The 71,260-nt window shown below is 32.4% G+C and overlaps 7 protein-coding genes across 10 annotated transcripts; 2 read left to right on the forward strand and 5 right to left on the reverse strand.

The window, feature by feature from the left end:
* Nucleotides 1–9,136: 9,136 nt before the first annotated feature.
* LOC131671264 (O-glucosyltransferase rumi homolog) lies at nt 9,137–12,981 on the reverse strand. The gene is made up of 7 exons (XM_058947555.1): nt 12,813–12,981; nt 12,535–12,706; nt 12,258–12,459; nt 11,644–11,922; nt 10,662–10,894; nt 10,119–10,306; nt 9,137–10,046 (listed from the first exon to the last, which is right to left on the reverse strand). Exons 1-7 carry the CDS (start codon nt 12,928–12,930, stop codon nt 10,039–10,041), a joined length of 1,200 nt encoding a protein of 399 aa, XP_058803538.1. The 5' UTR covers nt 12,931–12,981; the 3' UTR covers nt 9,137–10,038.
* A 2,007-nt stretch (nt 12,982–14,988) lies between these two features.
* On the reverse strand, nt 14,989–22,120 carry LOC131671265 (uncharacterized). Its single transcript, XM_058947556.1, has 3 exons — nt 21,913–22,120; nt 20,909–20,952; nt 14,989–16,537 (listed from the first exon to the last, which is right to left on the reverse strand). Exon 3 carries the CDS (start codon nt 16,529–16,531, stop codon nt 15,806–15,808), a length of 726 nt encoding a protein of 241 aa, XP_058803539.1. The 5' UTR covers nt 16,532–16,537; nt 20,909–20,952; nt 21,913–22,120; the 3' UTR covers nt 14,989–15,805.
* A 2,204-nt stretch (nt 22,121–24,324) lies between these two features.
* Nucleotides 24,325–27,288, reverse strand: LOC131671262 (prenylcysteine oxidase 1-like). Its single transcript, XM_058947551.1, has 5 exons — nt 26,666–27,288; nt 25,899–26,563; nt 25,699–25,819; nt 25,260–25,612; nt 24,325–25,161 (listed from the first exon to the last, which is right to left on the reverse strand). The coding sequence occupies exons 1-5, from the start codon at nt 26,757–26,759 to the stop codon at nt 24,898–24,900; spliced, it is 1,497 nt and encodes a 498-aa protein (XP_058803534.1). The 5' UTR covers nt 26,760–27,288; the 3' UTR covers nt 24,325–24,897.
* A 2,276-nt stretch (nt 27,289–29,564) lies between these two features.
* Nucleotides 29,565–45,016, forward strand: LOC131671263 (GTP-binding protein Di-Ras2). Of its 2 annotated transcripts, none has more exons than XM_058947553.1 (4): nt 29,565–29,931; nt 30,019–30,323; nt 37,221–37,439; nt 40,857–45,016. In XM_058947553.1, exons 2-4 carry the CDS (start codon nt 30,186–30,188, stop codon nt 41,088–41,090), a joined length of 591 nt encoding a protein of 196 aa, XP_058803536.1. In that variant the 5' UTR covers nt 29,565–29,931; nt 30,019–30,185; the 3' UTR covers nt 41,091–45,016. The 2 variants fall into 2 exon arrangements, with proteins under 2 accessions (XP_058803536.1, XP_058803537.1); XM_058947554.1 differs by having other exon boundaries at nt 30,024–30,323.
* Nucleotides 45,017–52,960: 7,944 nt separating this feature from the next.
* Nucleotides 52,961–54,974, forward strand: LOC131671259 (doublesex- and mab-3-related transcription factor A2-like). The gene is made up of 4 exons (XM_058947546.1): nt 52,961–53,164; nt 53,895–54,140; nt 54,229–54,597; nt 54,741–54,974. The coding sequence occupies exons 1-4, from the start codon at nt 52,961–52,963 to the stop codon at nt 54,972–54,974; spliced, it is 1,053 nt and encodes a 350-aa protein (XP_058803529.1).
* Nucleotides 54,975–56,854: 1,880 nt separating this feature from the next.
* LOC131671254 (vanin-like protein 1) lies at nt 56,855–59,932 on the reverse strand. Of its 2 annotated transcripts, none has more exons than XM_058947541.1 (6): nt 59,813–59,932; nt 59,604–59,738; nt 59,130–59,279; nt 58,604–59,066; nt 58,169–58,511; nt 56,855–58,070 (listed from the first exon to the last, which is right to left on the reverse strand). In XM_058947541.1, exons 1-6 carry the CDS (start codon nt 59,864–59,866, stop codon nt 57,671–57,673), a joined length of 1,545 nt encoding a protein of 514 aa, XP_058803524.1. In that variant the 5' UTR covers nt 59,867–59,932; the 3' UTR covers nt 56,855–57,670. The 2 variants fall into 2 exon arrangements, with proteins under 2 accessions (XP_058803524.1, XP_058803523.1); XM_058947540.1 differs by having other exon boundaries at nt 58,169–58,529; nt 59,813–59,931.
* Nucleotides 59,933–60,059: 127 nt separating this feature from the next.
* LOC131671253 (vanin-like protein 1) lies at nt 60,060–64,337 on the reverse strand. Of its 2 annotated transcripts, none has more exons than XM_058947539.1 (7): nt 64,257–64,337; nt 64,087–64,158; nt 63,879–64,016; nt 63,156–63,305; nt 62,608–63,070; nt 61,279–61,639; nt 60,060–61,161 (listed from the first exon to the last, which is right to left on the reverse strand). In XM_058947539.1, exons 2-7 carry the CDS (start codon nt 64,147–64,149, stop codon nt 60,690–60,692), a joined length of 1,647 nt encoding a protein of 548 aa, XP_058803522.1. In that variant the 5' UTR covers nt 64,150–64,158; nt 64,257–64,337; the 3' UTR covers nt 60,060–60,689. The 2 variants fall into 2 exon arrangements, with proteins under 2 accessions (XP_058803522.1, XP_058803521.1); XM_058947538.1 differs by having other exon boundaries at nt 60,061–61,161; nt 64,301–64,333.
* Nucleotides 64,338–71,260: the final 6,923 nt, after the last annotated feature.

Here is a 71,260-nt window from a genome sequence, read left to right on the forward strand (position 1 = left end):
TACTAATGAGGCGCGAAATCGATTGTGGTTTCTATCACACTTGGAAAATTATATAAAAGGAGTCTGCTGTAGCTTTTTAATAATAACTGAGTGTTATGTTGTCGCCGATTTCTTGCAGTATTTATAACTAAATGAAAAGTCAGTTACTGAACAGGGAAAAAATCTTCGGATGTATTGTTTTTAAATTAGATCCAAAAATAATGACTGTCGGGGATCTTGTTCTCTTTTTCCAGGCAATTTACAGTGAAAAGAAATGATTCGTTTATTAACAATTATCGAATATTTTTACGGTAAATTGAAATTTTCAAAAATTTCTTTTTTATGATTTTAAAATAATAAAATCTGTTGTTTGTCACGATAAAAATCGTACACTTCAAATAAAAATCTTAAAATAAATTCAATTTTATATCATTCATCGAGCCCGTTTGCTGCGAATAATGCGTGCTGCTACCAGAAAACTTATTCATTAATCTACATTAAAAAGAGTGTATCGACAAATAAATAAAAGTATCTCTGGAACTTAACTGCGACCAACTTAATTTAACTGAAAAAAGGTGTTCCCTATTCAGGTAGAATAAAAAATGGTTTCTTGCGAGGTCAAGTTAATTTTGATACAATAATTATTGAAGTCTTTTGTTTCCTTTTTTTTTCTCTTCGTTTTATAGAATTTAGTAGAGAATATAAAAATGGAATAAGAACTTGTACTTGTTTGAGAAAGAACCAGTGTCGCTGCAAAAGAAAAATGTCTTGGAGTTTTCTATCCGACAGTTGCTAGCCGGATAGAATAGTCCAACTTTGATATAAAAAACCAGGATTGGTATCAGCCTGCGTTTCTGTGTACTGCAGTCTTTCTTCCTCTCTGTCTCTCTCATTCTCTCACTCGCACGCATTACGAAAAGTCCTCTCAAACACGAGCGTCAGCAAGCCGATAAGAGGAGAAGGCCAAAAAACTGCAACCATCTTCCTGTTTTTTACTGTTACCATTGAGTTATCCATTTTATCTTTAAAACGATCATTCAAACAGATTAAAATAAAAAGCTTATTTGTAGTTATAAGTAGCAAATAATTATGGCTCTTAAAAAAACCTCATATCGTTTTTATCATTCTGAAATCTAGATTAATGAGGATATCAAGAAAATCATAAAAATATTCAGTTTTGAATATATTTAAATCAATCGTGCCAATTATGCTCAATTATCCATATACTACAATATGAATTTACGATTAACGTCTTAGTAATAGTAATGTGCAAACTCGCGTACTTCTATCTTCTAAATAAATAATTTCTAATTATTTTTTATAGTAATTATTTTTTACATAATGATAGTAGATTTCTTTATTTATGCGTAATAATTGTGTCTGTGACATTTTTTATAGAATTCAAATTAATATATGAAAAATTATTTAATATTGTAGTAAATAAAATTGAAATCTCAATCCATATTCACTTTTTAATAAGTTATTTAAAAATAGCTTTGCATTTGTTTTAAATAATGTCATCAGTTTTTCTCTCGAAAATAACACTTTCTGAAATAATAACTATAATACTTGACGAGACATGTTTGATAAAAAATCTTGACTAACAAAAACGTACTTTGGAAACGTGTCTCCAAAAAATCAAGCCTTTCTATCAATGAAAATAATTCATCCGTGTCCAAAGAAAATTTTAGAACCTAAGAGAGGAAAACTGTTTTCCGAGGTTTTAAATAAACCGTGCGCGCCCTGTCTCGCTTTTGGTCTCATGGCTCCTAAGCAAGCTACCAACTATTAACTACAAAAGATAGGACACATTTCATAATCTATTTTCACGGGTGCTTTTTATTTTTCTTTTTCAATCTTTAGCCGGTAAACGTGAAAATTAAAATTTGCTCAAAGGTATCACAATCAATAAGATTAATTTTTCCTTACATTTCTATTCGTTTTCTTGAAAGGTTCAGTTATCCTTTTAAGAGACGGTCTTTATAGCTGAAGAGCCGCATCTCTTCCTTAAGCTTTTCAAACGGTCGCCATAGCTTTTCTCGCGACATCATTTACGTTCCCAATTTAGACCTGTTGTGTAAACCAAAAAAGTAAAATTTACGTATCGGATGTAACCATATAATAATTATGGAATTCTTTCATCCAATTTCAACACTTTATGTTTGATTGTGTAAAAAACTTTTTTAGAAAACAATATTTCACGTGTCAAGTATTTTTATAGAATTTACACGATTAGTCTCTATAAAATTTCTACAAAATTTTCTGTTTTAAATTAATATTTTTAATTTATTTTCAATATAATTTACACTGTGAACCTTTCTTTTCGAATACAAGTGTACAAGAAAAATCTGAATAATCTGGCCGAAAAAATTTTCCTGAAGTATTTCAACAATCGTCATGCATACTCGTACAACAGTGGCATAATGATGTACGTATGCTTTTTGTATAATGCCTCTTGTCTCTTCACACAAAATTTTTATATACTAATTTTGATTTTCACATTACATATTTTTTGTCTTGTGGAAAACCGCTTTAGTATTATTACGAAAGGAACAATATAATAATAAAAGAAAGAATAAATAAATGTTTCATTCTCATAATCACATTAATTAAGCATTTTTAATATGAACGCATAGAGGAAAAATATATATCAGAGATGTTTGCTCATGAACATGTTGCGCTTAAACAAGATGAATTAACTTTTCAGAAGAAATTATCCAAAAAGTAAAAGTAGGTAAAATCGCAATCGACTCATTATTACAGTAAACTATTCCCTTGTACACTCGTGTTGGCAGAGAGTAAATCGAGGGGGCTCTTAATTCGCTGTTTACAAAACTAAACTCTTTCACTGGAGTTCATGCAGAAAAATTAAATATTGTGTTTGCGCGATAGTTGCCTGGGGATTTAGAGAAACATGCTGTTTTAACGGAAAAATTTGAATTCTGCAATTGACTGAAATGTATCTTATGAATCATTGTATTTTTTCCGAGTATTGTCAGTTTTGGAAAACGTTTCTAATAAAAATATTTGGATAAAATTATCTAGATGGTTAAATATTAAATTTTGAAGTGCCCAAAAGTGTTATCAAAGTTGTGAGTTGAACGGTGAATTTCCTTGCGATTGTAAAATACACTTCCCTTAATAAAGATATTTGAAACATATAATACAAAGCTGAAAATATTATTTCATTTCGTTTTATACTGCTTAACATAACATTTTAATGAAATATGTGTCAATTCAAGAACACACTCTCGATCATTTTTAAAAACGTCATAGCACTAAGCCCGAAATTTATCCTTAACTTATATCGCGCCCAAACAAACTGCAAAAATACGTAAAACGTCAAAACTCACCATATTTCGTTCTAGTAAGCTCGTCGTGATTTGCACGTTACATGTGACTATAAAGCTCGAACTGTTGGGATCTGCCATGTCAGCGAATTGAAACCGCGCTTCTCGAGGTCCGCGCGCCGACTGCGAGACATCGGGGGCTGCTTCGCCCGCCAGCGCTTTTTCAACCCCCGGCCCGATTGGCTCGGCACTCCGCCAATCCGCGCTTGGAGAACGCAAGCGCGCAATCAACAACGAACATTCTAGACTCGCGATCGCAACGTAACTTTCGATGAAATGAGGATGCTGGTCTCTTGTATAACTTTTTGACTAATGGCTCTTATATTTTTTCTTTAATTTTATGCGCAAGTTGTCATATATTTTTAATTGATTTTTGGCATGTTGAACAATTGTTATTTAAATTACGTTAAACAGTTGCTTTGTTCAGTCGATGTTGTTTGAAATAATTTACATCACAGCTAGTTATCGATAATACACTTAAACGTTTCTGTTCAGATTTAAAAGTATATATATATATATATATATATATATATATATATATATATATATATATATATATGTATATGTGTGTGTGTATATATATACACACATCTTTACTGTATTGATAGTTATAATATAACTGATTACTGAATATAAAGATTGAATTTTTATACGTATCTGCTGAATACGATGTATCTTGAACTTCGTTTTCTTTTACTTGCACAATGCTGCACAAAACGTACTATATTTATTGAAAAAGAGAACATAATTTATATTCAATTTGATTTATAACAAAACGAAATTAATCAATAATATATACTTTATCAATAATATATGACTTATCATTATCAGACAATATACAGTAGGATCACGTTATGCAAGAAAAGTTTAATACAGAAAAATAACTCCCTAAAATCGTATCGAGTTAAAATGAATGATTTACTAACAAGAGGCTCAACTAGGAAAACGTAAAAGGAGCGAGCCAATAGAGGTAAAAAATTTCAGTTACCCTTCTTCAATTCTTCAATTGTGTGCCGTTTTGCTGCATGATCTTTTTGTTGGCGGGATAAATTCTTGGTCACATTGAAAAACTTTATTGAGGAAAAAAGCCATATTTGCTCAGCTATATAAACGCAGTATGCTACAGTTATATGAATTCTTTGTTAAAGTTTTGTAACATTGGTTTGTGTAACTAATTCTTGTAACAGCCATTAGTTGGTAAAGCAAATGTAAGAACTTGTTTACATCAAAGTGCACGCGCTTGTCTGACCGTATACGGCTTCTTCTACCGACTTTATTACACTCTATAAGCCAATTCTCTTCATCTTGATTTTTTCATTTCTTTCGATGATCCATACAATGTTGTGACAATAACGTAGATATTTGTAGAACTGGTTGAGTAATATCATATCATTATATAAATAGACATAAATAGAGTAATTTTTTCGACAATATAACTCATCACGTATAACTCATCACAAACGAAAACCTTTGCACATAGGAACCGTTCTCAATTAATTGCCATACTTCAATACACACCAATACAATCGGTCAACAAACTCTCACAACTCTCTCAATGTTATCCAATGGCTGACCTTGATTAGCTATCGTACAAGAGTAAGACGACGAAATTCACAGCGAATGTCTCTTATCGACTGATTTCCCGCCGCGTCATTTGTTTTCTCTCACTTTTACGTGATTCATCTTTCATCTTTTTCATTTTTTAGCTTTTGCTTTCATTATTGTTCATAACTATATCTCTTGTTTTCTCAGATTTCAAGTTTGTATCTCGCGACTCTTCGCAATCTGACAAAGTTTACCTTATTACATCTTTCGCGTGATTTTGTATTCACGAAACAATCATGAAAGTCATTATGTAGCTTACTTTCATCGCATTGAATGATAGATCTATAATAAATACTAAGTTTTTTATATTTCACAAAATACTGAAACTATTTACAACGCCAATATATTATATTGTAAGAAATATATTTTTCCTCTAATTATACTTTATTCACAACTTTATTGTACAACTGTACACTCATGGTAATAAATAACTCAATGCAAACGACGAAAACAATTTGATTGAGTAGCGTGAAGCGAACGAGTAGTTGGCTAGGTAATAAACTGGGCGGTGATATAATTTCATAGTTTCTGTCTGTCGTCGAGCGTCTTTATACAGAAGACAACACAATAACAACGTACTCCCTACAAGCGTGGGAGTTGGACAATACATTTCACTATTGCACATATTGCGTTTCATGGGAATAAAGCCTCACTCGTGAGATTGCAAAATTAGAAATCGAATGTCACGTTTTATCAGCAAATAATGTGTGGCAGGCGTATGGATGCACATATGCTTGTTCCAATAATAAATGGTAAAGACTAGCTTTTATCAGTCATTCAATCTTGAAGCCATATTAAAAAAAAAAATTCCGAAAAGGAGTTGTCGTGTAATATATATTTTTTGCGCGATGATTTCTAATAGAACATACGTAGAACGTTATTGAAAACTAATATTCAAATTACAAGTCAATTGATATGATTTTCGTCTGTAATTGTTATTGTCAAATCTCCTATTTACGTGACTCGTCTTAATACACCTACTGCACCATACAATATGCAATAATCATAATAAATAAAAGTTAATGCTCGAGAAATTCGTTTGTATTTTCCTAGCCGCTATGAAAAAAGTTCCGCTACATGTTATTTTGGAAACGAAAGAATCAAGGTAGGAGTAAGTACTTTGGAAATGAAACTCAAACTTCAGCCACGTGTGCATTGTATAAATTTCTCTTGAATGTGATATGAGGGACAATCGAAAGTAACATTATCGTATTCTCTGCGTATAATTATATGATTAAATGAATATACTTGTAAGTGAAGATTTCTGAAAAGACCAAATACGTAGTTCTCGCGACTTTAAGTCGACCTGGATCGATTTTCAACAATTTTATTTAAAGTTTCAGACTAAATAAAATAAAACGGTAGAGGCGCTATCGGCGCCCTCGTATAACTCTTCCACCTTTGTGATTTCATCCGGTACTCTTGCTTTTATGAGTTTGAAGCTCTGTCATTCCAAATTTTCTCCCCATGTGTGCTCCCTGATTTGCCGATCGTATATAATATATGCAGCCTCCTATTAAGCGTGCTGATCTTGGCTCTCTTCAATACTCCCCAAGCTGAATTTGTAGCCCTCCGTGCTTTCTGTGCCATCCTCTTAATGTGCGTGCCGTATCTTCCTCCCGTTGCGTAACAAAATCCTAGATACTTTTATTCATTCACTACCTCCAAATTTTTACCGTCATACTTACATTTTTTTGAATTTTTAAATAGTTGCTTTTGAAATGATAAGATATCAGAGATAGGACTTTGATTATTTATTAAGGCGCTCATATAATTATAATAGAACTTTACTTACGGGTAAGTTCTTTTAATCATGTAATTGTCTTATGTTCTTCTTCCTCACAGTCCAAGACATAAATGTTTAAAGCCGTTACAACGGTCGAGAATAATCAAGATATATCGATACTTAATATAGTCCTTGATAATTTTATTCTTTGTTTATTATATGTTTATTATTTATTATTATAAAGTTTCGGCTGTAACAGTTTTGTACGGTTTTTATTTTTTCCAGTAACCCAAACTCTTTTCCCTTTACTGAAAGATCCCCAGCTTGATAATGCACCGTCCGAGAAGATCTCGAGGAAAATAACGAATTATGTTTGATCGATTATTTCGGTATAAAAAATTTTGAGGTCCCTCATTTTAATTCTTTATATAATTTATTATATATTATCATCTTTGTTTTATAAATATCATTGCTAATTATCGACGCAAGATTTTTCTTAAAAGCTTTCTTCTTTTGCAGTTTTAAAAGCAATGCTGACATATTCAACGTATCACTGTCGATAAAACTCAGTTGGTATAAAGATCTTTGATTCGGTACATAAAAGGAATTTAATAGCTTTTAATCCATGAACAAATCGTATTGTCCGAAGTTATCTTTTCCAAATATGGTGTGTTTATACAAAAAGTGAAGTCTACCTGCTATATAACTTACAGGCATTATTGCTTTTGATGGTGAGACTGACGTTGGTCTCTCCTCAATCAATTATTTAGCAATCTCTGATTGTCGTACAGGTTTCGATGGTAAGAATGCTATCCATCCAACAGTGCTCTGAGTTAGATCTTGGAGTAGTGGAGCGTATACTTCCAATTTTCTGGGCTTCTTTGACGAAGTTTTGGACCGCAGCTGACGTAATTCGTCGAAGGTTATAGTTAGCGCTTTAACCAACTTAATGATCTCTTTAAGTTTATTCCCGAACAAGTTTTCGCCAATTGTCGATTCTTTCCAGATTTTCTTCAGCACAGTATCATATTCCATCATACGGAAATATCGATGAAGTGCTGAAACCTAGCAAGAATAAGATTCTTATAGCGTTGAGGAGATGGTAATCACTACAGTGACTTCAGAAGTTCTTCGTGTGTACTAGATTCACTAGAGTAAGAGTAATATCTCTTATATCCATGATTGAAAAAACCAAGTATTACTTTGACACAAAGCGAAAGAATGAGAGCGCCAGCGTCGGCCGGGATCACAGACGTGCAAGTGCTGAACAAGGGGGGTGGTAGCACCTCTATCTATCATTTTTTTTATTTAATTTGGAGCTTTGAATAAAATTGTGAAAAATAGGACCAGGTTGACCTGAAGTCGAAAGGAATACGTGTTTGATCACGATGAAGAGACGCATAATTCATTTATAATTACCGTATTAGATCCTCGGCAGAATTATTGTAGCACGTAATCCTTATTGAACTGCGTCTATAATCATCTTCGTACAGATACTCGAACCTTCTATATCGAAGTTATTTTTAATTAAAATATAATTAAAAAAGAACGTTGACAAATAGTAACTCATGAAATATAAAAAGGAGTTATTGCATAACGCATAAATAAGCAATATAATCGTCGCGCTCATTGTTGCTGCATTTCTAAATAAACGCATAATAAAGCAAGTCGAAGAATCCATTGAGCCGTGAACCTGGCATCTGCAACAGTCAGTATATAACCTGCTGTGTATCTTAGCAGACGACGAAGACGACAAAATGTCTAGATGGGAAATGTCCTCTCTCTCTCTCTCTCTGCCTGTTCAAAGCTACGTGAATACTTGTCACACAAGCAAGCAAGCTGCTCGCTAAACGCGTCCTCAAGGGAGAACTTCAACAATGAAAGCTTTAGAGAAAGAGGTATGGGGCATGGATTATGTAATGCCACTTGAGGCTGCTAGCTACAAAGCTGGTCGATGGCGTTGGGTGCTCGCGGCTCTACTTTACACGTTGCCAAGAGAAAGGCTACTGCGGACGATTACAGTCCTTTTTTAGCCTTGTAGACATTTAGACTTTTAAAAATTTCTGTGCTTGTTCTATCTTATTAAACTGGGTACTCGAAACCATTGTTATATTGAGCTTATGATCAAAGAGCCAATTTTACGACCAGTATCTGGATAATTTTATGAAATGTTATGCGTGTATATATTCGCTAATCGTTAACCTCTAATTATTGATACGGGATTATTTAAGGTGTCTGTTTAATCACAGTGTATCTACAACTACACAACTGGAGAGTACACATTGCTAATAAGTTTGTTAAGTCGCCTGAGTGCAAATACAATCGATGAACAAGTTATAATAAAGCCTACAGGTGTTTCTAATAAAAATTAATTATTTTGTTTGAAACATTTATTTATTAATTACATTGATGTACAGGCAATATATTGCGTGTACATAATACAATCATATTGTTCTTTGCAGTATATGTTAAAAACGTTGAGAAAAGGCCTAAAATAAAAAAATTTTTTTTAATAATATTAGGAATTTTCAAACAGCGTGCGATAATCGCTAACACCTGTTGGTTAACGTGCCGCGGTAGAAGAAAACTCCAGAAGACGCGTGGCCCGTGCGAAATAAAAGTATCCACCTCGCTGTTACTGATACTAACCAGAAAAACTCAACGCGTTTGAGCGAAAAACGTTTAAGCACGTAGAGTAATTAGGGAAAAGCGTAGCTCCTTTCAAGAGCCTCGACTCTTGGAGGTCGTTAGACCTCGCGAGAAGTTCAACTTCCGGGTATTGTAGATTGTCCAGGGACGGTAATGATAAGCTGCAAAGTTGACCTGAGGGCCGGTGTAGTCTATTGAGCGTAATAACGAGTGAAAGAGCGTGAGTTCGAGTAAGCGGGGATGTGGTCAAACTCTGTGGCGTGTAAGGCCTAACGAGGGAGGTTACCCTTGCAAGGCTGCTGTGGCGGCTCGAGTGAGACGCACCGCGGACAGTTTTTATTTGGTTCCGGGTCAATTACATCCAGGGCGCGCGGCAGGCCAGTTCCTTTGCCCGCAAACGGATTTGTAAAAGTTTGTTTATAAAAGCACTTAGTTTTATATATTTTACTTGTTAATTTACTTCAGGCTTTTCTCTACGGAGTTCTTATGCCTTTTATATTGTTTTGTTTTATAAATTTCATTTTTGTTATCTTCCACTAAAATAAAACTTTTTTATTTTTGCTCACCCCGTCCCTTTTAGTATATAAAAATGGAAACTTGACTGAGTATCACGAGAATGCTTTCTTAATACATAATTTCTCAAGACACGTTGAATTATAAAACATATTAACGTTGAAAAAGAGAGAGATCTTTGAGTGTCACAGTTATAATCTCCCGAATAGAGCTTTCTTAAGTACCTAATATGAGAACAATAAAAATATTATCAATTTATATAGAATAATAAATTATAGAGAGCTTCATTTCTTTACCTGAAATTTGTAACAACTTGGTATCGAACATTGGTTTAAATTTGAAAAGTTTGGAGTATCGCTTGAGCAGCTTTTTCCAATAGCACATTACATCGGATAATTTGAGATTTTTCCAAATAAAATTCCGTCCTCTATCAGCGATTTTCTTAGCGATAGCATCATTATCTATAGCAAATTGAATCAGTTCTCTGTAAAATAAAATAGAATGTTATTTATTCAATTCCCAGCGGAATATGCTTGTTGAGTTTGCAAAAGTTTGCTTCGTATCACTTGAAAAACGCTATAGAAAGAGATGAAAGCTTGTTAAACGAAAGATAATTTAAAAATTACTTTGCGAACAATTGCAGCTGTTTGTTTCCATAATAATTTTCTGAGATTGTTCGTAAGGAACTAATTGAACGAAAAATTAATTAAAAAGTCAACCCTTGTGCCTTAGAAGACTCTACAATAAGATTCAAAATTATGTCGTTGCATAATCATAGTAGAATGAATCAAAGAGTACAAAAATAACTGTCATATCAGTGTTTAAAAAATAATACATACTCTAGTTGATCTTGTGTAGCATGACTCGGTACAGGAATATAATGAATCCAAGGCTTCATAACGTCGTAATAAAATTCTGTCCATTCCTCGCCAACGTGAAAGACAAGAGAGCCACAGAGGAACAAGTGTTTGTGTCTAAACGATGCAGCGACGCCGCGATAATTAAACAGATACTTATAAGCGCAATGGGACTCTAGCGAGACTTCCGTGGCGGCTGGCGCGTTTAGCGTATCCTGCAACATTTTCGCGACGATACTAAGTGACGCATTATTAGTCGCGATATACTCGTTGCAACTAAATTATCTCACGTATTATTTTTCGAGGAAAAAGTATTCACATTAAAGTGCGACAGTGAGACAGACAGAAAACGAATTTGAACAGTGTTTCTGTTTTGACCCTGGTTTCTCAGATATATTGTATTCATATTATGATAGTATCATTTACAAAGAAAAATCTTGAAATACAAAATTATTGTTCCTAAGATTAGATGCAAAAAGAATAAACACTTGGAATTCACAAAAATGAGAAACCAAAAGCTGTTTTTTAAATAACAAATTTTTGAAAATATTTATTAGACTTTTAAGTAGGTTTCTCTGTCAATTTTAGAACAGTTTTTTATTCTAAGATGTAATATCATTAAGTTAATATTGAGATGATACTAGTTTTAAAAAATTTCGTGAAATAAGAAAAATTTTGCAAAAAGAGAAATTTTGTAAAATAATAACTTTTTTTTCATGAATTAAGAACCTTAAAATAAAATATTAATTTTAATATTATTTCCCAGAATAATAAAACTGCTTTAATTCAACAAAGAAAAGTACTATTAAAAATTACTAACTATAAGAAAAAACTTTCTTACCCGGTCTTTTTAGTTTCTTATTATTAGTATTGTTAGTGTTGTGATATATTCATTTTTGTGCAGTGTAATATAATTTATTCGATATTTGAACATCGATGGCAAAAAATCTTAAAGTTAATTTACCTTCTCTGACTTCCACGCCTGATTTTTAGTGTATTGAGCATCAACGAGTTGAGGCTTAGCACGGCTAAGTAGAACTAAGTTATCTCTTTCAGAGCTGGTTCTCGAGCCACGAAAAAATACTTTGGATACTTTCGTTTCCCAAGGATATTTCTCTTTGGCCTCGTGCAAAGATTTCCTGTGCTGATCCCATCGACCCAATCCACGTGGATATAATTTGATAGCTGGGCCACCTTCCCAAAAAGCCCATGCCGGATACATTATATCGTAGTACTGCGAAGTCTGTTGGAAATAAAAATAATGTATAAGTATTCCATTAGCCAAGGTAAGAAGCTATTAGACTTTTTTATTTATTTATTTTTTAATTTGTGCTTGTACAGATAAAAAAAGAAAGAAGTTTGATATCACATTGGGTTCTAAGGCAAAATTCATTCAGACATTTATTTTTTGTCGGAAAAAAAGGACCGGAATGAAATAGAGAAAATAGAAGCTCTTTTGATTAGAGTGAGTCTAGAAATAAATGCTGCTATACACGAAAAATAAAATATATTGTTCATGAAACAAAAACTATATAAAAAAATCACGATGAGATATTTATCGTAAAAAAGGAATCTCACCTTACTAAAAGAAAAAACAGGTAACGCTTCGCCAAAATGTTTACTCGATTGCGGATAGTCTCTCGTATTGATAACCATACTGATATCGGAAACATTAGCGATAACTTTAGTTATGAAATACTCTATACCAATACACCTTGATGGGAACATACAATTTTTCTCTCTGTACAATTTACCATTGATCACCTGATAGAACGTACCTCTACAAATAATAACAACAAATTAACGGATTATTTCTTTATATTTCACGCAATTTAAAAAGTGAAAGCTTTGTCACCTAGGTCTTGCTGCTTCAATCAACTTTTCGTCAATGCCGTGTTTGGCGAATGTACTCAAGTCTCTCGTTATGACGTTAGCTAAGCACTTGCACTTGTTTAAGTCGCATTCTTTGTAATTGGTTTCAGCCGCTTCAATCGCAGACAGATATTTTTCGTACTTGCCATTCGCATCTATACCAAACATTTTTAGTGAAGTTATTGAAAGTGTTTCAAAGTCAATTGTACGTATACGATGTATAAATGCGCACACACTCGAGATATATATTGCATGATATACCTTTAGAGTATTTATTCGTAGCTTCCTTTACGTTGCAAGTATTGGTTGTACAGGTGTCGCTTGTACATTGATTGACATAAATTACAATAATGAAAAGTAATTTCATTAGAGATGACATAATTCTTTATTACTTCATCAAGCTTTGCTCGTAAAAGGCTGCTCTACATTAGTTAATACTGATTTCTGTAACTAATTAATGTTTTGATTAGTTGTCGATTGTATTTGAATTATGGATTATTAGGTTAAAATTGAAAGTCGTTAAAAAAACTATTTGATTTGTAGAACTCGACTTGTAATTAACGTAATAATGGTTTTTCAATGAAATTAAACTTTGAATTGGTGGAAAATTTTCTAATGTAAATAGAGAATTTAGATTTGTTTCATAACTAAATTTGCTAAACTCGTTCCATTATAATGCAAATAGCTTTACTTTGAATCCAAACAATATTACTTCTGTAACTAGTAATCTTGGAATAAGGGATGTCAAGTATATTCCGTGCATGTAACTGAGCAACGCATGAACGCGGATATAACTTGGAAGATAATGCTATATTAATTTTCTCGAGGCGTAGCTAATTTCCTGTCTGTTATCAAAGTACTAATGAAGTGGGATTGGCCTATTGACCTCTAAAGAAATAGTATAGTTTTCATCCTCAAAAACATTAATTTATCGTTTTTTCTCAAAGTTAAACTCGACGAAGTTTCGGATAAGGATAACATCATCTTAACTTGCTGCAGCAAGTTTCGAGAGAGTTGCAAAGTCAGAAAGCTTTGCATAAAATAATGGCATTAGATGTGTATGAGAGTGATATGTGGCAATGTTAATGAACATAACAAGTAATTAACAATAATACAAATGAAGTCCTATAATGCTCATGGCCATTGGCATTGAGACTGTCAATAACAGATTCGTAGAATATCAAATGGGCACGTGCGGCGTGTACTTCTGGTCCGTCATTATCAGACGGACTCTGTTGCAGATGACCCTTTTACGTAATGATCACGCATTCCCGTACACAATCCACAGATTTACACGTTTAATTAGGCTGCAGAGTTGTGCGCTACAGTGATTCGTTAATTAAACTCTGTCCTCCAGCGGGGGTATAAGCATCGTTCACGCCGCCGCTAATGGAATTTGCTGATCTGGATTTAGATTTCTCGTTATCAATTATTCGCATGGAATACATGGCAACAAGCTTATTATCGATGAGCTTTATTCTCTTTTTTTGCAAGCTCTGCAGATATTTTAATAAATGAGCGTGTTTTTTTAGTTGAAGATTCTAATAATTATTTTAGGGCTGTTCCAATGCCTCGTATTTGCCTTGAATTTTTTCAAAGGAAACATCATTACAGCTCATTACATCAAATCACCATAAGTAGTTATAGATTGCAGAACATATTCATTATTCGTTGAGTTAAAGATGTCGGCGTGGATGTGACTTATATTTCCACATTTCTATGGAACAAATTATAATTTACCGTGAAAGAAAAACTGTTTGTATATGTCAATATAAGAAATATATACTGAATTTCTGTAATTTTAACGTAGGCTTAAAAAATACCTAAACATCTTTTATTCTAATTGCACTGTCGTAAGTATTATATTGTACTAACACTGCTAGTATGGAGAACAGCAAGAAAGTTTAATCAATATACAATCCTTCTACCAAATGTAATACAAGCTCATCAGTATTTTCCAGTGTAAACACATTTTCACTTTAATCAATCTTTTCTTGGTATTTAACTACTATCGTATATTTGAATAACAGTAGATAAATAAATGGAAGCTCATTATTGAATATTTGTTATAAGTGCTTTAATTGCCTTCAATTTGTCGTGTTCCTATTGTAAATCGGAAGTTCCTGTTTGTGTTATCAGAAATCATCTTCTACAACTAAGAAGAAATTAATGTCATTAATGCTTCTAGAAATTATTTAAAAGTTGATAACAATGAGAAATTTTAATTTATTTAAAAAGAGAATTACGAAATCCCAATTAAATTAAATGTTTCAGAGTAAATAAGATTGCCGGAATAATGATATATTAACAAGGCCCATTTTCATTCAAATTTTTTAAAATGATAATAAAAATAATAATCCTTTCAATATAGTCCGATTTAATTTAAATGAATTAATTTAATAATATATTAAAACTAAATAAGATGCAATATTTTTAAGAAGATTTATTCTTTAAAATATCGATAACTTTACAGTTTGATTTATTAAGGTTTACAGTGAATCGTTAACTCATCAGGTCGACATACAAATTATCGATAATATTATTTGCATTAGCAAAATTATTTTGCCTTAATGCATTTCGAATGTCTGCTAGATTTACAATTTTAAAGCATAAGAGTACTTACTAAATCTTAATAATTCCATTTATCTAGTGCCAAACAAAAAAATAAAATTCTAAAAATCTATTCCGTACTCGTGTATACTCTAACTGCCAATCAGCTCACTATGTGACTTTTTTTGCGGTTACATGTGTATGTGATGCTCTTCATTCGACTAAATTATCGATTAGAAAACGATGTCAATAAATAAACATATGACACTTTCAAGTAAGTGTTAAGTGAAACTATTATGTAAAAAGAATTAGTTGCATCAATATTATTTTTTACACCATATTAACTCTGTAAGAAATGAAATCTTTACGCCTTATCTTTTCTTTGACATCATAAAAGTTGTTTAACAAAGTATTTTTATATTAACTTTGTCAACTATTAAAATTGTATAATTAACTAAATGTGTACTTTTCCATTAACTAAAATTAATAAAACTAATTACATTATGCAAAAATCGTACATATCATCGACGACGTAGAAAGTAACTTGCATTAATTATACAGAAGACACTGAAGTTTATGCCAGCCAACAAGAGAATCTGTAGAAAAAAACACAACCTAACACCTCAATCATAGACGTTACCGCGATTGATGTTCTTTGGCGAAACCATGTTTAATCCGTCGTCGAGAATCAGATGCAATTGCAATTATGTGCATGAGCGACAGGAGGCAACATCGAAACCAGGAGCTCCACATCTATAGCAAAACTTTCTTTGCCGTGGCATGTTACAATGATTGAATCTATGTCCAGGGCAATTGCAATTCCAGCAGGTTTCCTCTTGAATATTCGGCGGTGGTACGTAGATTTCTAGAAGACTTGGAATCTTCGGTTTAAGATCCATCAATTTTGGAATCGACTGATCCGCTTGTCGTCTCAATTCTTCTTCTCGGTCGAGTTTCTCCCTCAACGCTTGGGCTACTGCAATAATCTCCTCGATTTGTTGCTTAGTCTTGTACTCTTCTCTCAAGTATTCTTCCTCGGTCATATGCTCAACATCCACAGCCGGTGAAGAATCATCGTAATCATCATACGGTTCAGGTTCCAGTTGACGATCGAGGTTCGCGAAATCTGTTCTCACTGGTTCGACATCGTGAGGTAATAAGAGTGGTTGTGGTGGTATCTCCAAGTTCAGAAGTGATGGTATGTTATTGCTGCTGGAGCTTGCTTGTTGTGAACGTTGACCCGAATGGTTTCTGTTATATGGATGTGGGCCTCTCTGAGTTTTTCGAACAAAGTGTGGCATTTCTGGTTGATAGTCTGGATCTATCGGTGAGAAACGTTTGTTCCATGGATTGTAGTTGATTGCTTGTTCCGAGTTGGTGAATCTTGAACTTCGGAACGAACGGCCATGTTCCTGCCTCGATATTTCCATGTTCACCTGGAACCGGAGGTTTGTATTTGCATTACTCATGTGGTGAATAAATTAGTCGAGTGTGGGAACCGTCTACGTCTCGCAGCTGTTATATGCAATTGTAAATATGTTTGATGATACTTGAGATATAGTCTTGTCTTTTTAGCGGATTAATTAGCGGAGAGACGTACGGCGTAATTTTATTGATTCATTGTCAAATTTGAAGGTTTGAGTGGAACACATTGTTTTGAATTACACTTTTTACTTCCTTTTTACAGATCTTGGAACTCTGACTTTTATCTACATCAACTGCAAATATGTATTATGTTCATGTTTTTAGTTCTTATTTTGAAGTGCACGCGTCGATTAAAATTATTTTGGATAAGATGGATGTAGTTAATATTTTAATAAACGATTGTTGCACGGCTTATAAATGCGAATTAAAATTTTCCATTAAAACTCTTACAAAATCTCTTTTGAATAACGTATAGTCTTATGAAAAATGTTGCTTATCCTATTTTATTTTATCGTTGATCAATAAACTTTCGCCCATTATGTAATCTCTTACTTTTATAAAATATAATTTTAGGAGTTATCCAAATGTATTTATTTTAGAATTTATATAACAGTACAAAAATTATAACTATAATCAGGATTTGTTGAAATTCGATTATAGAAAGGCTCATGTCTATATTTACTGCGAAGGGTTATGGTTGTCATTTCTATTCTTAATACTGAAAGTTTTATTTTGCTCAATACGAAAAAAATACTCTTCAAAGAACTGTAAATTCTCAATTCATCTTGATAAGAAAATGCGAATGATGCTATAAACCTTATTTTATCAATTTATTTAGTAATTAAATTCCTAATAATTAATATAATGTACCAAGAACAACAAACAATCAAAGCCATCGCTATCACTGCGACCAAGTGAAACAATCAGCAAGAAATAAGATACAAATGGAAAAAATGAAATAAGGGTTTCGTAACAGAGAACCGAATCCTCTGGATTTTGCATTACGTAAAGTCGCCGCATCACGTGCAAGGGCACGCGATTAATCCGTAGGAGATCGACGAGCCGCGTGAGACGAGTGAAGCGTGGCCCGCATGTTAAAAGCATTTTCAGTCGGCATGTTTTTTTTTGCTTTCTTAGCTTCGAATGCAGAATTTTCACTCAGACAACTGCATCGATGTTCTTTATTGCGCATTGATTTTCCTATATTTGCCGGCTGACTTTTCGAGCTTTCATAGGGAGATGCGTAGTGGTGTAACTTACGATTTTAACTGAAAATTAATGACAAATTTCATATAAGAAGATTTATGCGCAGTTGAATTTAAAATTTTGGTGAGAGAAATTTTTGGCAGAGTTTTTAAGAGTGGAATGAATATTATACTCTCGTTGCAAATGAAGTATTCACTACTCTTTTTTTTGTTAAATAACCATTTAAATTTTCTGTCTAGCAGCCCGAAAATACCATTTCCCCGCCGCAGCTCGGTCAGTAACATGGTAATTTCGTCTTCGCTGGGCAAAAATATTAAATTACGTATACCCAGGCTGGAAAAGTATTGGTAGGTCCATAGCACGTGAAAATTGACAATCGAAATAAAGTCTGGTTACGTAATCTACTATTTATTATATATATACGAATTGATTTAAATAATATTCTTCCAATATTACATTAACAGGTTAATATACGTTAGAATCGAAGAAAATTACAACTATCAGCAATCGTATAACTTTTATCATACCCTGTGATGCTGGTACATCTATATGACGTTTGTCAAGACTTTTCTTAATGAATTCACCATCCATTCAAAACTTGTGTTATATTTGGTATTTTCAAACGACTATCAACAAATATAACAAAATGTAACCGTTTGATGGAAAATCTCTGCAAAACTTTAATTTGGTAAATAATTTTTATAAATTGAAATAATTTATCTATTACAATAAAAAACATTGAATTTAATACACAAGTTTGAATGAACAAAAAAAAATTATAGGTGTGAAGTAGTGATGATATTTTTTATGCTCTAAAAACTAATGATACATTAAGTAAATCAGCACTTTCATTTAATAAATTAATCTATTAGCCCTACTTTGCATTTATTGAGATTTATTTCCTCCCTCCTAGATAGATAAAAAGATTTTCCTATAAATGTACAACTTATGCAAAATCGAAGATCTCATCCCGAAGCCGTTTTATTGACTTTCAGCTGGAGCAAATGCAGCTTTACTTTCAAAGAGTTTTATGCATGAATTAAAGTCTTAAGTCGGATTATACTTTTCCATTAGGATCTGTTCATTCGTAACTGGATGTTGTAGAAACTCGAGTGCTCTTTTCTCTCATTAATTTGCCCAGTTAAAAAATAATTTTATTTCCGAAATTGCTTTAACTACTTTTTACATCAATTTTAATAACACTTTCGAAACTCAGATAATTTTTACTCTAAATATGCTAGAATAAAATGTTTAGATTACAACATATTTTTATGCAGTTAAAAATATGTAGTGCAATCCAAGATTAATTTTCTATCATAAAATAAAATTCAAGAAATAGGATTTAATAATTCGAAATACAGTTTGAAGAAGTACATATTATAACCAGTATAAACATCCGGTAATCAATAGCATATTGTCATTCTATGGTAAAAAATACCGAGACTCGCAAGAATCGATTAAATGCTTAAAAATGATGAAATATAGGTCAAGCCTCACCATGTTGGTACTCTTCCTTGTATGAATACAAACGAATGTGTGTGTGTGTGTGTGTGTGTGTGTGTGTGTGTGTGTGTGTGTGTGTGTGTGTGTGTGTGTGTGTGTGTGCGTGTGTGTTGACTTCAACTCCATTATTGTTATCGGAAAATATGATAAAACTTCAATATAAAACATCGCAATATATTGTAAACAAATAAAAATAATCGTTGAAAGAAAAGTTACTCTAATAATAAAAGCGTAAACATCGAAAATAAAGAGGAAATCGGCTATAAAAAGATGCATATTAATGAAAAGGTACCTGCCTCTCAATACAACTGTGGAAAAGGCGCATCATCGTCATCGAATGGTAAACGAGACACGCAAGCGAACGCGACAAGCGGGTCGAGTGGCGTTTTCGAAATCAATTTTTCAATTGACTATGTAGAAGACGTTTAACAGGGAGGAGGGGTTATAATGCAAGAGACAAGAAGAACTTTATTAATTTCACGACTACGTCTTTATACACTGAGCCTCCGAAGACAATTAAAACTTGGCAATATTCCGATTCTGTTTAGAGCGTTGCAACTTTTATCTCGCATTTTTAACACACTTACAATATCCGTCTTCAATTCCTACCCCCTTATGAACGAACTTCTTGTTTATGTCTAACTTGAATAGAAAATGCTAAAAGCATAAAACGACTTGAACTTTCATCATTGTTTTCCTTAATTACATGAGCTTTTTCATTTCTGTTTATGAATTCTATGTTAATGCAGTTATATACCGCGCTACAACTAACTTATGAAAGCTTGATTAATAAAGTTTCGCATCTTCAATTTATCCGAATATCTCTTATCGTTTCAATGTTTTCACTTTAAGTCGTCAAGTTTTGGAAGTAGATAAAATTAAATTAATTTCAATTCGACGAGTTCCTTTCAATACCAATTACTTTTTTTATTAATACTGCTTTAAACTTTGAAAATATGGTTGTGATTATATAATTTATCGAAACTACTAAATTATTTAGAAAAAGCTATAGTAAATTTTTGAAATTCCATATCTTCAACATTTAAACTAACTTAAGTAAAAAAAACTAGATTTTTAAAGATATAAATTAAAAAAATATATGTAAAAACTGACGATCTGACATGATCAGTAATAATATTAATGGATGTGTACTCTAATCACAGCATATTTACAAATAATAAGTGATAGGAAGTGCATTTAATACGTCATTATCTAGTTTGTGATATGACAATATAAAATTAATACATTTTATAATGTGTCATTGAAACAAACTATTTTTTAATTTTTTTTCACTAATATTTCAAATTGAATAGTTAATCGTTGTAGTATCTATGAGTAATAAATTTTAAAAATAGTAATAAAAAATTTATTTTGAAATAGTAGTTGTATTGATGAAGATATTTTATTTTATTTTTATCTGTATTTAAGATGATTGAATATTTACTTTTTTAATATTTATTACAATAAAAAAAAGTGTAGTAACAGATATGATCCCATTAAGTTTAAAAAAAATTTGTACGAATAACAATGTTTGTATATTATATCTTTATTGATTTAAAAAATAAATTCTTATTATTCATTTTTCAAATGAGATTCTTCTTTACTATGGTTGTTCAAATAAAATCTTATGATATGTAAGATAATTTGTTGGATTTATTTTTAACAATACTTACAATTCAAGAGTATTGTCTAATCTCTGACTAAGCGACAAATTGATCTGAAAATATAATTAAAACAATTAAAATAAATACATTACAAATTTAACCTATTCTTTACATAAATTTTGCTATTTTTTCATCAGTAATTATTTTCCAATAATCAAGTTTTAGATACTCTACCTCATGGAAAATTGAAATAATTATGATTAACCAAATAACTTTTTTGAATCAGTTTGAATGATTGAACATTAGCCTACATAGATATTAGATTATATGAGTATGCTTAACTTAAATGTTCATAACAAAGCTAAAAATAGCTTTTACATATGTGAATGAAAAAAGAATTGTGTCACTATTTGAATATATTTTTATTAAATATTGATTTCCATTTGATTTTTCATGAATTTAAACAGTACTGATTTGAAGCAATATGGAATTTATAGCCTTTGAAGGTATATTCGATTAAATTAGTTCTAATAATCATATTATTATTACTGGTTTCTACTTTTCTCTTTCACAGAAAACGCTCAGCGTATACAATCAAAAGGAGTGTTTATCGATATGATTGTTTGACATGTTTCATTTGTAAACATGTAATTTCCAGGTTAAATTTATTTGAAATGCAATATTTTACTTTCTGACAAGTGTTAATAGTTATAGACTCTACATATTAACATTAAAACATGTTTAAAAAGAAATGATTATGAATAGGTTAAAAAATGTATTCTGCTAAACACAGTGATAGATATTTACATTTACATTGTAATTAAAACGCAACAATAGTGTAAAATACAAGAAATTTGACGTCTGTTTAAGAGAACTTGCTACTTTAGTAAATTTTTTCATAAATAAAGATTAATGAAAACAAACTAAATAAGCTAACCTATACCTAATGACTCTATCGCGTTTTAGTCAAGTATTCTGACCTTTACGAATACTATTCTTTATCTTATATATACTTTAATATTATATCGTATTAGTGCAAATATAAATTATAAAATTTTTTATCAAATACTTACTATTTTTTCTCTATTAACTCACTGATTGTACGAATTCTTATATATTTTTCACTTCAATCAAAATGTGTCACTAACACACACAGAAAGTTACATGTATGCATGCAACGATGCATATACGATTGTATATGATTATGTTGGCCCTTGGTAAATCGCAAGCAATGGATGGCCGATGATGTGCACTAGTTACTGCCCTTGGCACTATCGCGGAAAGTGCGGATATCTCTGGAACAGAAATTTGGAATACCAATGCACGGATAAAAAAAAAACAACGCGTTTAATACGTATTTCAATCAATATTTATATTGATATGGAAAAAATTTACCTCAATTTATACTAACAAATTTTTTTATTATTACTCTGATAACATAAGTCATTTGTTCAAACAGCATACATTAATAAAAATTATATATTCATATTCTTCAAAATTACTAAATTTTACAATAATTTTAACAATAATTCCTTTGAATCCTTAAATAAATATTTTTTGTTAACAATTAATCAGTTCTAAACTATATATACTTGCAATTTGCAATTTATCAAAATTATTAATAATAGAATATATAAAATATAAAAGATGATATTGTTTAAACTTTTAATTAGTACTCAACTAATTTTTGATTAGCACTATTATCAAACTTTTAACATTTTATTTTTACTAATTTATGAATTATTTCAAATTTCCTCAGTCTTTTATAATTGAAAAATACATTAGCTATACTATATGCCCTGTACTAGAATATAATCAGATATAGATTAGCGATGGATACAATTACAACTTTGACTTTTCTTTTGTCGAATTGTGCTTATTGATTGTTGAAGGAGATAATTTATAATCGTTGTAATCTTAAACAGCAGTGTTTTATCTACTTATTAGTTTTTTCCATATCACCTACTGTCTATTTTATAGCTTTGGTATAATACATGTGATTAATCTAATTCAATCTTAGTATAATGATATCATTTATGATATAAATAACATATTTCGATATAGAGAGTTACGGTTGTTGCTGAAACGAAATTTTCTATTTTACACAACTTAATCAAGCTAGAATTACTGTACAATATTTTATTACGATAACCTATCGATTTATATATTTTATTGCCTATATTTTGTTTATTTGAAGCTATAAATTTTTACATATATAGCAAAGTTTAATTAATTTCTCCTTCGAGGTATCGGTCGGTTTGTATTTTGAGGTTAGAGTATGTTTGGACCAATCGATTCATAAAATTCGTCATTTATATTGATACACAAATATTTTATCATCTACGAAAATCTGCAGTAATATTTTATTTATGAGCATATACAACATATATATTATTATATACTATAACACATCTGATCACGTGACTATCTTTCAGTCAATCAGATCACATTACGAATAAACTGCCTTCGGTTTGTCAGATTCTCTTTTTTTATAAGAGAGGAGGAGGATCAAGCTTTCAAGCAGTTAAACTGTGAGGATATTCTTTCGATGTAACATCTTTGACTTGTTCAACCTAAGAAAAGTTATGTAAATTTATGTGAAAATTTTTTTTTATAATCAATAGCTTATGAAACATATTCTAGATAACATACATGTGTTGTCTCACTCAAATTTTGGTTGTTAAAACATTTACCAAACATTGAAGTCATTGTCTTCATTAATCTAAAGAAAAGATAATTAGTTTTGCCTTTAACATAATCAAGATACACTTCTTACTACTTTTCAAAAAATTCCATTGGATCTTGAAGCTAGTAAATTAAGTTATACATAATTTTTAATTTCCTATATTTGAAGTGCAGAAACAATGACAATGTCATTTTTTTTACAATGGCATCTTTACTTGCATATAATTAAATTTAGTATTTTATAAAAATTAATGGAAAAAACAAAAACAGCAAAGTAGAATTTCTTTTATCGAATAATTCTTATTTAGATACATCATTAATTAAAATATGATTAATTTTTTCTACATTAGAATGAGAAGTGAAATTTTGTTATTGGAACTCAATCGCTCTGATATATAAAATAATTTTTATGAATTTAAAAATTTTTACTAAACTTATTTATAATAAATCAAAACATAATACCTTTTTGTTTTTTTGTTTTTTACATACTGGTTGACCATAAAGGATTATCATCAATATTATAAAAAAAAAAATTTTGTTAAAAATAAATGTACATTTTTATCTTGACCAAAAGTTAAAACTGAAACATTTACTATTTTATCAATGATTTTTTCTCTAAGTCCTCTTTTAATCTAATGATTTCTTGTAAATATTTCTAATCTGTAAATTCTTGATTCATATAGCCTTGAGCTATTACATTTTTAAAATAACAGCTTCATCTTAACAACAATAAATTTTGTCAAAATTATTTCAAAATCAATTATTTTATTTAACTAAACTCATTGTTTGCAAGATACACATTTGAATTAGATTGACTATTGTACATTATTAATCAAAACTGATTTTTACCAATTTTGGGTTTGCAGTTTTGCGTATGAAAATCTTTCTCAAAATATATAAGTCCAAGTGACAAGCCTTTTTTTCAGATCATAACAAATTAATTACCTCTCACAAATATTGTCATACCAAGAGAGGTGTCTTTAGTTATACTCTGAAATAATTTGTGTGAATTCACAATTTAATTATACTGCAATCATCACAGAAAATATCACAAGAGCTTTTCTGAAAGCACAAGAAGATTATGACTATATTTGTGGATTAATAAATAACAATAAATTCAAAGCAAAATGAAACGTTAAATTTCAATAAAGACAAATTTAATATTTTCGCAATTTTCAATATAAAAAAAATATGTATATAATATTAAATTTAATAATGTGCACACTTTTAATACAAAATATATGTAAAAATGATACACGTATAAATTTTTGATACAAATTATTATCACAACACTTTTAGAGTTGAAATATCAAGATAAAATTGAAACCTATTTAAAAATACTTTCCACATATTAGTATTAAAGCAACTTTATATTATAACTCTGATGAATGGCTATTATTGCCTTCATTGAAATCATTGCTTTTATGCTCTTTTAGAGATGAACATCTTTCTTTATAGTCATTGAATGCTAAAATAGCAACATTTCTACCACCTACAGCACTCATTTCCATGGCACTTGCAGCCCATTCTATAGCATTCAAGTAGTACATATAGTTGTCTATTTTGAATTTATCAAGTCTTGGAACAGTTGAGTAGCTAGGGTATGCTTTCCATTTCTTTTCCTTGACTTCATCAACCTTGAAATAATATTCATATATTAAATTTAGTAATTTATTAATTTACTGAAAGATTACAATGCCTAACTAAAATTAACACTTTATTATTATAAACTTACGTTTCGAAATAGCTTATTTATTAATGACTTGTTTATTTTTTCACGGCTGAATATTTTCCAAATATTCATTTGATTATTTTGCTTATTATCAACAGATGACAATCTCGATATAGAACTTATTATAGTTTGTTTCGGATTACAACTGAGTATTCCTCTGATCTCCTCATCCAACCCAAAGTAAGAAAAATTAGCATTTCCTTTAATGAACGTTGCATATGTCACTTGGTAATCTCCCGTGAATTTTAAATTTGAATTTTGAAAGTTATTGAAAGTTATAGGTGATTCTTGATCGCTAGTCATTGGAGCAGCAATAATAACAATGTCATATATTTTAGTAGTAAGTTGATCCTCATCTACAAACAAAGTAATATGTAAATAGAGATGAACAGGTTATTATATTTTACATAAAATTGAATAATATAAGAATAATATTATTTACTTTTTTTATGATAAAATAATTCATATTTTGGTGTATTATCTGTAATAATACGGTCTATTCTTTTCACAATTGAATGTATTAATGAAATTTGTTTATTCTTATAAATCAAAAGTTCTGGTACCTAGAATACAAATTTTTCTATAAATCTAGAATTAACTACAATAATATTTTATGAAACATATAAAAAGGAACAATATTACCTGTTTATTTCCACCATTCACTGCCCACAAGTTTGTTCCAGCACCAGCAACTGACACACAGCCTACGAAGGATTGCACATTTGTATCCTGTCCATAATTAACAACAAGTGTAGCTTCAACTAATTCATTTATAATCTTTTCATGGTAATTGAGTTTAATTAGATGATCTTTCATTGATGTTTGCAACAAATTAACAAATTCTTGATTCATAGCACCTATAAGTGCTGTCACATTTTCAAAACCAATTCCTTTATCTTGAAGAGAATATATTTTTTCAAAATCATCCATGATGGAATCTACATATCTATGTAGATAAAAGGGTTGCAAACCATATCTATAGATGAGTCTAATTAATGTAAGGATTTGATAGTTACTTTCCTGTACCACTAATTCTTTACCATTCCATATACCAAATCGATCATCATTAAGCAGATCATTTGAGTGTGTTGTGTTTAAGTTGAGTAATTTAACAAAATCTTGCATATATTTGTTTCTTGGATGTATAATTGCTCCGCCTGCTTCAAATTCTTTGTTTCCAAACTTTACAGTAGCGAGGCGACCTCCAACAATATTAGATTCAAAAATATCTATATCAATATTTTTATCAAAAAGTTCTGTTAAAAAATAAGATGCTGAGGCCCCACCAATGCCAGCTCCTATGATAGCTGTAAAATTGAAATAGATAAATTATAACCAACCCAATATTTTTAGTAAGTAGTGTTATGAATAAGTGAATAAATTTAACAATTTTATCAGTTATCACTTGCCTACTTTAGGTCTGCATATTTGGGAACAATAAACATTTTTAAAACTTATTACTCGAAATAAAAAAAAAAGTAATAAGAGCTTCTTCTGTAACATATTACATGAAAGTGGTAACTTCAAGTTCAAGTTATAATTTTGTGTGGATTCATTTGTGCGGTGAGCCTAGCGAAGTGTCGCCATGCGCACCCTACCGGCTCTCAAGCGTCTCACAGAGTTAGAGCTTAGAGCGCAGATTAAAACAGCGTTGGCACTTTGTAAATAGTTGATATATTTATGAAGGTTAACAGCGTCATTTATACACAAAAGCTTTGCACGCCTTAGTTACTAAAGTGCTTGCAAGCGTGCTCGTGAGAGTGAATTTTTTGCCTATCAAGCCGGAGCTGTTGCCGATTCGGATCCGGGGAGCTGAATGAGTCGTCGACTCGGTTCTTCTTCTTGCACTCCAAAAATGATAATGACCAGCCTCGAAGCAAGGAATTTCCTTGCTCGTCTGTCTGTACCGCCACAATTTTCTTTGACAATGTCACCATCACGACTTTGTTTACTATTTTAAAAAGCTACTATTAGTTTTCGTAACTTAATTAGGTACGGTATCGTCATTCTTCATTGTAATTTGTATGAACATGATTTGATCTAAAAAAAAATAAAAAATCAATAAATAACTAGAAGAATACAAACATGCCGATTGTTGGTAACAATACAATTTGGAAAATCGAAAAGTTTTTAAATTTAACAAATTAAATTAAGTTAAATTAAGTTTTTAAATTCAAAAAATTTCATATATGATATTACAAAACAATTAATTTTAAATATAATGAAGAACATTATTACAAATAATAAGATATGTATATGTATTAAAGTTTAAAAGACTACGATGTTTGTTCATAATTTTTCATTATTTTTTTAAAGGATCATATCATAATTTTTTTGCATGATAATTATCAAAAATATACTTATAAATAATAATTTATCAAACGAAATAAATTTCAAGGTAAATTGTCAAGCAGTAAATTGTTAGATACAGAATTGGAAATCATTGTGGCATTTTCTCTCCAATGATTTGGCTAAATGTTAGATATCGGGAATACGAACAAATTATTATAAATAAATTTATATGATATATCTATTCGTTAACATTCAAAGTCAATAATCTATCTAAATCCAAAGATATAAAAATACCAAGGCATTTCCATTTTTCCGGTGTGTCGATATTAGTTCTATATAATTATACAATTATCGGTACAATTAGAACTTGATGTTAATACATAAGTACATGTGTTACCAATGTTGCCAAACCTTTACCTCAACAAGTAATACATTTTTCTAAAAATATGCTCACTTTAGCTTCATTTTTTTGTAATTTCTTATAAAGTTATGCTTCAATAAAGTTAATAGTGAAACAAAACCATCAAACTTGAAGTTTGATTCATAAAATAAAAATTCAAAACTAACAAAATTAAAAAACTTGCACGTTTGAGTGAGACTTATAGATTTTTAAATGCATATTTTTATCTCCAAGGATCGAAATTATGAGTTAAAATTAAATCCACATATAGTTTACAACGTATTAGAATCTGTCAAATTGAATTTTAAACCCAGGTTAATGTTATCACTTACTGTTAAAATTCAACAGATAAGTTTTCTATACGACATATCTTATAGGATTTGCTTATGAATTTTTATTTTTGGTTTGATAGGGCATCACAACTAAATAGAACATTTTTGTAGGTTCCCGAAAAATGAATAAATCACTTTTTTTATAACAGATATATCCCATTTTTAGAGAATAACTTTCTCAATCATAAACTTATTTACTTATGTACACTGTTGCACCTCGAAGCATTTATATATAATTGAATTCCATAAGACTACTAAGACTTGCTATCAAACCACTCTTTAAGGATTTAATCGTTAACTCAAAATTTTCAAAAACATGACATATCCATTTCCTTTGAGAAGCCACAGATTTATTATAAATGGTACACATTACATAAATCATTGTACAGTTTGATAAGATTAAAACTCTAAATAACGAAAAATTTCACGTGTGATTCTTTGTAATCATTATTATGCCGGTACGTTAGTTTTCTGTTTTTCCTGAATCGACGCTATCTTATTAATTCACAAATTTATACAAATCTTATAAAATATTAATAATTTTATCACAAAATTCGGTAACATAACTTATAACGCATTCCACAGGATCAACCTAAAGCACATCGTGATTTCCGTATGGTGAGAACGACATCTGCGATGTCAATAAATCACACACGTTATTCGAATCAAAAAGCATTTACACTTATATATCGATTAGCAGTCGTCGCGCTTGGCTATTACGAAATGTATTCATATTGGATCAAGCATAATATGTACGAAACATGTCACTGGATAACGTTTTCATTTCGTATTACGTTAAGACATTATGTAAATTCGTCTTGCATGCTAATTAAAATTTAAATTGATCTAAGTAATATAAGTTTTTTCAAAAGCGTATTTAGATTCAAAATAAAAAGCATTGTACAAATAAAATTGACAATCGCAAAGAATATTCAGTGGGAAAGCAATAATCTTGTATCCAAATTATTTAATATAATCCTAGTAACAAAAAAAATTGGCATCCTCTACATAGCATCAATTTTAGTAAAGCCATTTGAGGCGTATATACGAACATATAGATACACGCAATAATCTCGTCAGTTTTCTATTCCCTTAATGAATTAAGCGCAGATGGGGCCTATCTCTCTCTCTCTCTCTCTTTCTCTCTCCCTTTCTCTCTATCTATCTTTCTCCCTCAAAGCAATATTTCGTTTCTAACGCCAGCCTCTCATGGCTAAATAGATCTTAAGGAAAAGTCAGACAGGCAATGCAGCGCGGCTGCTCGATCGCGCGTTCTCTTTTCCACCTCTCTTACTCTCCCTATTGATTTTCCGGGTGGCAAGTTTGCTCCCCTGCGCACGCAGATAGGAAAGCAGCAGCAGCACGCACCTGGCTTTGGTGCTTGGCGCCACTCGCACCTCTGTGTTAGTTGATGCTGTACTCGCTTGCGCAGCATCAGTTGGCAGCCGAGTGAGCTCGACGATGTGAGCATCGTCTCCCTCTATACTTGAGAGAGAGAGAGAGAGAGAGAGAGCACAAGGCAGGTTACTGACAAGCAGAGACACACACACACACATATACAGCGGGTTGTCTTGCATAGCGAGAGAAAGAGAGAGCCACAAACCAAAGAGAGTGCCAACTCGAGGCGGAGATCCACGTGCAAGTGGAACAGGTAAAGCTTCAGTCCGACTACTTTATCCTTTATGTCCATCGCTCTTTTGCTACTGTTTTATTTTTGTTTTGTTTCTCCTTTTCTCAGTACAGCGAGTCTTAAAAAAAAAGAAGAAGCGAGGCAGTGCGTGTTGTGCGTGGATGGTGGTGGTGGTGGGTGGGTTTGTTTGGTTTTACACCAGTTATTTTTTCTACGGCTGTGAAGGGAAGGCCTCGTAAGGGGCCGGCGAAATCGGCGCGACGGCAGATGTCAGGATGCCGGAACAGAGCAATGACTATCGGGTCGTGGTGTTCGGCGCTGGTGGCGTCGGCAAAAGTTCACTTGTATTACGATTCGTGAAGGGCACCTTTCGTGAATCCTATGTACCCACCATCGAGGATACCTATCGGCAGGTAACGCACATTTGTATAATTTTTTGTCCGCACCCTCCACACTATGTTGTTGTTATTTTGATGGATAGAACGGTCATTGATCGTAACTATAACTTGTGTGTGTATGTGCGTGTGCGTGTATGCGTATGAGCGATGAGTCGGTTTGTTCTTAGCTTGCTTTCCTGTTTCGAATGATGGCTTAGTTCAAAATGTCACACTCATGGCCTGAGTAAACGAGTAGTCAATGATAAAGCCCAGCATAGTCGTCCCTTTTCATTTTGATACACGTCTATTAGGAAAGTTCGTGGATCATCGTTTTTTGGGATACACGCAAGCACGAAATTGTACGGCAATATGTAAAATGAGTAAATAAATGAATCATTTGAAAATATTGATCAACGAACATGCAATTTTCAATTTAATTCAGTGAAATTACGTAAATGGAAAGCGTAGAAAATGTATCCAGGTTAAATGTGTTATTTTTCCATTGAATCTCCCGGTGAATCGCAGATTGGAAAGTTCATAGGTCGATGATGAAGATATTTGAAAGCTAAAACTCAAGCGGAATTTTCGCGTAAAGGTGGCACAGCGCGAACAAGATTTATAGTGGTATAGAGTCGCTACTGGCGAAATGTAAGAACTTAAGGACCGAGATTGAATAAAATTCAAAGCGAGCTTTTGCTCGTTATCTGAAAAGAAAATGGAATATTTTACTCAACTGCTATTACGAAATAGTTACTCAGCTCTATGACAATGCTTTGCTCACGTCGATTTTCGTTCTAATGATAGAGCAAAATTCATAAGGACAATGTTTTGGAACAAGTGTTAAATGAAAATTTAGGACAACGTGGATATTACTACTGAACAAATCATGAACCACAGAAATTTTTAATTCTTTGATGTAGCAGTAAAATGTCAGTGAAACGTTGGAAATTTGGAAAGAAGTAAATATTAGTTTATCATTTCATAGGTTTTACCTTCTCATCTCCTACTACCACCAGAAAATATCATGGAAGGTATCAACAATAATTAAAAAAATGAAATAGATGGGCTGAAATCGAATTACATTCGAAAGGAAGAACCCAACGACACTCGGATTTCTTAGCGAAAAATATATGAGGCACTATATACCCTGCCACTAGAGATTGATATTTGATATTCGATAATGTCGAAGCTCGAATTAAAATGCTAATTGAATGTTAAAGACGAAGAAAAAGAAGAAGAATAGAACGCTTGTATAACAAAATTTAAGGAAAATCCTATTGAATTTGCACGTTGATTGAAAAAATAAAAAAAAGAGTAAATGAAACGTGATGACATCGTTTTATTCACGACGTGTCGAGCTAAAAGACTATACTGACGTGATCAAAACGGAACGTCATTATCACGCCTCGCTGATATCATTATCGCACTACTACTGCGGAAACTACAAAATTGAGATGCGAAAATTTACGGCAATCTCGAAAAAATATCAATAAAAGAGTAATATGGACGTCAAGTCTAGTTTAGCTACATATAATAATATTTTACAATTCCAGTTATAACGACTTGTGGCTGTAGCTCTTAAATATTTAAAAAGGCGTGAGGGTACTGCAAGATCGTCATGTTGTAATTACGATCCATTTATATTATGCATCTCATGTCGATGTTAATTGACTCTGCGTGCAACTTTATGAAAAAGAATAAAAGCAAAATCAGAATCAAGCTATTGTAGAGCTTATTTCCGTTTTCATCCCGTGTTGTTAAACGAGGAATGTGTATGTCACGCCTTCCATAGAGTGTATAGAGCTAGCAGATGATTAACTTATTAGTGCAATTTGTGCAAGCCGCTCGTTTGATTCCCAAGTTACAAGCTTATTGATGTCCATTGAGCAGTTGAAAATTTCAATTACCATTTAAAAGTCGGCTTGTCCACTCGAAAAAATTGGAATTCGTTTCGTTATTCGAATAAATCCGAGGAAGAAGAAGAAAGTATCGATGTACTTCAAGCTAGTAAATAATGGATAACACGTGGTTGATTTTGCATGTAGAACGTGGCGAGTCGACAAGACTTAGAAAACCCTTATGCAATATTTACCTACTGCTGCAACGCTTGGATGTATATATATCTATATATGCTGCTCATGCTGTCCATCCATATACACCGAGATAAAGGCAAAGGCACAATATTGATACAAGGTATATGTACATTCTATTACAAGTCAAACTTATACTTACGATAAACAAAAGAAATCCGACGTGAAAATCATCGATTGGACTAATGCCAATGTTCTAAGCACAATGTAGGCTTGTGTATTATAATTACACGCGACACTCTGACTAATTGTATTTGTATATCAGCTTTCTTATCTCAGCAAAAGCTCACCCAAACACTTAAATTATTTGGCAGCTTACCAATACACCCTGCGGGAATTTCGTGAGCTTCTGCTCGCCACAGTGACAGTAGCTAAAAGTTACTTGTGAAAGAAAAATCCCAAGCCGAATAGACACATTGTAAGGTGTCATATCGGAATAACAGTATCAATTTTTCAAAGACGTTTATTTATAGCAGATGTGATTTATATTTCACGGTGCGATAGATATTGTAAAAAATTTGATTGCCGTGAATAATGTAGAACGGACATTTTCCTCATTGTTAGCGAGCGAGTGTTATCATTCATCATTCGTGACCGCGCTGATTTAATCTCACTCTCAGTCAAGTAAATAATTCAGTGATTTAACGCTCGATATTTCTCGTTTTTTTGTTTCGCGTTCGTATCGGAAACAGGAAAAGGTATTACACGATTTGTATTTCTGCGTGATAGCACGTGTCAGAGAAAACTTAAGCCCAGAGTAAAGTTCAATAAAACTATCAAAAGCCTACCCATATAAGCATTACTGCAAATGAATCGTTTCTTACATACTAGCTGCGGTGTGCGTATCGGCGAAAGTAAAACAATGCGAGAAGCGTTTGTGCTGTCGTCGTCGCGGGAAAACTATCACAAATTTCAGAGCGCCAGCAATGACTAATGTTTTGATTACTATTCAAATTTCGTACGCTCGGAATCCCGTCGTGCACGCCCACCTCGTTGACCGCATTTTTCTCGTGTTTCTGTAAAAGAAATGGGAAAAGGGAATCTTCTTCTTCCCTCTTTGGCTCATACACCTAAGAAAAAAAGCCAAATGCTTTAGCGGAAAGAAATCACGACGTGTATCATGCGTGACTTGGTGTACTTTGACCTCGCTTAAGTTAAGTTCTCTCTTGCTGTAGAGGAAGAAAAAACGAAAAACTCGAACTCAACCTTCCTTTTCCTCTCTCAGACTTTTTAATACGGCATGTAGTTACAGCTTTATAAAAAGTCTGCTTTGCGGGAAGAGGATGCTTTTTTTTAAGCCTATGAAAAATAGTTCAATATATAAAACTTGATATTTCGAAATGTAGCATGTGGTATACGAGCATATCATTTTTTGCTTTTTGTTGAAAGCTTCTATTTACTAGTAATATATGCTTTCGATGCTCTTTGTGCCGAGCCTAAAACCGTTTTCATCACGTGACGCACATATAAAGCAGTTCAATGTGAATAGGCAAGTAATCCACACAAAAATTTTATTTCGTTACATAAAAATACAAGATTTATCATTGGAATGCTAAAAGAATTTTTATTCGGTTTATTTCATCATGACGAAGAGACTGACTTTTTTTTAGAAATAACATTCGTGATATTAATTGCTACACGACAAACAGGTGAAGAAAAAAAGTTTTTTTATTACTCAATAATACGTGACATCCTTCGGAACACCTCAAATACTGCTATAATAAAACTGATATTACTTTTATTGAAACTCCTGGTCACTCTCGCAAAAAAAGTGAATCATTGACATCGATAATGTCCGCAAAAAGATGTCCATCCGTCGACGCGCGCGCGATTTACATATTAATAAAGAAATTATTAATATGTATAACATTACAGGAAAGGGTTTGATTTCTATATGTTATAATTAACGCATGTTAAAATCGGAATTCTGCATGTGTATGCACGCATTAACCTCTCAGTTCCTAAAATTAGCATTTGAATTATTCCCGATCGTTACGTAGGACACTCACGTAGGCGTGCACACGTAAGCTTATCAAGCTCATCGAGATACACACACACACACACATACACACATATAAAGAGAGAAAGAACGATTGTATGTGAGTAGAGTGCGTATAGAAACGATCAATCAATCACTTTCTCGATTCTCATCTTCCCACTCTTCTATTTCCCCTATTCTCGCACTGAAAGATGCATGCGACGCACGAACTTTTTCTTGCGACACAGATAACGCACAAAAATCAATATAACCAAAATATCAAAATGTCGAGTTTGAAAAGTTTTGCAGGATATGAAACAAATATATTATTTAAAAAAACGAGAGAAATGGTGACGCATGGCTACGTTTCATGGGGATGGGATATCTTGGAAAGAAGAAAAGAGACTTACTTGGTCATCGTCAGTTGATCACCGCACACTTTTTGTGATGGGAAAGAAACATCCTGCTTTGATCCTTTCACAATAAAGAACCTTTTTCTTTTTTTTCTACCCCAGAAACTTTGGTCATGATGCGATGAAATAAAAATGCCGAGTGCGAGAAAAAGACAGGACTCAAGTTGTTATAGCTTCTTGGGATTCGATTCCACCACCGATGAGAGTTGAAGCCTTATTGTCGGCTTAACCCTGCAGCTATATAATTTATATTTAATGAAAGCGCCATATTGGTATTCCTCTGGCATTAAACGATCATTCTAATCAATCTAATTTTGCGAATTCGGTCAAGTCAATTTCAAAATTAAAAAACAAAATATTCTTTTGAATTTTCTTCTGCTAGAACATTAAAACACATAATAATTTCAACAGCATATTCGTTAAAAAAAATGGTTAATGCGAAATCATAAGCCAAATAATGCGAAGAGCTTTAGCTTAGGAAATCGGCGGAAATGTCGTTTACTCTAACAATCATCGAAAGCTAAAAACTTATCTGGAGGGAAAAAATGAAAGAAGAGCAAAAAGGAGTATTGTAGAATTGTTTATCGGTTTTCACTACTATCGGTCTCTGCGAGTTAATCCTGAGTTCTATTTCTTGTTCTTTTTATCGATTTTCTTCGAATGCTCAAGTTGAGTCAAGTGCACCGAACAACTAATGGATTTGTGATAAAAGCATCGTTCGATTAACAGCTTATTTTTGAGAATTTTACAATGAGGCTTGATTTGTATAGCTAATTATCAGGAAAATAACATTTAACAACATTTATTTTATTTTCACAAGATTCTAATAAGCAAAATAACTTAAACATCAATGCGTTCTTTAAAAATATCGCTAAAACTTCTTCAATAGAAATAGAGTAGAACGACAATGAAGCTCCAATTTCCTGTTTTCAAAGTTGAAATTCATTCTATTGCTCCATAATCACATTCAAAGTACTACTATTTTTCCAAAAGTTATTATCCAATATTTTAATTTCCATTCAACTAAAAAATTGAATTAACTTTTACATCACCAACTTATGGTTTTCATCAAACTTCCTACTCCCATAACCCATCAACCTTCATTTAAAAATATGAAAAAAATTAATGAGTATAAGAAACTGTTCGAAAATCTTTGAAGAGAAAATACGCAACATGACAAAAGCCTATTCATAATAAAAAACTTAGTTTAGTTAGGAAATGGGTGTTCTCTTTTCTATCATTTTATCCGTTATAACATAGTACGGAGACACGACAAAGCAATAGCCCATTTCTTACTGAGAGTACAAAGGCGATGATCTCTTGACGATACTCACCGACGGTCTATTTCTCTTCTCTTGAGGCATATATATCCATCCTACATGTAACGTGGACAGAAAAGAAGATGATGACGACGACGAAAGAGAAGTTCACGGGAGACTGGTGGCATTCCTTGTTATGTTCGCGATGAGAACTCGTGTTAATCCTTTCCTAAAGCTTATCATTTAGCAACTGACCTTTCAATTGCAGATATATTTTTAAAAAACGGTATTTTTCTATAAAGATGCTAATTTTGTTACTTTTGCATATTTTACTGTCAATTCCATTTTATTTTTTTTGTCATTTGTTTCGTGTCGTACATGTATGTGTGTATGTCTGTATGTATGTATGTAAGTATGTATGTATGTAAGTATGTATGTATGTATGTATGTATGTATATGTATCTATTATTAAAGTCGAATTTATAAATTTTTTTATTTAATCGATGACTAAATTCTTCAAATAAAATCGATGTAGATGTGTTTCGTCAGTTGGATAAAACCAATGAAAACGTTTTATGTGGTAGTTACTGCCGTTTTGTTGAGCTCTTGCCTACGTGTTTTTACGACCAATTGTTGCATCGATTTTACAATTTCGCCGAGGTAGCTTTTTTCGTCTTTAATGAACACGTCATGAATGTGAACTGTTATAATTGAAATCCATTAACCTTAACGAATGTTAGACTTGCACAAAGATTACTGTAATTGTTTTTTAAACTTAACGGGACAAGTACACGATACTTTGCTAATAAATTTGTAAAAGTTGTGTAATCGAGTTTGTCGTTTTAAGCACGTGAATTTTAGGAAATATATTTTCGCAAACTTCAAAGCAAAGCTAACGTTAAAAGTAGTTTTACGGAATATTTCCATTTATTATGAATTTATTCATTTGAATTGGCGTATCGCCACGTTTTGAGAGACTAAACTATTGAAATTAATCGAGCGTATTATCATTTTCGAACTTGGAAACGCAAGCAAAAATATTAATTGGCATGAGTGGATTGCATCGAAACGATGTCAAACGGAATCGAGTTGAGTGTACGAAAATAAGTAGTGCAAAGCAATAAATCTAATGAAGCGCGCGAGAGAGAAAGGATTTGAAAAAGGCTAGATCGTTGCTGACTGGGCATTTGCAGGTGATAAGCTGCAACAAAAACATATGCACGCTTCAAATAACGGACACAACGGGGTCCCACCAGTTTCCCGCAATGCAACGGCTCTCGATAAGCAAAGGCCATGCCTTCATCCTTGTCTACTCGGTGTCCTCGAGACAGAGCTTTGAGGAGTTAAGGCCCATCTGGACTGTCATACATGAGATCAAAGGACAAGATACCTCGCAAATACCTATTATGCTGGTAAATATCTCACATACTTTTTCTCACATTTTCCTCATCTATATTCCCCTTTTATATTTTTGCATGAGAATTTCAATTCTTAACTAAATATACAATATAGCGCATTATTTTCAATCGATACATGTAAATGTGCGTCAAAATTATTTGAGTATAAGCCTTATGATTGAATATTAATGCAGTAATCTTTCAACCTGTCGCGAGATTGGACTGAACACTCGTGAACGCGCGCCAATCATTGGATCAGGTCACGTGTAAAGAGGAACTTGTTGCAAAACAATTTACATCGGAGAACACAAATGTCGGTATATTCGTTACTCGTAACTCGTGTGCAATTCAAAAATTGGTTTTTTAAACGCTAAAAGCAATCTCGCTAGGCGTTTTCATCACGAAAGCAGAAAAAAAGAAGCGTCCATTTGCTTCGCGTCGTGCATTTATCGAAGCTTATAGTGAGCAAATCCTGATGCACTCGCTCACGAAAGAGACGAAAACAACAACAATGTGTTAAGGCATCGCATACTCGAGAGAAGATGACGAAAAAAGCAGCTCTCGAGGGCCTTTTTCTTTCGAGAACGTCTTTTCTTATAGCTCCTTGTCACTCTGCCCCATCGACGAGCGCCAAAGCCTTCTATCGTAAAAACGTTGAAATGCAACCCTGCGCACACATACAATGCGTATTTCGGTATAAAGTACAAAAGAGAAATGCGCCCAAGGCGACACAAAACTTTTGCTTTGTTCTTCGTTGGCAAAATTATGGCACAGGCACGTCGTGGAAAGTCGAGTTTCGACGTAAAAAAGAGAGCTAAAGCGATATTGTCGCACGCCTCTTACTACGTTTAAATAATTTCGTTAAGTTTTAAAATTTTCCACGGGGAAGATACACATATATGTTCTTTGTAACTTTGCTATCGCTCAATATTGTAGACGCGTGAATTACACATACACTGCAAGTGAAAATTGTTCGAGATTAGGTCAGATGCGCTATCGATTTTTCTTTAAATTCAGGATATCGTTATCGAATTCGATAAATAAGTTGAATTATCATCTGTCGAATGTTCGAAAATACATTGGCATCGACCGAATATATACCACTTTCGTTAAATATTTCAGAGCTTAAACTGCTATAAAATTTATAATCCATCGATCGAGAGAGAGAGAGAGAGAGAGAGAGAGAGAGAGAGAGAGAGAGAAAGAGAGAGCTTTTCAATGTCAAAACCATCTACCGAGGTATGTTTATATATTTTGTTCGAGTTGAAAACGATTGCAAAGCTCTATTACTACTAGTTTAAAGTTAGTCGACAGTGAGTTCAATTTACACGGCTCTCGAGCGAAAGTTTTGATGAATGAAACATCACAAGTGCGTTTGCTTCAAAGAGAAACATGCTAGCTTTTCGCAGCTAGCTAGATGATCATAAAATACGCGTTAAACGAGCTTGACAATTCTTCTTTAGAGTAGCTGTAGCAATACAGATACCGTTGGCTCGCTTGACGTGCCGTCAATGAAAAATGTTTGTGCGCAAATCGCTTTTTGTAAAACTTGTTTATATCGTAATTAAATGGGCTTAGTTTAACGTTTTACAATGGATTTTTTTGTAGTTTGCCATAATCTTGAATATCTCCGAGGGATTCGGACTCCTTCCAGAAAAAGTGCATAAAGCAATTGTTAAAGTCATTTTCTCGCTTCTATTAAAATAAAAAAAAAGCAATTAAGGATTCAACGCGAAACCAGCCAACGGTACAATTAAAAGTCTCAAAGGATTAGCGCGCGTAGATAAATAAGCAGAGAGAATTTTCGCTCAAAGTAAAAGCGCTTAAAAGTACATTACACAAGAGCCTCGGTAAAAATAAAATAAGCCAGCAGCTTTGCAGGAATATTCGATGATGTATTATTTGCACTGCCACCGAATAAAAAAACCGTTCTACATCTGAGATCTATGTATATTAAGCAGAGTTTCTAGTATGAACTTCTAATCTCAGAAAGCTTTCTGTCTTGGCTAATATGCCTATCCGAGCATCTCTCTAACTACGACCGTATCTCGAGAGAAAGAAACGCAGAGAGAGCTGCGAAATTAGTGTTCCGCCGTAGCTCACTCTCTCGTTAAAGTGCAAACGCCTTGTTGAATTCATCAGGCCGCGCAATTTTCCGATTGCAAATATTTCTTTTCTTTTTCTTTGGCACACAAGTGGTACTGCTGATACAGATTTTAAGTAGGAATATATACATTCATTTAATTAACGCCGACTAGAAACTTTGAACGTTTCATTTGCAATGGATGTGCTGAAAATTAAAGCGATTTTTCAACTCGACAAATGAATCTTTTCATATTTAACGAGTATTGTCTTACGAGACTTTTACCTTTCTTTTTCTTTTTTTGACGCATTATCATTTGCTTTTCTTTCTCTTTCACTCTGCTACTTATAGACTAGTTAGATAGTTTTTATGAGCTATTATAATGCTATGACGAAGACTATTAAGTATTTCTTTTTGAAAAAATGTCCTTTTTCCTTTTATGAAAAATATCGTCAAAGTTGAAGGCGAAGCTACGCGAAAACTTTGGAAACATATTTACGCCTGACTATAACGAACTTTTTCTACTTCTGCGCACAGTAGCCTACGTTTTTCTTTCTCTGGAAACTATTCATGCCTGGGCAGTAAATTCTTTAGTCTGCTTTTTTCTACTGGATGTTTAATTTGGTGAGTTGCTGGGATTTAGCGTGCATTCTTTGTATTTTTAGTCCTCTCGTGACAAAAAAGTGTGTCAAAAGGGTAAATGTCTCGACAGACACGTACTAATACTTATATACGTTGCGGTATTGATTTTTCTAAGTACATCTGTATTTTTTCAAACATTTTTAAAAATAAGAGTTGAATTAGTCTGATTTACATACTTGTACGGAGATTCGAAATAAAATTATTAACGTGTCTCAAGATATAATATATATTGATCGCGGACTCACGAACTAATTGGATTATTATAAATAGAAGGATTCGATATATTGAAATAATTTTCCAGAGCCAAATCTGATGGCTTTGCCAGTATAATTTTTTTGCCTTATGTGTGTGATAATTATTACCTTTCCGTATTTAATTAGCCTTATAGTCTATTTATTTTATCGCTAGTTGACTCATTTTACTTTTGTTCACATGAAATTTCCTTCACTTTTATTCGTGGAATAAACTGTCTTTTCATAGTATTTTGTAATAACTTGCGAAGTTATTATAAAGCATAACCGTCTGAATATTTCAAAACTATAATTTCTCGTCGGACTATATCTTGCAAGCGCGTGCAATCGATCGCCTGAAAATATCGCACACGCGTGTGTGCAGTGCGTCGCGCCAGGAAGGCAATCAATCTTACATACAAGACATTACTCCGCAGTAGACACAATTAGCTACTATAAAATATGTATTTTGCGTAGGTGGGCAACAAGTCAGACGAATCGCCAGCTAGAAGGGAGGTGACGGAGAGCGAAGGTCAAGCGGAAGCGGAGCGTTGGGGCTGTGGATTTTTGGAGACGTCAGCCAAGACCAATCACAACGTGAACGCGCTGTTTCGCGACCTGCTCACACTCGAGAAGAATCGATCGGTCTCGCTACAACCGGTGCAGAGCAATAACACAAACAGCCTTAAGGAGAAGTGCGTGCTCATGTGAACGCTGCGATGACGACGATGATACCTCAAGCGCTGCATCGACTCTGTCTCTCTCGCTGCCTTTTCATTCAACGTTGCTTGAAAGCTTAGCTTCTCGGTTTCCCTCGAAAAGCTTCTCAATATCCGAAACCTAGCAACTCGAGCCATTGCACGAGAAGAAGAGTGCCTTTGACGACATGCCAAAAGCTATCTCTATCAGGACTGCCGAGATTTTATGCCCCCGAGCATCCGAGAATATCGTCCCCACTTCACGTAATTGAATCGTCGCCTCCGCGTCACGTGCGCCGTCGCTTGTCAACGAGGTACATAGATTTCTTTCTCTCTTTTGCCATCTGCTTCCGTTTCAGAGAAAAATGCCTTCGGAAATTAGTCAGAGACGAAAGCTGTTGCGAAAACTTTGTTCACGATCAAACTGTAGCTAATTGATTTTTGACTTCCCCTTACCAAACGAGAAAATCAATATCGAGCTTGCGGGCCGACAGAGAAAAAGAAAGAAGACTAATAGCTTTTTTTTCCTTTCTACGCCCTCCCTTTTTTTCGTTTTCTCTTCCAATCGATTGGAAGAGTTGTCTCAACCCGCCTCACTGAATTACAATAGTGTGCCTATCCAAACGCTGAAAGCGTCATTGAAAATCACACGCGACAAATGGCAATTCGGTGAAAATCTCATTAAACGGCAATCATAGGGCGCAGAAACAATAAAATAATCGTTCGCGCAATAAAAGCCCAGTCGAAGAAATGAATTTTACAGCAACGGTTCTTTATTTCTCCGTCAATGCAAGCAACACAAACAATGCGACCGAGCAGTAGCAAACTCCCACACTAGCAGCAAAATGGCAATACGCAAAAATTCCTACGTACACAATAATTGTTTCGTCTCTATCTTCTTGTTTTCCTATCCCTATTAGGTGACAAAAGAGAGACAGAGAATAGGTTAGAAAAAGACAAAAGCAGTTGACGTTTCGCTATTTTTCTCATTAACCTCGCGCCTCTACATTTATTTGAAAAAGTACATATACGTCGCAATTCCTTTTGTATCGTACGTAAAGGTAAGCGACAGTTTGCTGAAGAATAAATGTATATATAAAGCGGAGAGTAATTTCCCTATACATCGCACGCACAAAGCTGAGCGCGAAAAGGAAACATACTGTTTAGCGCGCCCAGAAGAAATTAGCGAAACAACGGCGATACGATCACGCATACGCACGCACACATTGAGCGCGCCCTCTATAAAAAACCAAACTTACGTATGAATTGTTATTGTGGAGATTGGTTTTTGTTGAATAGTTGTGTAAGGTCTTTTTGTAATATTACCATTTAAAAGGTTTATTAATCGCCGTGTGCGTATATAATACATCGCTGCATATATAAAGAACAAAAGCCAGAAAGATTATGCATATAAAAGATACGAAAAAAGAGAGAAATAATTAGACACGCCGCGATGATGAGGACCGGTAGGCGAGAGATGATACGTTTTTGCAGGTGAATGCATATGACAGTTATACACTAGTTCGTTTAATTTTCAACAAAAATTGAACGACCCGTCCGTGTGAAAATTAAAAAAAACGATATGCTCAGGGCTATGTAGCACGCAGATTAATCTCGCATAGTGGTAACAAAACCAACGTATTCAACGTTCAGTAAAAAAGTGTACACACAAATACGAGGGTTATCATTCGGTAGTGGCGCAAATAAAAGTATATATGTGTCCACGCGTGTGCCAGTGTCGATGTAATAATAATCATGACTTTATGTTATTTTTAATAGAAACCCGTGGTATTCCCAGAGTAATACAAAATAGACATCAGATAGATAACTTATTGGACATTACTGTCAAAAACAGGCGTATAACAAGTAATAAAAAAGAAAAAAAATAGAATTGAAAAAATCACGAAAAATAAGTAATATAGTTCTAGTTTTTATGTGCAGACAGCTTTCACGAAGCTATATAGTCGCGTTATTCACTTTATTTAATCTCATGGCGGCTTTTTATCTTGCGCCACAAAATATTGTATTCCATCCTGTTTTTAGCGTTGAAATAATGTACGCCGGATATGAAATAATGTAAAAGAAAAAGTCGATGATGAGTGTCGTTTCAGTCGTTCAGTGTTATATTCATCAAGACAATGGCATATGTAAATAAAAAAGGATGAACACATTACGCTTTCTTAATTTCAAAAAAGAAAGCTTGTTACACGCAATCAACATCATTGTTCCATCGGTTAAATAGCAACATAATGATTACCATATCAAGAATATATTCATATGACACCAATTAATAAAAGAAGAAAGAATAAATAAAAATAATTATTATAAAAAAGTATATTATACAACAACATAAAAATTATAAGTCGTTGTTGTAATCTCGTTTTTACTTGAAAATTATATAGTGATAATTATCGACATGTAATAACCATTTGCATAAAACTTGTAGCATGCATTTTTTAAAAGTGACTTACATATCTCGCATGACTTTTACTCAATTAAATACGTAAATGATGATATAGAAATGTTATTTTAAAAGTAACAAGTATTGTAGAATTTAAAAATTGTAGTAGAAAACTTAAGAAAACATTGGTATGCTGGGAGAAATGAGAATGAAGTTGGATCTTATGAAATAATTCTAATATACATTTACAGTTGTAGAAGTCAACCGAGTTAGAGATTATTTTTTGGTGAGATAATTTCAATGATTCAGTACTTTTTTTATGATATCAATAGTTTTTTTATCGTAGTCAATAAAATAATACTTTATACATCTCTGACACTAAAATGTCAAGGAAATTAAGTAAAAAACATCGATTAATTCAATAAATATGCATATGACTTACAACGATATTTATTGTTTCCAATCGAAATCATATCTAGATGTGATAACTTAATAATTTAATGGCTTTAAGACTCAAAGTAACAGCTCGAGATTATTAGTGCGACTTTGAGTAATCTTCTAATTTTTCGGGGCCAATTGAAGATGTTGCGGAGAATATGTCAAAAACTAAAGAGCACGCACAAATTATATAGTTGCACGTCAATAAATCTTTCAACCTAAGACATTCGGATACGTTACTTTAACACTTTTAGTTCATTCTTTTCAGTTACAGACAAAAAATAACAACACGTGCAACGTAAGAAATTTCTTTGGATTACATTTTAATATTCTACTATCTTTTTTACTTACATTATATATCTCAAGAAAAAAGGAATCTTTGAAATAGCTATGTAACTATCATGTGTAGTAATTACATATAAGTATACTCTCTAAATAATTATATCAAGTCTTTCACAACTATAGCGAATCGTTAAGTACAACAAATTATTCTGTGAATAATTTTACGTCTTTATATTATTCAATTTCCGACGATAGCATATGTAAGACCCTTTATTCTTTCGCATATATGTCCAAAAACTATCTGTTTGAACTTCGACATATTATATCAAGCTCATAGATTCTTCCTTACAGAATGATTTTAATGAATTATCGAATAATTTAAGAATTTAGAAGATATAGAAACAATCTGAGACTATCTACAAATATTTAAACATTATAATAAATAAATCTATATAAATCATATTTCTTGAGCTGGTACAATGAAAATAATTCATTATATGGTATACATATACGATGCGTTGATATAATTTTTAATTTCTTACTATGGTGGAAATATAACTTTGATTTTATTATATCCATATTAATTGGTCAATTATAAAAACGTATTATAAATTTAACTATATCTATTTTTTCAATCATGCCAATTTCATATTAATAACGTAAATCAATTTTTTTTCATCATTCGCATTTATATGTATTAATATATTCAAAAATATATTATATAATAATACGTTTCTAAGATGAATAATCTATTTAAATTACTTAATAATTTGAAATGAATCATTCAATTTTTAGATTTAATTATTCTTCGAATAATATTGTATTTCTAAGGTATTCCTAAAAGTACGCCAAAAAAAAACTTTCTACATATTTATTTGAATAAAATACTTGAAGCTACATGCAACATTTATCTTATTGATATATGATACTTTATTTTTATGCATTTATGACATTTTAACTATATTAGACTTATACTGGGATATAAAGCCATATTATAAAATTAAGAACATTATTATTTTGAATCCGTCACTATTTGTCAACGTTATTTTTAAATAGTGAAATCAAATCTATTCTACATCAACTTTGGAATATATTTGAATTAGTTTTTGTATATTGTAAATTTAATATATAGTGTAAGATTGTAAATCTCAAATTCAACAAATATTTAAAATATGATTTTTATCTAATTTATTCGAAAAGGTTACACATATCATTACATATATCACGAAATAAATAATGATTTGATCAACGAATAAACTAAATACACGAAACAAGAAAAGCCACAAATATATTGACATACGTATATATGTATAAAGAATCATCTACGTAAAGTTAGAACTCACATCATCAAAATTATTAAAAGTCGATAAGTTAATATTAAATTCTAATCACTATGAGTAATTGAAAGTTCAATATTCTAAAAATATGAAAATTGTTGATTTTTCATAAAATCAGTGCATCATAAGTGTAAAGTGAATATTACTGACTGAAATTTAAATTCTCAGAAGTTATGTAAATTTCTTTGTACATACTCATGAGAAGTAAGTATTAGCACAATTAATATTCAACATCGAACATTTCATAAAACAGTATATTTGAACTAGTTTTCACAAATGTTTACATAATTTTATCGTCTGCTGCACTAGTAAAAAGTAAATGTAATTGCATGAAAGACAATATAGAGTAACATAACGACTCGTTTTAGCGCTTCATTAAGTTCTTTATAAAATGATAGAACAATAAATAAAAAATAAATTTTTTTAATCTAAACATAATATATATCTGTTTTTATCAAAAAAACATTATAATAAAAATCAATATGCACATGTAAGAATGCTGATATCAGTACTAGTTTTTCTTACATTTCCATCATTATTTTTCTGACAATGAATTAATTGAAAAAAAATACGATTACTATGTACAATTACATCTATGATAAAAAATATATGAACACACATTATATATAACAACGTATTGATAATAATCGTGAAAACAGTCTTAAAAAAAGATATAAAAACGCAGAACTCTATAATAAAAAAACTCGTTAAAAATGAGTCATTGTTAAGAATAAGTGATTTTTTGTTATTATTGGTTTTATATCATTTAATACATAGCATGATTAGACATAGATTTAAATAAACAAGTTCTATTCGTCCAGAAATATGCATAGAAATTTATAGGCTGGTATATTTGGCTTTTTCCATATCGCGTCGATTGACGGTTGAAGTTTATATTGTTTCAAGTTATATATCAGTTTCTTTCTCTACATTATGTATTTTGAGTACAGGATATCTACGTGAGGGAAGTCCTCTACTTCCCTTGTTTGGGCTCTTAGTTATTTCTAAGAGGGAGAAGCTGATAGATTATATTAGTTCGCTCTGCAGCAATTGATGGTACCTATTAGTCAACGGGTTAGGCCTTTTTTGACAAACCAGGGTTTTGCGCAGTCATAGTAATAAAAAGTTAATAAGTTGCATTGAAGAAATTGTAAAAGCAAGATTATAAAAAAATCGTTATCACGTATATTATCTGTTATTAAATGAATGAATAGAAATATTGTTATTGTCTAAAATTAAACTGCCGCGGACGGCGTGACGAAATTTATGGCATGTAAAAGTATAAGGTACATTTAATAATAATCATTGTCTTTTCTAAGAAACATTTGTTTTTTTATATTTTATTTTTTCATAAGAATTTGAGTCACATGAACATTTGCTAAAGCTTGTATGAGTAACATATGCAAACTACAGTAAGGAAAAAATTGCATTGATAAAATTTTTATCCGAAAAGAGTGGACATGTCGTATCTTTAGCGATTGTCATAATATTAAAAATGGCTTTGTCTTAAAAAATAGCATTGGGACCTAATCGAGAAAAATATTGTTAAACTGTTGCGAGTTGGATAAAAAAATATTGTTACCTATACAGATGAAAATAACTACGTGATGTATTTGTACGATGGCTCTGTTCGATCATTATACTGGCTAGAAACATAAAATAACAATTCTGTAATTAAAACACGTACGAATTATACAATCTTTCATTCTCGGCATAGAAAATGCATTTTATTATCTTATAATACCTGTATATCAATTTTTCCCGAAAGTTATAGTGAAATAATAGATTTTTACTATAATACACTACAAATATTGCACAGTAACTAATGGTAATATAAAAGTTTTTTAATAAATCATGAAAAATTATAGTATATTCGGAATAAATTCCACAAATTTTTTTAACGTAGAAGAGGACTAAAAATACATCAGCTTTAATGAATAATTTTGAAGATCAGCACAACTGACAGTTTCATCATTAAAACAAATTTTTAATTATTTATAACGATTGCGTATAAAGATATAGAGAGCGTTGAAATACAGTGAAACCTCGATAATTTGAAGTTAGAACAATAACTCTTGAAGCATTTTACTATGTATTTTTACCTTGATAATTCTAAAACTTCTTCAATTATAGTTAATATCCACATACTTGAGTTTTGAATTGTCAAGATTTTGCTGTATAATATTAGTAGCTATTGAAAATATGTTCAACTTGATTAAAATTATTTTGTTCAAACATTACATATTGTTTGCGAGTAATATTTGTATCAATACAATTAACATAATTGAACTCATTGTCTATTATTTCGTGGTACTTCAAATTAAATTTTAAATTATTATTTTATCTAGTATATTTGAAAATTAAGCTTATATTAAGTTCTTATTTTATTGCTTTCAGTTTTTTTTTGTTTTTTTTCAAAAGAAGAAAAGTAAAAGTTGAATACGGAGTGCTTTGTGTTCGAGTAAAAGGCTTTTTCATAAATTTTAAGCTTAAGTTTTATATGCCGAATCATGATTTTCTACACCAATGATAACTTTCCAATTCATGGCTAGACAAAAAATAGTTAAATATTGAGCAACACACTCATAGTCGTTAGATAACAATCTGCAAAATCATGAAATCACGGACATTGATAGAAAGATAAATGTAGCAATCTCAAATTGAACATCATTTTCATATCAGCTTGAATAGAGCAGGATTCAAATGAGAATTAATAATTTTAAAACCAACTGTCTCTCACAACCAACTGTTACAGCCAACTTCGATTGATTTCAAACATTTTATTCATTGAATTCACTCCGAAAGTATATTTCTTAAGTAAGTATATTCAACAAATTTTATTTGTACATATATGAAACAATTATTTTAATATGACATATATCAATCAATTTGTAATTACATGATGCTGAATTACTCTTAGAATATGTAAAAGTGTTTTCAATTCTGGATTGATTTTTGGATTTACATTGCTTTTCCTTGTTATTAAGTGAAAATGGATTGATTTCAATTGCATATAAATTTGTCTGAAAAAAGAAAAATTTAATTTCGAAAATGTAATACAGTGCCGCTCACGCACTTTTACCCCCCCCCCCCCCCCCCACGGGCAAAATCAGTCTAACTTCAAAGTTTTATATCTCTGGTAGAAATTAACGTACAGAGACGCGCGTGGGTGCGTTTGAAAGGTCTTTCGGAGAGCTTTCAAATGATATGACTCACGGTTGCCATCGATTGTTTTTTTAAATTTTGCAACAATTATGCAAAATTGAAAATTCTGAAATTTTTTTATTATTTTTGACAATTAGCCAATTTTGGAAAAAAAATCGTACGAAAATTTGAAGTACACCATTTTTTAGCTATTACCAAGCCCTATCTGAATCACTCATCAAAAAAATTTTTCGAAAAACCAAAAAAAAAATTATTGCAGTATTCTACGTGAAACAACAAACATTTTTTCTCCTATAAATTTTTTTCGATTGTTACAATTTGACGGAGATAAAAAATGTTGAAAAAAACTGTCACTTCCAGGAAAAAATGCCCGTGCGCTCGTCATATTTGACGAAAATAAATTTTTGATGAGTGATTCAGATAGGGCTTGGTAATAGCTAAAAAATGGTGTACTTCAAATTTTCGTACGATTTTTTTTCCAAAATTGGCTAATTGTCAAAAATAATAAAAAAATTTCAGAATTTTCAATTTTGCATAATTGTTGCAAAATTTAAAAAAACAATCGATGGCAACCGTGAGTCATATCATTTGAAAGCTCTCCGAAAGACCTTTCAAACGCACCCACGCGCGTCTCTGTACGTTAATTTCTACCAGAGATATAAAACTTTGAAGTTAGACTGATTTTGCCCGTGGGGGGGTAAAAGTGCGTGAGCGGCACTGTATGTACCTTAAAATACCAAATAAAATTATTCACGAAATAAGCTTCGTCATAACTCGATTTGTCTGAACATTTATTAAAGTATTTACGTATACGTAAAAACATTGCTATTAATATTATGTCTTTACATATGATATCATTTCTAAATTTTTCCTTCATGAAAAGAAATAAATATAACGTTTATTGACTGAAAAACGTTTTTTTTTCCTAAAATGCAAATTACTATTACCAAGTATTTAATTTCTGTTAAATTCAAAGTCCGTATAGGTACGTTTTTGAAAATATCATTTTCATAATTATTAAGTAAAATGAAATTTTTTGACAATCTTTGACAATCATGTAAAATATACATTATTCTAATAAAATGAATTATTATTACTATTAACCTACGTAATTAAATTGTTGAAAAAAAAGAATAGCTAAAATTAATAAAGACATATTGTTATGATTTCAACAATTATAACGAAACAATGATATGTAAATTCACAAAGCCGAATTTCAAGTTTAGAATGAATATATTTTGTACTCAAGAGTTTTCAAATGTTATACTTTTTGTAACAGGCTGCCGTCTAATCAATAAGTCCTTAGATATACCTAAAAGTGACCAGACGACGCCTAGTTATCTATGCGCTCGATGCGCATTAACCTACCTTGTCTCGGAGTGCGCCTGCGCAGAGATTCCTCACGAGTCCGAGTTGGGTTCCCCCAACTCACCGCTTGGCGGCGCTGTCGCCCCTTGCTTGTAGCGCTCGTGCGGTCGCCGCCGGAACCCAAGTCGTCGACTCGCGTCTATCGATAATCGCACGATCCGTGCTACGCAACCGGCGAATTCGAATCCCCTGAAAATAAACACTGGCGCGACCTCCGGACAAAGGAAAGACCAAATAACGACTATTTAACTCGAAAGTAATGATCAACATGCACTTTATTGATGCAATTTAACTACACGGGAGTTTTGCCGAGAGACTTTCGCACGCTCGCGTGAATGACAAGACACGCTATTTGAGAGAGAGAGAAAAAAACCGCGATTACCGCGAACTACCTGCTCGCACGCAATAGATAAATTCTTCGCGCTCGCTGCGCGGATTCGCACGCAAATTATAACAGCGATTGACAATGGGAAGAAGGTGCACCTACCGCAAGGACGATGTGGATACGGTGGCCAACCGTATCCGAATAACACGCTGTTACTAAGCTGCTCCGCTGCTTGCGGTACCACCTCGATTTCTGTTGCTGCTGTTGTTATTGTTGATGCTGTTGCTGCTGATGCTACTATTGCTGTTGCTGCTGCTGTCGCTGTGGCTGCTACGAGCACACCGCACCAAAGTTCGCACTATCACCAGGAACCAAAACAATGCACGAAACTTGAACGGCTCAAAAATAGGTTAGGCGCACGAACTGACTGAGTGGCACAGTCATACTGCCGGTCGGAGCCTCCCCTCCCGGTCATTGCCCCTTACGCTCTCTCTCTCTCTCTCACGGACCGAACGCGGCTCCTCTCGCTTAGCCGCTCGCTAACCTCGCGCGAGTCTACGATTTTCGGTAATCGTTGCATTTTTTATTAATATTAAAAAATCGATTACACTCAAACGTATTCTATTTTATGAAAGGATACTATCGGTTCTACTATTCCATCACATGGCTTTGAAATGGTGTCATAACTAACTTATTATAATATGTCAAGAAATAAGAAAATTTTTAAACCAATAGATATGAAATGCTTATTTTAATAGACGACTCTGCTTTAATCACAGGTAAGTATTATGCAGTCTGACATTCTTTTTGTAATTAACAAATATTTTTATCAGCATATGTTACCCTGGTTGAGATGGTATAAAAACTATTAATGAAAGTCGGTCAATATTAATGAAAGTCAGTCATAATCAACCTATTGATCATATTAAAAGAATCAGAATGAATAATATCCTCTTTAAAATATTTCTGTATTATGAAGTATAAACTTTAAACAATTCAACCTATGACTTATTTTAATCCATATTCTAGGTAGTTTGAAATATCAGTACAACTGACAGTTGCATCATTGAAGATGTGTTTTAATTATATTCAAAAAGTAATTTAATTTAAATATATTACATTGTTGGTATGAAAATGTTATGAAAGTACCTTTCTAATAAGTTAAAGTATCGTAAAGTGTCGAAAATTTAAGTGCATCTTGATTCGTCTGAGCAATCTTTAAAACATTTACGTAAGCAAAAGTAGATTAATATAATAAATATAATAAATATAATAATAATAATTAATGTATTAATTAATAAATATAATTAATTAATAATTAATTAACTAATTATTTCTCAAATTCACACTTGATAAAAAGGAAATAATTGGCAGCAGAATTTTCGGAGTTAATATAATATTTACCAAATATTTCATTCTTTTTGAATGTAAAGTTCGCATGGATACATTTTTGAAGACTTTATTTTCTCTATTTTGTAGGCGGAATGGAAATGATTATTTCCATATTGAATATTAAATTTTTTAAATTTTATGATATTATATACGCTATAGAATTTTGTTGGCTAAAGTCGGACTTTAAAGAAATTGCCAATTTAATAACTTAAGATATATAAAATTGTCATGAAGTTTTAGTTATCATTATCGCGTTCATACGTTAGCAGTTCCTTTTAATATTGCACTCGTTTCTACTGTAAATAATCATATATATTTTTAAACTTTACTTATTGTAACTTAAGTTATCTCTGCAAATTTACAAAATAACTGTGACATATCAATATTGGATATAAAAGATTTATAAAGTATATGAGTTGATTGAAGGAAGCATAAGTTTTACATCGGCAACTGACCGACTTTCATTAATTAACTAAAATATTATCTAAAGATTTGAATAAAACTAAATAATATCCTCATACCCGTCAATTGAAACATATACTTATCGATGTACCTATCGTAAATTCAATTATCCCCGATAATCAATCTCTAATACGTATATATACATTCATGCTTATAATGGCAGCAGTAGCAGTGAATCCTCTCGCAGATACAAGATATAAAGGGGGAATGACAATGACAGCGATATACGAAAAACAAAGAGAATCTCTTGAGATACATTAACCAACAGATGAATGATGTTAGCCGCCGCAATGCATACATACATATATTGTACAGAGTGAAACAAAGACCGGTGTGTAAGGCGTGGAAGGTAAACAATCGGCAGCCAATCGCGAAGAGATACGGACCAACCCCTAAAGCTTTGGAGGCTGGCCGAGATTGCGCGCTTTATATCTTGCTCGCCTCGTTACTTTCGCAACTACTTTTGCCGTGGATTTAGTCGCTGTCGCGTGCTGCTTATCCTATTTTTCTCGGCTTTGTGGATGTAACAAAAGGATTTTCAATTTTGATCATTTCATCAATGATTATTATACGATATAAGTTTGATTCGTTATTAAGTCGTTAGCTTTTCGAAGATATTTTGCTATGTTTAACGTCCATTTTTCACATACTACGTTTACGAGTTTATCAAAATTATCGCTTTAAAATACATTAATTTGTCGAGTAGATTAATAATGCTACGAAACAAGGTGAAAAAATCAGAAGTGGAAGAAGAGAATAGCAGTGAATCGAAGCAGCGAAGACCGAAATGCGCTAGATGCAGAAACCACGGATTGATTTCGTGGTTGAGGGGACACAAGAGAGAATGTCGTTACCGCGAATGCATGTGTCCAAAATGTTCTCTCATTGCGGAGAGACAGAGAGTAATGGCTGCGCAGGTAAGAATATTTCATTACCTATGCGTGCTCTCCTAAATTAACGATTAAATTTATTAATCGTTGTGTTCTTGCGTTCAGTTGTGATTCTTGCTATAATTCTATTTATTTATAAATAAAATGTCCAAAGTATAAAAAATTCTTTATAATACTCAGAATTCATTTAAATTCTGTTCTTGATAAAAATGGTCAATTCATCACAGCTCTTCATTAATCTATGTCCAATTGAATGTAAAAATAAAGCTATGACAAAGGAAAGGTATATAATGCTCTCGTAGACTAAAAAGTTGTCAGTCAAGTCGAGGGGTGGTACAAGCAAACGTTTCAATCCGCGAGACGAACTCAAATCCATTAACGCGGCGTTGACTTTCATTTCTGTTTACATAGGCATTATGATACCCGATCTATTTTCGATAGGGGTGCTGCTTGATGACTTATCTTCTTGTGTGACGCACTTGAGGCCACGCTGCGTTAACTTGTCACGTAATATTTATTGACGGGTAACATATTTTTAACGATTTTACATTGATAGGAATTAGTTACGAGCAAGCATTTTTCCTCCATTACTTGTATTTTTTGAAAATTGAAAATTAAACAAGCTAAGTGTTGTTCAATACGACAATGAAAATCGTTAATATGATGAAAAATAGTATGCATATTGTATACTGTTTTTTTACTTTGAAGAAAAATATGAATTATTTTTGAAAATTTGCACAACAAAGTGAACTTTTAGGTAGCATTAAAACGACAACAAGCTGCCGAAGATGCCATAGCACTGAGTATGGCCAAAGTGACAACGGGTACTAAATTGAATCGTTTACCTCCTGGAAAAATTTTTGGGATGACAGTGACGGAACCCGACACAGTTCCAAAAATGAATGTTGATACGTCTAACACTAGTGCCAAGCCAATCTTCACTGATTTCAAAGCGCATTCTCAAAAAGAACATGCCGATCAAGAAAAAAACAGTTCTCCTAAAGTTTTAATAAAAGCTTCACAAGTACGAACAATTTTTAGACCAACTACATAATTTTTGTCATCATTTATTTGTATATTGATTCTTATAGTCATCCGAAGAAAAATCAGACGAGCCGTCACAACCTCGAGCCGATTCGGAGAATAAATCATCCCCAGCAACAATCTCGCAAGCATCAATCGACACCTTAGCTCGTCTTTTTCCTGGTACCAAATTATCAGTATTGCAACTGGTACTTCAACGCTGTGGTCAAGATCTACTCAAAGCTATTGAGTATTTCGCGAGCGACAACGAACGTGGATGCTCAGCTTTTAAACCACCTGCTGAATTATGTCAGACGGTATCGCAATCGAAACATCAGCCGGTGGTTGAAACAGCTGCACTCCCTGTAGAGAGGCAACCTGAAAGTTTTGCTCTGCCGCCGATTTGTTCGGCCAATTATCATGCTGACGCCTCGCTTGTGAGTTGGTTTAGAAATTAATTTACTTATTTGACTGAGTATTATTTATAAATAGCCTAATTGTAGAATAAATATACTCAACAATTGTAAAGCGTTGTTAAATGCTATACTGTAATGCATGAGTACAATCGATCTTTTTCCAGCAAGGATGTTGTTTCGTGAATGTTGTTTCTGATTCGATGCCGAGAAGCCTTGAGGTCTACACTGGCTTTCCACTCGGTAAACAAACGAGCTACGAATCAAGCTTCTTCGATGCTGGTCTACAACCATCTCAACAATCTCAATTAGCTCAAAGACCCGTATTTCATTTGCCCTCGTTTATACCAAGAATACCATGTGTGCAACCAAATTGTTTGTTGTGTTATAAGTTTTCATAGTCTGTTCATTTTATATTTTTATTTCTGTTTTCAAAATTAATTATTATTTATTTTATTAGATATTTAGCGGTTTTTTAATTTATTATTCATTGATTAAAGTAAGCTTTTGTTTATTGAGAAGGTGGTCTATTGTGGTCAACAACTTTTAATTAAAAAAATGAAAAACTATTATCAAAAAGTGATGTTATTTTGAAAACGTAATTAACTAGGAACCTGAAGACATAATAATAAAATTAATAATTAGCATTGAAAAATTTCATATAGTAATTATTATATAAACAAATATTTCTATTCTGTGAATTCTTTTATTTCTATATAACCACATTCATGTGTCTGCATAATCTTTCGTATTGTTATCCATTCTTCTAAATTCATATAAACATTTTCTTTACGATTCAAATATATTCTATAACACATTTTTTTATTTAATTTTTATTCATTGGACGTACGATATATTTTTAATATCAGAATATTTTACTATGATTGCAGCAATTTAAAGTGAAAGTCTGATTGAAAAGAGTGTAATATATACGCATCAAAGCGTATAATATAAGACAATAAAGATCAGGAAAAAGATAAAAAGATAATAGAAGAAGATCCAAGCCAGAGGTTTCGGAGAGATCGCAATTGAATGTGTAAACTTACAAAACTATACCGTATGAGGTAAATAAAAAAAAAGGATAGAGAACATGAGAGACAGGGAGAAAGAGAGAGAGAGAGAGAGAGAGAGACACACACACACACACAGCCAGACAGAGATGGAAAAAGAGATAGGTAAGAGAGCAATCGAGTTAACAAAATTCGATCGGATGTATAAACAAGTAGAAAAAGCCCGCGAGGGTTTACTTTTACGATTCGGCCGCGTTGCGCGGCTATCGAGCATGAGCGAGAAATAGAGCGAAGTTGATCTGGAGAATAAAGCCTCGACCCTAAAGGTCCTCAGGCCTGACTTTTATCAGCATTCCGTGACTTGAATTTAACGAGGTGAGATATATGCCTACTTTTATTTATACGTACCGTCTTTTCAATTTTATTACTGTCGCATTAATATAATTGTCTAATTTTTATTTCATTTTTATCTTCATAACTTTGTTTCAAAATTTAATTTTTTTCCAATAAGCAGTATTTTACTGCTATAAATCGAGATTTACTTGCCATCACTATATTATGAAAATGATTTACAAACCTGAATCTATAAAAATTCTATTTAATTGAAGATGTATATAATATACGTAAAAACTATCTGAACAATATATTAATAAGCAACATTCGTGAAAGACCAGCAGTGACGCAAAAAGAATAAAAAGGCCTGAAAAAATACACACGCAATCAGATGGGTCCGTGGATTATAATTGAGTAGTTAATTGCGTTCACACTGGAACGCTTGTAGATTTCCAAAAAGAAAGCGCCATCTATCTATTTGGCAGAGGCAACTCACAGTACACTGTACAGCATGTTGTGTCGGATAGGGTACTTGTTAAAGCCAGTCCTGAATAACAAATGTGCATTCTTGCCAAATAGTTTTACAATGAAAAATAACGATGATTAGTATTTTAATGTAGAGAAGGACTCTTTGACTTTTAAAAGGTGATCTATTGTGATCAACAATTTTTAATTCAGAAAATGAAAAACTATTGTCAAAAAGTGATATTATTTTAAAACCGTAATCGTCTAAGAACCTAAAGATATAATAAAATTAATAATTACTATTGAAAAATTTCATATAGTAATTATTATATCAATAAATAGTTCTATTCTGTGAATTCTTTTATTTTCATATAACTACACTCATGTTACTAAGCAATAATAAATGTTCTTCATTTATTTTTGCCTATTCATCGTATAACTACGGCAAGAACTGTTGATAGTAACCATACACGCGTCGCACGCAAAATTTAGTGGGATCAATTGTTGATCGGTAGAGTTTTATTTTTTATAACAATAATTTATCGAGATATATCAATCTTTTACAAGCTTTTTGAATACATTAACACGAAGATCGGACACAAAGATCTAATAACAAGAGAAGAATAAGAATAACAAGATTAAATTTGAGAAGTAGTGGACGCAAATTTAAAAATATTATCTGCAAACGAAAAGGTGACATTTTCGGTGATGGATATTAATTTAAAATTCAAGAATGAATTCAATTGATTAAAATGTTTAAATATGAAAAAAATTATAAGACTCATTTTATTAGTTTTTTATAATTCCATAAACGTTTTGATGTACAATTTATTGACAATCATGAAATAATTAAGTTGAATTTCAAATGTTATTAAATATAAGCTAATCTTTGCCATTTATGCTAGTTGAATCGTGGAGAAATAATTTGCTGATTAAAATTTTTCAAGATCATCCTATATAATGGTTGAGATTCAATTATCAATTCTTAGATCAATTATCAACAACAAATTGTACGTTTAAGCAAAACTGAATATAAGAGAAATTAGTGTTTAATTTTTTCAAACGTACGTAAATAAAAATTGAAAACGGAAATTTTTTGCACTTTGCAAATAAAATGCCAATAAAAAGAAATTCTAAACAAAATTAGTTCGAAACCTTTAATAAGACGGTGTAATCACATGTAATCCAAATTCTCATTTTATTCGATAAAAAATATAAATTCATATTGAAATCATCGATTAAGTTCATAGTTGTCAAAAAATTAATTTACTGACAATAAGATGACTAATTCATACCACGGAGTTTAAATTTACTTGACGATCCAAGTCTGAATATCGGCCAAAAATCGCAAAGGCTAATATGTTATTTTTAGGTTTCTTCAATTGGAGCTGATATGTTGAAACGTTACCAAAATCTAAAGATCCTAAAGAAAAATCGGTGGCATTAAAGGGAATCATTTTTTGCGAGTATGTTGAAGGCAATACAAAAATATTGTCATTAGTAATATTTGGCGTTGATATTTTCAACGATGTAAAAGTTATCGGTGTGATAGTTTTTTTGTTGTTATGAAAAATAATTCCGCAGCTATCTTTGGTGTCATTGGCACAAGCTATTATGGCACACGAGTTGATTCCCTCCAAACCGAGGTACTCTTCGTACTGAGTTTTATTTACAGCTCCAAAACGATATCTGGAAATCGATTATCAAAAATAATCAAATGTGTTATAAAAAATGAATGTGCTCATGTGAAAATATCATAAAAATCTAAAAATATTCATATAACTTACCGATAATACTGTGAACCATTTGTGATGCTACTTTGATCAAAGTCAATCGTTAATTCAAAATCACAGCAAAATGATCGGTCGCAAACGGTTTTGCTTTGGGATTTATCGTTGAGATTAATTAATTCCGTTGAAAATAATTTTAAGAACGGATCAACTTTATAATGTTCTTTAAGGATAACGGTTTCTTCAGTAGATATTTCTTCCTTCGTGAATTCATAAACGTGCACCTTACTTCTATCAATACTTCGCGTGCGCTGTCCTTTGATTACTTTTGGTATTTCAGCTACCAAGAGAATATTCGATCTTTTGTTCTTTGATATAACATCTATGTAACCCTGTTTACCTAGATAGATACCGGAACCTTGAATTATAATAAATAATCGACTAGTTCTTGTAATTTGATAATGTAGGTAAATAAATAATTAGCTACATTACCAGTGTTATCAGTATCTGGACGGCTAATGCCCGAAGCTAGTAAATTAATATCAGTTCCATAGGCAAAACTAGCTTGTATCTCAGTAGCAAAGAGGAAAGGCGATAAATTGAACCAGTGCGTTGGATACAGAATGTCCGTGACAGCGAGATCACGGATTAAGGTTAGTGCGGGTGTCGGGAACTGTATATCGAAGCAGATGAACGTTCCAAAAGTAACTCCAAAGTCTGTGGTGAATGCCGTAGGAATTGATTTGGTGCGGTTTACCCCGACCTCATGGAATAAATGATATTTTCGATATCTAGCAATTACTTTGCCGTTTCTATCGAACGCTACGTTTGTATTGTAGATTAACAAACCATCGTTCGGGCAACCATTTCCAGGAGTACAATCCACTTTTTCCCGATGATTTACTAATACGTAGATCTGATAATCTCTCGCTGCGCACGACATACTTCTAAATGACTATATTTCAATGAATATTTTGCTTTGTCGGCTCTTTTATTGTTAATTATATCATAAACTTACGTATTCATAAGGTCTGGATTTGTCAATGCACGGAATTATATTGTCGACTGGATCTGGGATGTATGAGGCTAGATGACTTCGGGTGAATGTGACATTTTTGTACGAAGATATTGTGAGACTAGATTCCGGAAATACTATTATATCTATTGCCTCAAAACACATGTGAAATTATTCTTTTTGTCAATGTTTTCTATGTATAGTTATTAAGGAATATTAACATTCGCATCGACAAAAAAAATATAAATAAATTTACACACGGTGAACAAATTTTCCTTATCAGCGTCACAGTGAATAGTAATTAAACAATTGAATTATTTTCACTGTTCACAGTAGCTAAACATAATATGATGCTAATGATGTGTGTGTGTGAGTGTGTATGTACGTGTACGCACGTGTGTGTGAATATTATTATGCAATAAATTAAAAATTTGAAAATACTGGTTACGATTCCAAATAAGATATGTTGACACTTACATAACTAGCAGCTTTATCAATAATTTTCAAATAATTTTCCGCGTTCAACTGTCCTAGATTTTGATTATCCATTGAATAAATAATAGGACTATATTCAACAACAGCTGCCATATAACTTGAATCATAATGAGAACGCTGTTGTGGATAATGTTCTTCATGATAAATTATTGCATTTTCATTTTTTCCATGTAAATTTTCTCATCAATTACCTGAACTGTTTTTGTCTGCCACCATAACAACATTAAAGTAATGTGCAACTTCATCTTTAATACTGTTTAAGAATTTTTAAATATTTATTTTGACAAAAATTACAACTAAAATCTTCAAGGCGTTAAACTATGAATGGTTTAATCTTGAAGAATTATTTTCATTTTTCTAAATAAACAGCGCAAGGTAATTTACCTAATGGTTTGAGGAAGTTATTAAACTATACCTAATTATTTTATAATGACATGTTATATTACTTGATAAGATATTGAGTAAAATTAATGTAGTATAAAGAGTAACCTTTGACAATTTTCGTATATTGTAATATATTCAAATATTTCTCTTGTTCTAGAAAGAATTTTTCCTCAACAGAGGTGCGAAATATATATCGTTTTCATAAAAAATGTTGATAAACATAAAAAAATTACTTTTAAAAAAGTGTATTTTAATTTTCAATTGATTTTAGTAATTACATCTCGGTAAAATTTGTACATCATTTAAATGAATAAGTATTTTGCATAAACTATAACCAGTTACTTTAATCTAACTTTTATCTGAATTATTAAAGACGCATTTTTTTCAAAAGTAAGTGGATTCAACATCGAACATTATACGGCTATATTAACGAAATACTAAGAAAAATTTATCTGTATGAAAATGCAAATTCAACTTGCTATGTGCTCTCTTGGAAAAATTTAATTTGGTTGGTAAAAAACATCGCTAATGACATGGCTATTTCATGAATAATAATTTGATTCTAATACAATTTCTAATAAAACATGATATTGCATCAACTTAAAAATTATTAATTTCGCATTATCGTACAATACGCTTGTAAAGTTATTCATTGCTTAGTTCTAATTTATAATTATAACCGTTTTAAAAAAAGGAATAATTAACAACAATAATTGCCAACAGAAGTACTGGTGAAATTGTAAGTATGTTTGAATTATTAGGAGTAATTTCAGTACCATCTTTAGAAAAATCACGGCCGTAAATAGCAAACGTCTGTAAATTATTAACTGGCTTTGTTAATGCCATATGATAAGTGGAATATTGGCCTGGATTAGTTGAAATAAAAGTGAAGTCTGTTACATTGAGTGGAACTAGTTTTTGCGAAGTTATAGGCATATATAAAGTTATAGGCATGAAAAAAATGTTCTCGTTGGTCTTGTTAAACGATGATATTTCCAAGGTTGTGAAAGCTATTGGTGTAATAGTCTTGATATCAAAAAGATGTCCACAGCTATTAAGAGTATCGTTAATGCAGGCGATTATTCCGCAAGTTTTGATTCCACCTGTAGCCACTCCGTTAAATGTGCGAGTTCCATTGAAAACTGCAAATCGATAGCTGTAACGTTATATTAAATATTTGAAAATTTTTTTTTATTATTAATATGTCGCATTCTCAACTTAATAATGTGTTATAACAATTTCAACCATATATATTTTTAAGCTCTATACTTACTGGTAATAGTTGGAATTATTTTTAGTACTTGTTTCATCAAACGCAATTTCCACTTTAAAATTGCAACAAAAACCTCTATCACAAATGGTCTTATTGTAATTTCTTTGTTTGATATCAATCAATTCCGTTGAATAAACGGATAAATCATCTGTTATATAACGCCATTCTTGATCATTGGCATTTTCACTAGTGCTTATTTCTTCGTTTGAAAACTCATAAATTTGCACGCTATCTCTATTCACATTTTGCGTTCGCTTTCCGTTGATTACTTTTGGGACTTCAGCTACAACAAGTATATTGGACCGCTTATTTTCTGATATCACTGCTACGTGCCCTTGTTTGCCTATATAGATACCTGCACCTGTTACATGAATCACAATTATCATATTAATCATGCATTCGAAATAATCGTCTTCATAAATCATGAGTATTTATAAAGTATGAGCATACAGAATATGCTGAATATCTTTTAATGCTCACTTTGAAAAAGTTACATTTATTTTTAAATGTAAATGTTAAGGGGACCAGAGGGTGTTTCGTAGTGAAAAATTAACACTTTGTTTATTGCCGCGTAGAAATCATTCTACTGAAGATATCGATGTAGGACTTTTTTCAGCTGAAAGTATTCTATATAAGCTTTCATTTTCTTTGTTATAAGTTCCAGAATAATCATTGTACACCTAATATGGACACAACAAAGACCAAGCTCTATTTTTCAAAAAATGGGGCTTTGCCACGCCTTTCTGAACGCCAGAGTGGACAAAAATCGTTTTGTGAGAGCTCATTTTTTTTGTTATGAACCGGACTACAGAATGAGCGGAGCACTTTTATAAAAAAGATAATTTTTCCTATTTTTTGAGGATAATTTGCAAAAAAAATTTTTTTGAAAAATTAAAATTTCATATATTGGCTCAAAAAAATAGGAAGAATTATCTTTTTTATAAAAGTGCTCCGCTCATTCTGTAGTCCGGTTCATAACAAAAAAAATGAGCTCTCACAAAACGATTTTTGTCTACTCTGGCGTTCAGAAAGGCGTGGCAAAGCCCCATTTTTTGAAAAATAGAGCTTGGTCTTTGTTGTGTCCATATTAGGTGTACAATGATTATTCTGGAACTTATAACAAAGAAAATGAAAGCTTATATAGAATACTTTCAGCTGAAAAAAGTCCTACATCGATATCGTCAGTAGAATGATTTCTACGCGGCAATAAACAAAGTGTTAATTTTTCACTACGAAACACCCTCTGGTCCCCTTAATTCTAGTATGATAACGTATTGCCTTAACAATCTAGAAATTCGGCGTAACAAAAAAGCTAAAAATAAAGATTACCTCCACTAGCGGTTTTTGGATAGTTATAACTTGATGCGAGAAAATTGACGTCATTAGCGTAAGCCCAAGCAGCCTGTGCTTCAATAGCGTAAAGATAAGGCATTTCAGAGAACCAATGTGTCGAATAGAGTATATCAGTGACTTTAAGATCATGGGTCAAGTTCAATGTAGGCTTTTGAAAGAGTATATCGAAGCATATGAAAGTGCCAAAAGTTACACCGAAATCCGTGTCGAATGTCGTGGGTATCGCCTCAGAAATATTTTTCTCGTACTCGCCGAAAAGATTATACTTTCGGTACCTTGCGATCACTTTACCCTTCCTGTCGAAAGCAACGTTCGTATTGTAAATGAGGAAACCATCAGTCGGGCAGCCTTGTCCGAAAGTGCAATTGACCTTCTCGCGATGATTTATTAGTACGTAAATTTGATATTCTTTTGCCGCACATGATATAGCCTTTAGTGACTGCAACAATAAAATAGAGATCGATTGGCATTATTAGGATTTTAAACAAAATAGTTTTGTTGTCAATTTGAATATACATACGTACATATTCGTAAGATTCAGATTTGTCATCGCAAGGGCTAATTTTATCGGCTGGGTCTGGAATGTAGGATGCACCCTGACTTCGTCTGACTGTTTCATTTTTCGCTGTGCTAATCGAAAGACTAGATTCTGGGAAGACGATTATGTCTACATTCTGCAATTTTTAAAGTTTCTTCTTTTATTTATTTAAAAGTCTAATATCTCTATTGACGACGTTCAATTATGTTATTTTGCAATGTTATCTTTCGAATGGTAAAAACCATATTCATAAAATCAAAATTAAAATACACGTTGCCATTCACTTTGCAGGATAATTTCCATAAACAAAATGTATAGAATTGAAAAATGAACATTTATTAAGTGTATGTGAGATACCGATTTGTGTATCACAAAATTTTTTTTATTCATATCTCTAACAACATTTTTTTGTCTAACGGTAATAGAGCTTATTTTCTAAGTGATTTGCAATTATTAATATAAGTATGATACAATACATAATTCAATGTATAGTAGTAATACAGTATAAATAAAGCTGGCGTATCGACGTGTATTAGAATAAGAAATGTAAATTTTCATCTACAATTTTTTTCTAAAATATTAAAAAATATATTGCTGAAGTAGCAGCAATTTTAATATTGCGTTTTTAATATTTACCTGACCGGATGATTTTCTTAGTACTGAGTACTTTTAATAAAAGTTCCATGTATATATATATATACATACTTACATACGTAATAGCTGTAGCTAAAATTTTCAAGTAATTTTTTGCATTCAATTCTCCTAAATTTTCTTCGTTTGGTGAAGTAACAACAGGGCTATATTCTACAATTCCTGCCACGTATGTCAATGAACTATTATCGGAAACCTATTGAAACGTGTAATTTATTGAATATTTCCTTGCATTATTACAGTAGGAGTTTCTAGTTACATCTTACTTGTAATGTGCTGCTTGGCCATAAAACCAGAATAAACATTATTCTTTGAAACATCATTTCCATTTAGGTAATCTGTAATCAATCAATTTGATATATATAATTATCGAGTAAATAATTTATAAAACTCTCAATTTTATTCATATGAATAATATTCTAATTTGACTTTTAACTTTTTAACAACAAATTTGCAAAGTATGAACGATTATTTCATTACTGTGGCTTCCTGATCACTAAAACGTGTTTTCCATCGGTCAGGATTCATAGCAACTGGTACATTTTCAATGTAAGTTAGTAAATCAGGAGATAATCCAGATATGTCTAATTTTTAAGTATTATCTGATAAGATAGAGTCAGACAGATCATGACAATTAATAATGTGTAATCAATACGTCTATATACATGTTTTATGAAAAAGTTACAATAGGAAAAAAAAAGCATAAATGGTATTTTTCCTACATAAGAATGACATGTGTCTTAAACATAGGCGGTGATAAGCTATATCTGGGCGTTACATTTTTTGTAGAAACTATAAATAAGTTTTATAACATAAACATTTGATTTTACTAAGAAACGTTTATATCGAGCAGTGGGTACAGTTTACTTTTGACCAATGCCCTCGTCAGCTCTTTTTTATAAGCAGTAATGGTTATTTCGACTTCGACAAATAGTTACAATGAGTTCGCGATTAAGGTTACATGATATAAACCAGGGTCTGACTACAGATATTAGACGCGCTTCGCGCACTTTATTGTTATTTTTCTGTTTTATAGCTCTCTCTCTCTCTCTCTCTCTCTCTCTATATATATATATATATATATACAGTGCCGGTCAGCCACTTTTACCCCCCCACGGGCGAAATCAGTCTAACTTCAAAGTTTTATATCTCTGGTAGAAATTAACGTACAGAGACGCGCATGGGTGCATTTGAAAGGTCTTTCGGAGAGCTTTCAAATGATATGACGCACGGTTGCCATCGATTGTTTTTTTAAATTTTGCAACAATTATGCAAAATTGAAAATTCTGAAATTTTTTTATTATTTTTGACAATTAGCCAATTTTGGAAAAAAAATCGTACGAAAATTTGAAGTACACCATTTTTTAGCTATTACCAAGCCCTATCTGAATCACTCATCAAAAATTTATTTTCGTCAAATATGACGCGCGCACGGGCATTTTTTCCTGGAAGTGACAGTTTTTTTCAACATTTTTTATCTCCGTCAAATTGTAACAATCGAAAAAAATTTTATAGGGGAAAAAATGTTTGTTTTTTCACGTAGAATACTGCAATAATTTTTTTTTCGGTTTTTCGAAACATTTTTCTTTTCGGTTTTTTTCAATTTTTTTTTCTCACAGTCGGTACGCTAAAAAGATGAGAAACCACAAAAAAAATTTTTTTCCACCCATTCAATAATACTACATAACAAATATCGTAAATTACATAAAAAAAAAATCTTTTTTTTTCGACCTTGAAAAATAATTTAAACCGAAAAAAAAAATTTTTCGAAAAACCGAAAAAAAAATATTGCAGTATTCTACGTGAAAAAACAAACATTTTTTCCCCTATAAAATTTTTTTCGATTGTTACAATTTGACGGAGATAAAAAATGTTGAAAAAAACTGTCACTTCCAGGAAAAAATGCCCGTGCGCGCGTCATATTTGACGAAAATAAATTTTTGATGAGTGATTCAGATAGGGCTTGGTAATAGCTAAAAAATGGTGTACTTCAAATTTTCGTACGATTTTTTTTCCAAAATTGGCTAATTGTCAAAAATAATAAAAAAATTTCAGAATTTTCAATTTTGCATAATTGTTGCAAAATTTAAAAAAACAATCGATGGCAACCGTGCGTCATATCATTTGAAAGCGCTCCGAAAGACCTTTCAAACGCACCCACGCGCGTCTCTGTACGTTAATTTCTACCAGAGATATAAAACTTTGAAGTTAGACTGATTTTGCCCGTGGGGGGGTAAAAGTGGCTGACCGGCACTGTATATATATATGTAACATGACGTAAATAATTTTGTTATCTGTTATCTGTTGGTGGTATAGTAATATTCTGTTATCATATATAATCATAATTTTAGTCAATAGCAGTGGTTTTCTAGGATCTCAGTAATAATCACCGTTTAGATGAAGGTAACAATAATAGAGGAAATTTAGTACTTTATTTTGCAAAACTCTTTTTACAATTTTTCCTTTTGCCTAAGCCAAGATTTCACAGCATTCCCTCTCTTGCTCCCTGCTAGCAGCGAGGGCGTCGCTATCTTGGGGCCTTTCGTTTTGTATTGCTTGCCCCCTGATCGCCCTACCGCCAGACAGTCTCGGCTAGCCCCAAGCGGAATCGAGTCCGCAGATGACCTTCAAGACCCTTTCTGTATTGTAGGGTCGAGTGCAATCTTGAAGACGAATCTTCGAACTACCTGGGCGGGAGGTCCAAAATCTGTTGCTGCGTCAGCGCACACATAGGCGATTACCGCACTGCATAGACACGTGCCTTTTATGGTTTAATGATCTGCGCACGTCTAAGGGCTGCCCCATCACCTTCCTTACTCTTCGACAGGGTTTCCTAGCAAGCTTATCTTACGAGGGTCGCTTGAAAAGTCCGTGCAAACTCAGAGATTATTCATATTCCACAACGTAGGCCAAGCAACAGGGCTTGAAAAGAGTGATTTCGTGACAAAAATACTACCTGGAAACCGAGTGTGCAATCGTGTGCAGATAAGTTGAGACATTATTGGTGTTATGTTTTGGACACGCAACTCCTGTCACCCTATTTGTTATAAACATTTTAAACGAAAAAAAGGCATTTTTTTTAGTTTTTTGTTAATAACTCTGCGAATAATGTAGCGATGTTAATGATATAGGTACACAAAATGTAGGTAAAACAATTACGAACAAAACTAGACCTCGAGCGACAAAATCGGATAATTAGGAACCGAGGAAAACCCGGAAAAGTGGCGAAATTTAACATTTATTTAAAAATTCATATCTCCGTCACTTTTTATTTTGTAGGACTGAGTCTCTGCGAAAATGTAATGTTATTTATGTACTTCATGTGTGCCAAAAGCTGACGCTGTGAAGTAAATAGTTTTCATGTAATCGTAATTTCAGTTTTTCTAAGCGATATTTTTCATCATCTCTCCTTGCGACAGTGATTTTTTCATCTTAAATTTGAAAACGGTTTTAAAAAATGCAGATTCCACCCAACAAAACGTATATTCTAGTTTTTCACTTAAATTTTTGCAAGTGTGTGATAAATGCCGGGAAAGTCGACTAAAAACGGCTGAGCGCACGGAAACGTTCGAGTGGTGGGGGAAGCAGCAGCCGAGGAGAGGCACACATAGTAATAGAGGCGCGCTGCGCCCTCTTATAATTTTTCCATCTCAATATCTCTGCAACCATAAATGTTATCTTAACAATTTTTTTTTTATTTCGGATCTACTGAACTCCGGGAAATCAAATATTTATTTAGAATTCGTAAATAATAAAAGGCTAAGCATAAATTGTTGAAATTAAAAAAAAATTTAACTTAATTTTATCGGTAAAGAAATAAATGATTGTGAAAATATGCAGAGAGAAAGTATAAGAGAGAGGGAGAAATAGTATTCCATTGGAAGAGAGAAAGAGACAGAGAGAGAGAGACAGAGAAAGAGAGAAGGAGAGAGATAGATGAAAAGAAAAGGGAATGGGGGCTGGACCAAAATCCAGCTTCGTAAACATAATGACAACATTTATTTTGAAGAACATCGGAAAGTAATTAATTTATTGATTATTTATAAATTCTAAATAAATAATTGATTTCCCGGAGTTCAGTAGATCCGAAATAAAAAAAATTGTTAAGATAACATTTATGGTTGCAGAGATATTGAGATGGAAAAATTATATGAGGGCGTAGCGCGCCTCTATTACTATATATGTGTGCCTCTCTTCGGCTGCTGTTCCCCCCACCACTCGAACGTTTCCGTGCGCTCAGCCGTTTTTAGTCGACTTTCCCGGCATTTATCACACACTTGCAAAAATTTAAGTGAAAAACTAGAATATACGTTTTGTTGGGTGGAATCTGCATTTTTTAAAACCGTTTTCAAATTTAAGATGAAAAAATCACTGTCGCAAGGAGAGATGATGAAAAATATCGCTTAGAAAAACTGAAAATACGATTACATGAAAACTATTTACTTCACAGCGTCAGCTTTTGGCACACATGAAGTACATAAATAACACTACATTTTCGCAAAGACTCAGTCCTACAAAATAAAAAGTGACGGAGATATGAATTTTTAAATAAATGTTAAATTTCGCCACTTTTCCGGGTTTTCCTCGGTTCCTAATTATCCGATTTTGTCGCTCGAGGTCTAGTTTTGTTCGTAATTGTTTTACCTACATTTTGTGTACCTATATCATTAACATCGCTACATTATTCGCAGAGTTATTAACAAAAAACTAAAAAAAATGCCTTTTTTTCGTTTAAAATGTTTATAACAAATAGGGTGACAGGAGTTGCGTGTCCAAAACATAACACCAATGATGTCTCAACTTATCTGCACACGATTGCACACTTGGTTTCCAGGTAGTATTTTTGTCATGAAAAAATCCCTGTTGCTTGGCCTAAACGGTCTTTTTCTTTGTGTTTGACATTCGTTCAACTTCAGGAAGTCGAGTGATTTTCAAAAAATGGACGAAAAAGAATTTTGTGTGTTGATTAAACATTACTTTATGAAAGGCAAAACACCTCAGGAGACTAAAGAGAAGCTTGATAAACATTATGATAACTCTGCACCTATGGTTAGAACAGTTTATAAATAGTTTCAAAATTTTCGGAGTGGCCACATGAGAGACGCTGAACGTGGAGGCCGTGTCGAGTTCACTACTCTAGAAATCATTGATAAAATCCATGGTATGAATAATACTAGTTTTCATTTTTGCACGGATTTTTCAAACGTCCCTCGTAGGTATCAACGCTTATAATAACATGCGCTCGGCACATGTTTCGTCACGACACCGTCGTCTTGCCGCACGTAGGCATGCAAACGATCCGCCACGTTTATTACAGCTGGAACCCACGTGAGTCCCGTCCTCTGTCGGTTTCTTACTTCGCGCTTTACCTCCAGCCTATTGTCTCTAATGTGTGCGTCGCTGCGGAAAATTAAATTACTTATTTTTTTTTTAATCGACGCCGGTGATTCTATTGTTAACAATCAATACCCATTACTATTAGTAATACATTTCAATATCGTATATTCTCTTGTTTCCTCATTGAAAACTCCCGTGAATATTTTTCTAATATAATATTCTAATATAGTGAATTTCCTTTTTTCGCAAAGCTCTCACTTTACAAATATGTCAAATAATAAAAATGTAATTGTTCTTATTTTATTCTAATAAATTTTTTTTCTTCTGTGACGTCGAAGTCACTCTCAGGTACGCTTGGAGTAAGCGTAGACCCAGACTTGCTCTGATTTGGCTTGTGCGTAACACTTTAGTCGGGACAAGCAATATTGATGCTCCAGAAACTCCTAATTATGGGGATAATAATAACCAAATGTTATTATGAGCACACCAGACTTCTAGCTTAATGTGCTCTTAAGGGGGCTTGAATGGAAATCCACCAGACTCAAGCTTAATGGATTTCCGAAATGTGGTAACTATTACATAAGGAAAAGATAGCCAAATAAATTTTGTAACTTACTCTTTTTCATTTATTTCGAAGTAAGGAAGATTTCTTTCTTAAAAGTCACTCTTGCTCTCTCTATCTTGCTCTCGCTCTCTCTAAATCCGGCTAGTTTCCTTCGGGCTGATGATGTTTCTTAAAGTAGTTTTGGCTCCTTGAACTTGAATTCGACTTTACTAAATTTCACTGGACTTCTCGAATAACTTGAACTTGATTAATTTCCACTAGACTTCTCTAATAACTTGAACTTGAATCTGAGTTTACTAATTTCCATTGAACTGCTTAAAATAATCTGACTTTATTAATTTTCACTAGACTTCTCTAATAACTTGAACTTGAATCTGAGTTTACTAATTTCCACTGAACTGCTTAAAATAATCTGACTTTATTAATTTTCACTAGATTGCTTATCGCGGCCTTGTACAGGGCTTTTTATAACCTGGGGGCGGTTGGGTGGAAATCCCCTTCTTCAGGCCCATGGAGTGACAAACTCAAAGTTTTCCGTATTGGCCGAAGGATTTTCTTGGTCGAACCGGAATACATAATTGGTCGAAGAGCGTGAGTTTTCAGAGAGAGAGAGAGGGCGGTTCTTTTCTAAACTTGGGCCCTTTTCTCCAGAGATGGCTCTTAGAGTTTCATTTTTTTGAGAGCAAGAGTGACGCTATTATTTTTAATTAATTAACGCAAACGAATGTTAATCAGAGTACATAATTGTAATTTTACATTATCACTTAATACTAGGGAATCGATTACAAGTTGAAATAATACTAAAAATGTAAAAATTCTATGATTAATTATTATAAACGAATTTAGAATATTTGTGAATTTGTCTGAACTTAGTGTTACGTTATTAGTTGCTATAGACTATTGTTGCTTATGATCCTATTATTTAACTTAAATTGTATGTTTTGATGTTTGAAAATGGCGAGTCGATAAAAGAATGAGGAGAGCCATAAATAGTTATTTATAATAGAAGGTGAAAGGTTAATTTTTATAATTTCAATATTTCTATTTCATTCTCTTTGAATGGTACAAAATTTTTTGTCTTCTTAAAAGAGAAGAATTCGGTGGGAAAAATTAGTACGGGAAACAGATTGCAGTTTTATGGTCCTCTTCTCTCATCGGCATCTCAGCACTCACGTGTTCGGAGGCTATATGCACTTCATATGTAAGTGTGAAGATACGAAGGGCAGAATAGCGTATTGAAAAAAATGAATGCACGCTTGTATAAATTTAGACTATAGGTTCTACTGCTTGGAGACTATCAAGAAGAATTTCCCTGCGATACTCGGCTCGGTTACCACAGCTCATGGGAAGCGGTTTCAACTCTGCCTCTCTTCTCTTTTTTCTCTTAGAAAAATTATTCTTGTGAAATTAAAAAATTTTAATCATATATGGCCCGCCGTCACACTTTCAATCACATTGTAAGATAACATTGTTAATTTCACAGATGGTAATCAAATTATCGATTCGTACTAACTATGCATTCCAGGATAATTTGGAAA

This window comes from Phymastichus coffea, unplaced genomic scaffold (genome assembly GCF_024137745.1).
Source record: "Phymastichus coffea isolate CEN01 unplaced genomic scaffold, Cenicafe_Pcof_1.1 PCOF00122, whole genome shotgun sequence".
Taxonomy (NCBI): Eukaryota; Metazoa; Arthropoda; class Insecta; order Hymenoptera; family Eulophidae; genus Phymastichus; species Phymastichus coffea.

Bases quoted from the DNA above. Each gene is read 5' to 3' on its own strand.
- LOC131671264 (XM_058947555.1), bottom strand. From the start codon at position 12,930: ATGTCATCTCTAATGAAATTACTTTTCATTATTGTAATTTATGTCAAT. The intron at 12,707-12,812 runs GTATATCATGCA...TGTTTGGTATAG, and splicing joins TACGAATAAATACTCTAAAG to ATGCGAATGGCAAGTACGAA. The intron at 12,460-12,534 runs GTGACAAAGCTT...TATTATTTGTAG, and splicing joins ATTGAAGCAGCAAGACCTAG to AGGTACGTTCTATCAGGTGA.
- LOC131671265 (XM_058947556.1), bottom strand. From the start codon at position 16,531: ATGGAAATATCGAGGCAGGAACATGGCCGTTCGTTCCGAAGTTCAAGA.
- LOC131671262 (XM_058947551.1), bottom strand. From the start codon at position 26,759: ATGTTACAGAAGAAGCTCTTATTACTTTTTTTTTTATTTCGAGTAATA. The intron at 25,820-25,898 runs GTAATATTGTTC...TTTGTATTCTAG, and splicing joins TGAATGGTGGAAATAAACAG to GTACCAGAACTTTTGATTTA. The intron at 25,613-25,698 runs GTAAATAATATT...CTTTGTTTGTAG, and splicing joins ATTATTTTATCATAAAAAAA to ATGAGGATCAACTTACTACT.
- LOC131671263 (XM_058947553.1), top strand. From the start codon at position 30,186: ATGCCGGAACAGAGCAATGACTATCGGGTCGTGGTGTTCGGCGCTGGT. The intron at 30,324-37,220 runs GTAACGCACATT...GGGCATTTGCAG, and splicing joins TCGAGGATACCTATCGGCAG to GTGATAAGCTGCAACAAAAA. The intron at 37,440-40,856 runs GTAAATATCTCA...TATTTTGCGTAG, and splicing joins CGCAAATACCTATTATGCTG to GTGGGCAACAAGTCAGACGA.
- LOC131671259 (XM_058947546.1), top strand. From the start codon at position 52,961: ATGCTACGAAACAAGGTGAAAAAATCAGAAGTGGAAGAAGAGAATAGC. The intron at 53,165-53,894 runs GTAAGAATATTT...GTGAACTTTTAG, and splicing joins AGAGAGTAATGGCTGCGCAG to GTAGCATTAAAACGACAACA. The intron at 54,598-54,740 runs GTGAGTTGGTTT...ATCTTTTTCCAG, and splicing joins ATCATGCTGACGCCTCGCTT to CAAGGATGTTGTTTCGTGAA.
- LOC131671254 (XM_058947540.1), bottom strand. From the start codon at position 59,866: ATGAAGTTGCACATTACTTTAATGTTGTTATGGTGGCAGACAAAAACA. The intron at 59,739-59,812 runs GTAATTGATGAG...TATCCACAACAG, and splicing joins GGCAGACAAAAACAGTTCAG to CGTTCTCATTATGATTCAAG. The intron at 59,280-59,603 runs GTAAGTGTCAAC...ATGTGTTTTGAG, and splicing joins TTGATAAAGCTGCTAGTTAT to GCAATAGATATAATAGTATT.
- LOC131671253 (XM_058947539.1), bottom strand. From the start codon at position 64,149: ATGGAAATGATGTTTCAAAGAATAATGTTTATTCTGGTTTTATGGCCA. The intron at 64,017-64,086 runs GTAAGATGTAAC...ACGTTTCAATAG, and splicing joins GGCCAAGCAGCACATTACAA to GTTTCCGATAATAGTTCATT. The intron at 61,640-62,607 runs GTAATCTTTATT...TTCATGTAACAG, and splicing joins TCCAAAAACCGCTAGTGGAG to GTGCAGGTATCTATATAGGC.